This window comes from Rhinolophus sinicus, linkage group LG05 (genome assembly GCF_036562045.2).
Source record: "Rhinolophus sinicus isolate RSC01 linkage group LG05, ASM3656204v1, whole genome shotgun sequence".
In the NCBI taxonomy this organism is placed as follows: domain Eukaryota; kingdom Metazoa; phylum Chordata; class Mammalia; order Chiroptera; family Rhinolophidae; genus Rhinolophus; species Rhinolophus sinicus.
The window spans coordinates 175,048,997-175,121,085 of NC_133755.1; the positions used below are offsets into that span (position 1 = coordinate 175,048,997).

The following is a 72,089-nucleotide window of genomic DNA, read 5'->3' on the forward strand; positions in this document are numbered from 1 at the left end:
ACTTTCTCTTCCGTTGTGGTCACTGCTGCCATGTCCAGCAATGTTCTGCATAGAGGCTGCTTCATCAGCGGGCATTTCGAAGTGAAATTTCCATGGAGGAAAGCTACAGACATGCTGTGAACCAGCAATAAAGTGCTGATGTTGAAAGCTTACGAGATTTCTGGGGTTGTTTTGTTACTACAGTATTACCTAACTTATTCTGACAGATACAAAGAGTTTAATGGGGCCTGAGGGAACATGACCAAATTTGTGTTTTGAAAAGATGAGTAATACTGATCAGAAAGTAGACTGAAAAGAAACCAAAGTAGATTCTGGAAAACAAGTCAGGCAGTTATTACATTGATCCAAGTAAGGGATGATAGTCAACTGGACAATGGTAAACACTGGAACACAAATATGTACATATATCCAAAAGCTATTTAGCGGGCAACATTATCAGGGCTTGGTGATAGAGTTGGATCTTTGGTAGGAGAAAGGGATGGAGAAATGGGGGTAGCGGGGATGACGCCTACGTTTCTGGCGAGGCTTCAGATGGACTCTGATAACTTATGATGAAATGGGCAAAACTAAAGGAGGACAATCCTTGAGGGAAAAGATCATGAGGTTAGTTTGGAACTTGTTGAATCTGAGGCACCTTTGAGATAGCCAAGTGCTGGTGCGCAGGCAGTGGGCTGCAGGTCTGGAACTCAAAGGAAAGCTCAGGTTGGAGATATAAACTTAGTAGTCACTGGCATGTAACACTAGCTGTGAGATTGCTAGGTCGAGAGCAAAGAGTCAAAGGGGGCCGGCCCAGTGGCTCAGATGGTTGGAACTCCATGCGCCTAACACCAAAGGCTGCCGGTTCGATTCCCACGTGGGCCAGTGGGCTCTCAACCACAAGGTTGCTGGTTCAACTCCTTGAGTCCCGCAAGGGATGGTGGGCTGCGCCCCCTGCAACTAACAACGGCAACTGGACCTGGAGCTGAGCTGTGCCCTCCACAACTAAGATTGAAAGGACAACAACTTGACTTGGAAAAAGTCCTGGAAGTACACACTGTTCCCCAATAAAGTGCTGTTCCCCTTCTCCCCCCCCCCCAAAAAAAAAGAATGGTTGGCTGTGTTTAAAAAAAAAAAAAAAAGAGTAAAAGGGTGGCGGGGGGGGGGGTGGTGATTTGTAAGACTAAGTGTTGCGAAGCTCCAAACTTTAACATGTGGGTGACAAACTTACTCTTAGTAAAAAGGACCAGCCAGAGAAGAGAATTATGGTGTCTCTGAAGCCAAAAGAAAAGTGTTTTTTCCAAAAGGTGGCATGATTAAGCGGCACGGCTTCTCAGTACTCCAGAAAGAGGAGGACCAAATATCTCCATTGGGTTTAGCCACATGAAGGTCACTGGAGGCCTTTACCAAAGCTGGCTGTTACCAGAATGATGAGGCAGAAGTACGGCTGATGTGGTGCCACACACACAGCCTTCCAGTGTCCCTGTTGGCTGTCACACAAGGACAAGAGTGAGGCAGGGTCCGGGTGCTCTGTGTGGGGCATCCACGCAAGAGACTCAGTCTTCTGTGCGGTCCTGCCCACAGACGCTCACTAACACTCACTAACATGCCCCCGGCATCTACACGGCAGCACATCCTGGCCCCCTGTTTCCACCCTCAGCAGAAGTTAAGAAAAAAATATAGTCCCAAACCATGTAAAACCATTATTTAACATCATTTTATGGATACTTAGGAAAATAGGATTAACTACAGATGCCATAATATTCAGTTATAAAGTTAAACAAACTCAAAAAGTTTATCTACATTAATTTAATTTAATTAAAAGAAAGTACCCCAAACCACATGCAATGTAAAAACAAGAAAAAGGAAAAGGAAAAAAAGCTTTCCACTGAATAAAATATATATATATATATATATATACACTCTTTTCAGTTAGGTTTTTTTGGAGGGAGGGGATAAAAAAGAATCCTTCCTATTTTCTTAATTTCTGGTTCAGCTTGCTCTTACAAATATTGTGACTACATATTTCTAGCTTATTCATTTATACAATAATCAGATTCTTTTTGTCTTTTTACAAAATTCTTTGTTGTATGAATCCCTCTTCTGAACTCTCTCTCAGACCTGATCTTCTGTTCCTCACCCATTTCTGCCACCTCATGCCTCTGATTCTGCCCCTTCTAACCACCTGGAACTCATTTTGCATAAGAACCTGTCTGCCAGAATCCTATTCCTAAAATCTTGTTTTACTCATTTCTCTGCCCTTTCCAGAACTTACAATGGCTCCCTAGTTCCCATACATGAAATATAAAGTTCTCTACTTAGAACAAAGGCCTTGCCACAGTCTGTCCCCATTTAATTCACTTAATTGTTGTACCTACTCCCCAAAGTACACTTCGCTTCCCTCAGGCTAAAATCAGAACCAGCGTGCAGACTCCTATTTGCCTTTCCTCTATGCTTTGGTACTCACCTCTCCTTGGGCTGAAATGCCCTCTGCTAGCCCCTTCACATAACCAGATCTCACCACCTTTCATGGCCCAGTAGAAAAAACTCTGCGTGTATAATAGTAACTGCTTACCTTCTATAAGAAATTTGCCAGTAAAAAAACAATTTTATGGAAAATTTACCATGCCATGCTCTTTACATGAATTATCTCACTGACTACTCAGAATAACCTTTTCAGGTAAGCAACATTTTGCAGATAATGAAACTAAGGATTAACTTCACCTACGGAAAGCATCTACCACAGTGCTTACCCATCCTAAGGATTCCATAATGGTGACTGCCATTATGTTTACTAGAGAGATTGAGCAATTCTCCCAGGTCATGCAGAAGTATGTGAAAGAGCTAGAATTCAAACTCCGGCCTCAGAGTCCACCCTTACCCCTACCCAGAGCAGTAATGCGCTGTTTGCACTGCTGCTGCCTTGCCAGGCTTCCTTGACTATCGCAGTCAACACCGATTTCTGCCGTCTGAATTCCTTAGCAGTTGGAGTGTCTGTACTATTCTGTTTAGCACTTGATGGCTATCAAACTTGGACTTTTACTTTTTCTTCAGTATATATCTTATCTCAAGTTGAACAAGGGTAAAGACTACTGGTGTGCTAGTAAATGTTTAGCAACCAGCTCTCAAGGTGTGCAGGGGGCTGAATTTTAATGTGTGCTGATTTCAGTGGTATGAACACTCCTACCACGGTCGATTTCGAGATACCAAAGCAAAGTCAACCAGCTCATAGAATTGCTGAAATTTTAACAATTGGCTCTTGGAGTTGGAGCAGGCTGGCTGCAGTACACCATTGGCACTACGGATTAGATGTTATACTGTATTCTCTTGTCTTTCTTAGTGCCAAGTATAGTACTGAGCAAATAGGATGCATGACCACATATCTGGAGCTTCTGGTTCAAGGCTGCAAATGCGTATAAACATTTACTTAGCCTCCTTCCCCAAATCCCACTGAAATCATGACACACAAAAACTGATGCTTCCATAATAGTGCTTAAACAAGAAAGAGTGCCAACAGCCAATTAGAAAATTTGACAAATTTAGGAAAGACAAGAAAGCAGATGGACTCCTACTGATAGATAAGCCAAAGGAAATCACAAACTGAAACACGCACTGGTGAAGGCTGCTATGGAGATGGGAGACATTCTTCCCTAAGCTCAGGAGGTATAGAGAGCTGAAGTGAACAGTGGAGCAAATAATCAGGGTAATTAATTAAAGGCTAAGGAATAGCTGAGCCAGTCTTCCCCTCCCTCTCCTCCATACTTTGAGCACTGCATTCCCAGCTACAGGTCTTAGAACTGCTTTCCAAATCAAGTGAAATGCTTTTCTGGGGAGGACCCCCAATGTGGATATTTGAAGCTGGAGAAATAGAACAGAGCCTGTGCTAATTCTGAACTTCCAAAAGGTCTCAGAGGGAAAAAAGGGGGGCAGCTTCAGCAGCCCCACTAATATTGACTCTGTTCACCACTGTTCAGTATGCATAGAAATTATAGATTACTTAAAACCACTAAAAATGTATTTTAGCAACCAAGTTTGAGAGAAGGGGAAGGAAATCTCCAGTGGCACAAATGAAGAGAAGTATCAAAGTCAAGGTGTTAAGCAGAAGCTGTATAGCTCATCTCCCTTGCAACTGAGGGTGACCATGGGATACAGTTCTAAACAACAAGACTTACGCTGGGATTTCTGGGAAAGTTTGGTCTTCCCGATCTGGGGGCCATCCATCCCTTCCTCCCTGTTGCTTCCTTCTCCCTTTCCTATCTGGACAGTGGCTATGAGGCTGAAAGTGGAATGGTCAACTTGCCACCATGAAATAGGCAAAAGGAGAAAAGCTATTCCTTGAAGATCAAAGAGAAGGAAGATATAGGGAAATTGAGGAATAGGACATGAATGATAGTATTTCTTCCCTGCTCTGCCTACTTCCAACATTCTTGTTATTTTAGAAAAATAAAACCATTATAGCATGGTTTGGTTGCATCCCTAAGTGATAGATGGTATGCCTGGGAACTTGGAAGGAAGAAAAACATCTTTGAGAAATGGAAACTCCAGACCTGAGATACATGTGTGTATGGGGTCTGAACTTACACTGCTTGCCTGACTTAAGAATCCTAAATTGAGACATTAAATTAAATAAAAAATCAAGCAAGAACAGTTGAAACCTCTAGAGCCGTAGCAGTATAAATGTGCATTCACTCCTTGAGAACACTTACATTCCCAAACAAAGAAGGAAGGAAGGAAGGCAGGAAGGAAGGAAGGAAGGAAGGAAGGAAGGAAGGAAGGAATATAAGTTCACAGTCAAAACTTACAAGGTCCATGAAGGAATAAACTATGGTGAGGTGTATCAACAAATACAGCAGTAGGAAGAATCAGCACTTAGAAAACTGCGTATAAAAAAAACACTCCAAAAGAGACTATGATAACTAAAACATGACTAAAGATCTCAACAAAAGCATAGAAACCATAATAAAAAATATATATGAAAACAGAGTAAACAACCTTGAAACAGAACCAAATTGAGTCTCTGTAAATGAAAAACATAGTTACTGAAATTAAAAACTCAATGAGCAGGGTAATGAATAAATAAGACAAAAGTGAAGAAAGAATCCATATACCAGAAGATAGATTGGAGGAAATGTCTCAGAATGCAGGACAGAAAAACTATGAAATTGAACTTGAGTGCTATGGAACATAGATCAAGAAGATTCAAGTTACACATCAAGTAGAAATTCCAGACAGAACAAAGAGCAGAGAAATAAGGAAAGAGACCATATTTAAGAATAATACCTGAGTTTTCCAGAACTAAGGTAAACATAAAATGAGTCTTCAGATTTCAGAAGTATGCAAACACCTTAGCAGTATAATTTTTTAAATTCACAATTTAATACACTATGGTGAAACTTCAGAATGTCAACAAGGAGGAAAACCTTAAAAGTAACCAAAGCAGATGCCTAAAAACAAAAACAAAAAATATCCAATTAGACCATCATCAAACTTGTCATTAGTCATTATAGACGTCTGTGGGAAATCAATGGCATCTTTACGCTGCTAAGGAAAAATAATTCTTACCCCAGAATTCTATACCCAGCTAAATTTTTATTCCAAACAGAGAGTGAACTAGACATTTCAAACCAACAAAGATTGAGTTTGCCACTCAATGACCTCTCCTGAAAGATCTACTATAAGGTTTACTTCAGTAAGAAAAACAATAGATTCTGGAAGGAAGCAATGAAGAGCAAAACAAGGATGAATAAAGAAATTGTTAAACATAATGTCAAAATTAAATAATGATTTACTATAAATATTGATGACTAATTTGAAAGGATTTTAATAATAAGGTAACTCGATGGTACCAGTCAATAACATGGGAACTGCAAAGGAAGATCTGAGTTTAAGAGTGTGAAGGTCTTGTGTTAGTTCAGAGGAGAATAGAAATATTGATTAATTTTACATTCTGTTACGAATTTATGAGAATAAATAGTAAAGGAGTAGAAACATAATTTACAAACTAAAAGAGAAGAAAGGACGGAAATTAGAAAAACAAGAACTTGAGATACTGACAATCCAGTAGACAGGAAATGAGTAGGGATAGAAAAAAATCACAAGTACAAAAATTAAATAAATATTAAACAGAAAACCTAAAAACATAATGTTGAGTGATACATACATTATACAAATATAAGCGTATATTTTAAAACATGAATCAACATGAAATATTGTTAATGAACAGATATATATGAAAATATATACATAAAAACAAGGATAGTAAAGATGGTCACTGATTTCAGAATAGTGGCTACCTTTGCAGGGAAAAGGAGAAGACTGGAATTAAAAACAGGTACAAAGGGGCTTCAACATACTGTCACATGGTTTTTCTATACTGTGAAACAAAACAAAACAAAAAAAAGGAAAGAAAAATGATAAACTATTCAAATCCAAGAATAACTCTACACAAACAGGCAACACAAGACAACTGCCCCCTCAACAAATTAAAAGGTACAGAGAAACAGATCTAGCAAGAATAAGTAGGAAGTAAGAACTATGGAAGATGATTTTATAACAGTTTGTCTTCAGTTACTGGAATTGGCATTAGCATTCTAACTGCTGAGTTTTGCTGAGAGAGAAAATGAATTTAATTAGCAAAAGAAACGATTGATATTAGAGGGAAGGAAGGATTATGTGATTTTAATGATTTTTTTAACACTTGATAGAGGGTAGTGCATATATTTTAGAAGAGTCTTATTTCCCTGAAATATTTACAAGTAATAATTTCACTAATAAAATCTTTTTTCTAATTGTATTTTTTTTCCTATTTTCTTATTAGTTTCAGGGGTACAAAGCAACATAACAGACATTTACACCAATCACAAAGTGATAACCCCCCTTTCCCGAAGATACTAGCCCTCTGACAACTTATATAACTGTCATTAGGTTGGTGCAAAAGTAATTGCGGTTTAAAAGGTTAAGAATAATTGCAAAAACTACAATTACTTTTGTACCAACCTAACACAATACCACTATCTTCCTTATCTGTACTCCACCTCCAGTGACTACATGCATACAGGGGGTGCCAAAAAAATGTATACAAGTGGACACTTTTGTCAACGTTGCTCAAGCAGTAGTTCGCCGTAATCAGAAGTGTCTGGACACTGATGGTAACCACTTGGAGCACCTCTTGTAATTGCAGAAGTCAGACATGACTTGTATTCAACTTTTGTTATCGGTATATGTTGAGTGTTACGATTTTAATAGTTTTCCTTTCTTAAAATGTGTATACATTTTTTTGACACCCTCTGCCCATATATTTAATTACAGTTGACATACAATATAAACTCTCATTCTGAAGGCAAAATGGTACACTAGACTATGGGTTCTTCAACGTGTTGGTGTGCAAACACCTGGATGAAAAACTGCAAATGGTACAAGTCCCTTGGGATGTTTCCAATTCGAAAAGTCTCCAGTCCAGGAGCTTCCTCCACCCACTGTAGTTTGCCATAATTCTGAAGAGAAGGAGAATGAGGAGGAGAAGGAGGCAAAGGGGAGAATCGGAAGGAGGAGGGGAGGTCACCTGCAAAACTCTAAACCATTCACCTACTTTTACCTATTTGTTCCTTGTTTCTCACTAAGGCAAAGGGTTGGATGCAAAGTGAACTGGTATAAATTTCAAACATGATCGCTTTCTACATTTCCTCTTCCCACAATTTTCCAGATAGTTGGCATCCCTTACCTTGGCTAGAGTCAAGAGAAAGTGGGATAGAATTGTATCTCTTCCAATTTAATTCAAGCTGGCTATGGGGACAGTATCAGTGGAAAATTTTGCTCGTAGTTTTTATTGTTAAGTCAAGGCAGCTAAAAAATAGCCTCTAATCTTTTGTCTCTTCTCAAAGCGATGACAAAAATTTCCACCCAGACACCAAGACCACCAGACATGACATCCTGGGCTAGTCCTGAAGACCCTTCACGGACTCCAGGAGGGTCCCAAGAATTCTTTGAATATTACCAGCTGATATGATCTCTGTCACTCCAGCCAGAAGGTTGATTCTGAAAAGTCATTTCAATTCTTTTTTTTTTGTTAGGTATAATTTACATATTATAAAATGCACATATTTTACATATACAATTCTATTCTTTTTGATGAACCTATACACCGATCCCAATCAAGGTATAGTGTAAAGTCATTTTTAAAGGAAACATCATCTGAACGGACCCAATAGTAATGAAACACAATAGCTTCTTTTTCCATATCTTACATTTGCAATCTTAGAAATAGCATCCAAGACTTGAAGATAATGAGAGACAGTGTAGGAAACTGCACATTTTACCCCAACTATAAGAATAGTTCTATTTTCCATGGTAATTTAAATAAGAAACAGAAAATGCTATAAATCACTGTAAAGTGATTTGTACTTTACAAATCTTAACATTTGTGTGCAGCAAAGTGATTAATCATACTTATTTTCTTCTCCAATTTTCTTATACTGCCACATGAATCAGCCGACACACCTTATCTTCTGTCCTATCTGAAAAATCTGGATTAACAGCCTAGGTGGAATTCCATTTTAGCAACAGGGGTACATGGCTACAAATAGGTCTTTTTAAGGCAAAGGAAAATAACAAATACAGGAACATCTTACTCTGAAGTTCTTCTATTTGGGTTTAAACCTCTCTTAGGCTCTTTTCAAGTCTTTGGAGCATTATTAAATGATCCACTATTGATTTTCTGTGCTTAGTACTGGTGAAAATGGAGTGACTTGAAGCTCTAATGACTGAAGTCCACTCAATGTCTAAAGGACAGGTACAAAGGCAGAAGTACTTGGAGCTCATTCCTATAACCATCCTCCTTAGATTTCAACGCCCAGAAATAGGACAGGTGGGAAATAGGACACGGAATTCAACTCCTCTCTCTCTCACTTAAATATAGCACTGCTGCTATTTCTGTTACATTTCTTGGGAAATTTTATAAGTATTGGTATATTTTGCTATTCAGCATGAAGCTGTATGCTTCATTTCTACCTTTGAATTCCAAATTTCCAAGTAATCACTTTTAGGAAAGCGTTCCTGTATTTTCAGCTTCATTCTCCATGGGCCATTTACTTGCAATGCCGAGCCATTGAGTAACTAGAGGTTGCAGTAAGAATCTGTCATGCCAGCTTCTGTCTTGAAAAGAAAGGCTTTTAAGACAAACAAACCAATTTTTTAAATGGATAAAAGAAATGAACAGACATTTCACTAAAAGGGGGAAAACAAAGAATGGTCTCATAAATTCAACCCCATAAATAATCAGGAAAATGCAAATTAAAAACTGAGGTACCATTTCACATCCCATCAGATTAGCGAAAATTTGTAGTCAATAGCAAATATTGATGAGGACCTAAAACTACAGAAACTCATACAAATTGGTTTTAGGGGGAGGAATCTCAATAGGTAAAAATGATGAAAATTATATGTATTTAGTAAAGTTGGTTTGCATGACATACATCCCAACTGTTCTGTTCCTAAACAATATGTGTGTGTGTATGTGTGTGTGTGTGTCTGTATAGAAGAACACACCTGAAGGTTTAAATTTATATACTAAAAACATTATTTTTATGTTATAAGTAGATTTCTATGGCTAGAGAGATGGGGAATGATATTCCTTTTTTTTTCTCATCTATAATCCGTATTTTCTCATATTTCTACAGTGAAACTGTACAACTGGTGACTCTGGAGAGCAAATAGGCAGCATCCAATAAAGTCACAGATCGTATTAAAATCCTGAAATATTTCCACTACTGGGTGAAGTCTTCACATGTGCACAAGAAAACATACACTAGAAGGTACAGAGCAACATTGTTTACAATAGAGAAAAAGTATCAACAACCTACATCCAACAGAAGGATGGATATCTAGACAGTGGATATCTGGGCAGCAGTTAAAAAGAAGCAGAGGTACTGTAATGCAGGCGGCATATCATAGAATCATCATGTGGAGTGATGTATCTACAAATTACAGAAATGTAGATACAGTATGATACTACTTATATAAAGGTTTAAAACATGCAAACTACCACAATATATTGTTTATGTGTATATACATATGTGGAGGAAATATTTTAACACATGGGAATGATAAACATTAAATGCAGGGTAAATGTTATCTCTGGAATGTGAAAAAAGGAAATGAGATTAGGAAAGGGGACACGTGGGGAGAGGGGCAGCTTTAAATTCACTGGGATGAATAGTACAGATGTTTGATATATAATTCTCTGTAGGTATTTTTGTTTGCATGAAATGTTTCACAATAAAATAGTACACAGATCATGAAATAAAAAATATAAATTAAGTGTATCTCTAAAAATGCAATTAATTGAAGGTGTAATCATGGACTTTTGGACTAACTTTTTTAAATATTTAAAATCATTATCCTTGGCAAAAACAAGATTTCCAAACCAGAATTATTTAATTTCTGCAAAAACAGAAATGATTTTTAGTAAGAATATTTTCTTATCATTACTCAGTTTTGTTTAAAATCCACCCTCTCCACTGGGGAAAATATTAAAACATATGCCCACCTCCGCACACATTAAAATATATATATTTAAAAGAAGGGGATAAAGAAAGGCATTGACTCTGTAAAAAGTGTAGTAGTCATTCTATCGTATTCTCAATTTAGGCGGAAATCTATGGCTCAGAAAACCCCTCGGTGACTAAGCCCTGCTTTCAGGCTTGGCATGGCTGGTCAGTCCCGGCCGACTGTGTCAGAGGCAGAATTACACATTAGCACATGGTTAAACAGTCTCATAACTGAAATAGATTTAAACTAGCTTTAAAAGAAAAGAAAACATTCAGTGCATTCCACATTTTCCCCTAAGTATATTGTACCGTCAAGTCAGGCTGCATTTTGCATTCCTCAGAGCACCAACACACTCTTTAAATTGTGCACATAAATCACTTCATCCCTGGTGAAATATAGCTGTCTCCTGCAGGAGAAATAAGGGCGACCTGTCCCAAGGGGGGACACCCGGGGTGAGGACCCCAGCTGAGCAAGAATCAAAGGCAATTTGCAAGGACCAGCATTCTGTCCTGAAGGCTGGAAAGTTTGGGGAGGTTCTCATCCTTTCAGTTACCCATCCACCAAAATCTTTGGGTTAAAAGCTTTTGTTTTAAAAACTGGTGAATTCTACCACCTGACCACATGATCTCAGCAATTTCAGCGTGTGGGAAAAGTAGGATTCCAAGGGCGGAAAGAATCATCCAAAAGGAGGAGTGAAGACAGAAACTGAGAGCGAAGCTGGAAGAGGTTACTGAACTCAGAAACTAATACAGGTATAAAGGACGGGTGAGTGAGCTCCTATTAAAAAGATTCTCCTTTTACCAGAGAATCCACCGTGAGGCTGCTAAAACTCACAGACGCGACATGATTGACAACAATGCTGTTTACACACCACACACCCCAGGGGAGACGTAGCCGGCGTCCGCGAACCGGGGCCTTGCGTTCTAGACGCTTCCTCTGGAAAGAGGCGGGCCTGCGGGGGGCGGGGCGGGGCGGGGCCACGGGCCTGGGAAGCGGCGGGGCTGGGAGGGGCGGGGCGGGGCACGAGAGGGCGGGGCCGGGTGGGGCCGCTGGCCTGCACCTCAGCCCTCCCCCCACGTGACTGCTCTGCAGGCCGGGGAGGGGCTTGGGAGGAGTGAAACCAGTTCTGTGGGCTTGCGGGAGGATGACTGGCCTGAGCAGGGCCGGGCGATACTCGGGACTGGTCTGTGAAAGCACCCGCATCTCACCGGCACGTGCCAGGCCTCCATACTGTGCACTGACTGTGTGTGCATGGCTAATAAGGACCTCTAAGGAATTAGGCAATTTCCCAGCTCCACCCCTACCCCACCCCCAACACACACACATACACACACACTCTCTCTCTCTCTCTCTCTCTCTCACAGTCACACTCACTATACACTAACTGTGGGGGCAGAGCCCCAGAAAGCAGTTTCCAGGCTCTCAGCCTCACATAGACAGGTGCTGGCTCAGGTAGTAAATGGCCATCAACTGTGATTGCATGGCCATCAGCTGTGGCTAGTTGGCCGTCAGCTGTAACCAGTGAGCCATTGGCCACTAATATAACTGCTGTGGCTGTGCTAGAAAAGAAAGAAGAGGAGAGTGAAAGAGAGTCGTCGGTGGGTTGCAGACAAAAGGGACAGCAGGTCGCACGTCCAGTGAACCCAGCCTCCAGTGAGACCGTAGTGGTATGACTCCCCTACCTATGGCTCCGTGGGTGTTCCTTTTTGGCCTCACCATATCCTGCGTTCTTATGTGGGGAGCGGGAGTAGAGACCTCGCAGGCCTGCCTGCATGACAAATGGCACAGCGAGCAGGGTCTCCCGCATGACACTAACTCACACAAGACACACTCAGACACACACGTTCTAACACACACGCACACATTCTCACACTCAGACACGTGAGGTAGTACGAGTTGCTAATAGTTGCCCCTTCTTCCGAAGGGAAGTGCTGGTCGGCGAATCCAGCCCAGAAGGAATGATGGAAAGGCAGTGCCTGCTCCAGGCCTTCCCTAGGGAGATGAGACAGGTGGACCTCTGCAAAAGCCTGGAAGCTTGGACTTCCCAGGGCGAGGGAGAGATGTCCGCCTCCCTTCTGGCTGGGCCAAAAACTGCTTTTCCCATTTGGGCCTGGCGTTCCAGGTAACTAAAAGGCCTACATCAAACGTGAAATATCGCTAAATCGCTTTCTCTTAAATAACAGTGGGTTCTTAGTTTCAGAATTAAATTTATCATCTTACTATGACAGGGCATCATGCTAGGCACTTCCGCAGAAATGAACTCACTGCGTCCTCACACAGCTGAATGGGTTGCTATTAATATCTGCCTCCTAAGAAAAAGGGCTTAGCAGGCCATGCTGTTTGGATACAGTCATGCAGACTAGCTATTGCCCACCTAGCTACTTAAACACTAAGCTTCAGTAGTATATAAATTAGAAGTGACTTCACCCTTGGCCTAATACAGTCTGCCCTCCAGCCCTCCGTACATCTGAGAGTGCGCACTGGAGGATTCAGCCAACCTCCCATTAAAAACAACTATTTTGTTTTTGCTGCTGTGTAGTTAGGCCTCTGCTGGTTTTGTCTGTACTGAACTTGTGCAGACTTTTTTTTCTTGTCATTATTCCCCAAACAAAACAGCATAACAACTATTTACACAGCATTTACATTGTGTTAGGTATTATTCTAAGTAATCTAGATATGATTTAAAGTTTGTGGAAGATGTGCATAGGTTATATGCAAATACTACACCATCTTATATAAGTGACTTAACGTCCTCAGATTTCTCTATCCACGGAGGCCTGGAACCATCCCCCAAGGATATGGAGAGATACTGTATTTTTCTCTGCAACCATTTCTCACGAGCCATTTTCACTTCCTTCTAGTACTCTCTCCCTCTTTTTTCTACTCCCTTCTCCACAAGGTCACTTTCTTCTAGACTCTGGAAGGCTGGAGAGGAGGCAGGATTAAAGGGCTTGTAAGTAGGGGAAATCCTACCCATCAGAAAAGGAGAGGGCAGGGCCAGGACTTGTGCTCCTCCTGCCAAGTTAACATGGTAGGAGAACCAGCTGGGTCGGGTCTAGACACGCTTTTCTGTTCTGCAGCTCACAGAATTTTTTTTTTGTGTGTGTGTTGCTTTTTTTTTGTGGGTGTCACTTTAACTTCAGTGATCTTTGGTGCCCCTGAAGGCACGTAGCACACCTGAATCATAAAGCTTCAGAAACATTCAGTTCAAAGTTTTATTTTCTACTTTTAAAGCTCCCGATAAATTAGGGCGAAGGTAGTTGGACTCCAGCCTCCCGCCCTGGCGTTCCTCTGGGATTATTAAGGTTGGCTAAGCAATCTGCTCTTGAGAAACCAGGTGTAACGAGACCTGGGTGGAGGGATCCAGGGTTTGTTTGTGGAACTTTCTCCTCTGTGGCATCTGCCAGAGTCTCTGGAGCAATCCTGCAAGCTTGCCACCAGAGCTATGCGGTGGTGACCTGCCTTTGTTGTGCAAGTCTTGATGCACACAGCATCCCAGCCTAGTATTTCTGGCTAGGACATGAAGGAGGAAAGAGGTCAATAGAAATTCTGGGCCGTAGACTTCCCATGCCTCTTCTTCACTCCCCTCATCCCCTTACCGCCACCCCCTCAGCTCCTAGGCAAAGAGAAGTAATGCTTCAGAGCTCTGCCACCAACTTGAATAGTCATTAGGATTAAAGTGATACAATATAGTCAAAATGAACATTCTGCACAAATCTAAGTTGATTCAAAGAAAGCAATTAATTCTTACTGTTCTCTCTTTCCCTTATCTGTATGTGGAATCATTTTGTCCTAGCTCTGTAATGTTTTTACATTTCCGGCAAAATAGTTGTTTCTTTCTAAGATGCCTTTTAAAATTATAGTGTTGGGGATAGTCAGCAATTCCTGTTTGTTCTCTGAGCCTGTCTACCTGCAAATCTCCTGCGGCTATAGCAACTAACGTGCTTTTGAATCCGGCTGCAGAGATGCCATTTGGTGTAATTTTCCAGGTTGTGCTGACTTTCCCTAGGGTCGAGACAGGAAGGGAGCTTAGAGCAACAGAAGGAAGGTAGCTTACAGTGGCTTCGCTTCAAACCCCTGGGATGGCCCCACCATCACACCAAAATCCTGTTCTGTAAGATCTGCCCACTCAAATCAGGTTCCCAAAAACAACAAAAAATGGTGGGAGTGTGTAACCTGTAGAAGGCTCAGCCCGCTCTGGAATGAGCTTGTTGATTTTATTAATGCCTGCCTTTTCATTAGAGTGGAACTTAGAAAAAACAGAGGTTGTCTTGCGGGAAGAAAACAAAAAGAGAAAGTGAACTACTTATCAAAGATAAAGGAAATCTTTCTCACTCTGCTTTGTACGGTGATCTAAACCTACTGGAAGTCAGACCCAAGAGAGCACAGCCCAAATTGATGAGGATATCGTGCTGTCAGCTCCATGGGGTTTGAAAAAAAGCAGAGAAATGACTCCATCCCTCCCACGTGACTCTCCAGGACATCCTCCAGGGATCTTCATGGCGACACCAGCTGCTTTCCCACCTCCTGTTATTTACTAGTGGGTGTCCTGCATAGAGGAAAGGACCCCTTTCTATTTTATTCCAATATAGTGGTCATTTTTATCACACTTTATCTCAGTGGTCCCCGAAGCATTTGACAGAGGAATTTAAATCCATCTATTACTATGGGGGAAAAGACAGACTTTTAAGGTACTGAAATGAGAAAATCCTTTGGCTGAATTAATTTATCCTTTATTTCACCAAGTCTCTCAGTAACATAGACCTATCTGGTGGTAAATAGATTCAAAGTCCTAGGGAAAATGACACAAAGATTATGTTTTGTGTTTACTCTTTTGTTATGTTCTCTGAGTGAATTTAGAAAGTCAATGATATTCAGAGTGGGGTACTCTTAGACTTACACCCTTACAAATCAACATTGACTCAGTCCTTAAAAAAATAAAACTAAAATCCAACTTTTAATTCCTTACATTGTGGTGCAAAAAAGAATTTGTTACAACCAGCAGAGCAAGGGGCCATTCACAGAATAAGAGTTAGAAGAATTTCACGGTAGAGGAAATATAGAGGATTAATCTAAGTTACTGATTGTTCCTTTTCTCAAAATTCTGTCTGGCAAAGAGTAAATTGCACCAAATATCAATCAATTTTATGATGATAAGACTATCAAACTTGTTTCATTAAACACTCTCCCTTCTCTTACCACTGTCCAAACAGGATTTTCCCATTTAGCAACCTATCCATCCAGAGTTCTGATTATGCCGTAACTTGGGAGATTCCCTTGAATCAAATATTAATATTTGTATAGTTATTAAAGTATTTGATGATTTGTACAAGGACTCTAAAATTAAATATAGCACTGTCATTTATAGCCTTAGGGAAGGCTATAAATGGAAAATTATTTTCTAACCTTTGGTTTTTGCTGGAACAACTTGTAAGATGACATATTTGAAGTGGTATGTATAATAACAAAATACTTTTTTAAAGTGCAGTATTTAAGCAAAATCTTTTATATTATACAGTGCCGTGCTTTTCAGACTGCATTTGTCCAAGGACTCTTTTCCAGACAAAATATTAAATAGAAGTCAAATAAATAAAACAGATAAAAACAGAGGTGTTAAGGGGGCAGTGGAAGACCAGATTTTGTTCTTTCAACCCTCGCAAGGGCCACAAAAGCACCTTTGAGAGTTCACTGGGGCTCTAGGAAGTGTGAAAGCCAGTGTAGTAGTGTAAGACTTACTAAAAAGAAAATAAATAATAGGCAGAGTTTGAGAAGACATTCCTTGCAACTGTATGTATATGTGTTTATGTGTGTGTGTGTGAAATATCATTCAGTTAATATCTGGTTCCTTTTTAAAAAATCGTTCTTACTCTCAAGCTGTAACTTTTGTGGCATTTTATGATAGCACAAATGGATTCTGTGTCTGAGTTTCAAATTTTAAGGTTTATTTTTTATTTTTTTATCATAACAGCACAGAAAAAGCCAAAGGGCATGTTAGGCCAAAATACAATATTTAGATACATATTTCTATCCTGTAGAATAACAGTAGCATCTCAAGAAATGATTGTCAAATTATGATTAGGACTTTAGAGATTATTTCATTCAAAAACGCTGATTTTCTTTTTTCTTTTCGGTTGAGAACACTGAGGTCCTGGAAGTTGAGGGACTTCACCAAGATTACAGGGGTGCATTCCAGAACACAGTTCTCTTGCCTGAGTCACATGCTTTTCCCAATATTCTATGTATTGTATTGTATAAATTAATATGAAATTCTTACAAATTGGAAATATCAAAATTAACTGAAATCATTTGAATATTTCTACATTTGTTTATAGTAACCCAGTCTGATTCATATTTCAGTCATAGTTAAGAAGTACGGCTTGTGTTAGATCAGAGATCACAGAAGCATCCTTAAGCAACACCTGTGCCCTGCTAAATGATTTCCGGAGATCATACAGGGAGACAAAGGATACTAAGGTACACAGAGCATTCATGCTTCTTTGGGAAGCATGTCGCATAAGCATATACGGAGACAAATTAGCGACTATAAGGCAGAGACGGGAAAGCTAAAACTTTGCTGTGGAAAAATGACCTTCCACCTCTGAGAGCTCTTTTCATACCTAATGCTGTGAGCAGAAGGTAGGGAAGAGATTATCCCAGAGGCTGACTTTCTCATAGACCCAGGCATTAAATCTCGGGCTGGATGCAAAGGACAGTGAGTTTGGCCTGTCTTGTGTATGTATTATCAAAATAAGGGAGGTTCATGTGATTTTTAACTAGTCTAAGTGTATTTGTGCATATGCCACATACATTTTCAAATTACATAATTGGACACTTTTATAAGTCATATTTCTTTAAACGTCCTTCTTTTCTTCAGGCTAAGTTGGAATTGTCTGTTTAAGTTCCTTTTGAGCTTTCTAGAGAAATACTAGAGAAGGATTTGCTATGCACCAAATTAATACACTAGTTTCCATCTTCAGCTTTTTGGCAGCTTTGTTTCTGCCGGGGAGTATTAGCTCCTATAATGTTAGTTGTTGTGTGCCTCGTTGTCTATACAAGTATTTGCATTTCAGTATTTGTAAACGCATGCATTGCAGTGAGTAACCACGGCAGGCTTCAGTGAGGCAGAGAGACAAAGGGCAGGTCTGTAGGTGAGGTCGCTTAGCTAAGTCTATCAATAGCCACCTGTAATGAGTCTCCAGCTGGGGATTTACCTGTTGTCTGGTAGTTTGGCAACTGGAGGGTACTTGGCTTTGCAAAAGCATTGGGTACTTGGAGCAATGATAATGCTTGTTATCCAGTTTATTCAGATTATATTATCCAAGCTGGATTTTTAAATTATATGACCTATATACAGTATTTAAGGTTTCCTCAGAACAAAGCTAAAAGGAAAAAGAAAAGTGCTTGTTATATATTACACAATACTTGCTCACCCCACTTCACAGGCTTGGTGTGAAGAACAAATAAATTTGAAAATTGGAAGGGACATTACAGACTGTGAAGAATTATTCACATCTGTTGATATAGATATATGTTCGAATTACATGTCAGCATTGAAAAGTTCAGGTGACTACTTTGACCCATTCCTATGAAAATACGTGACACTGTTTTTTTTATTTAACAGCTTTACTGCAGTATACTTTAAATATCGTAAAATCCACTCATTGTCAGTATACATCTTATTGATTTTTAGTAAATGTATACAGTTGTGCAGCCATCAGTAGAGCCAGTTTTAGAGCATTTCCATGATCTCAAAAAGTTCCCTCATGCCCATTTGCAGTTAGTCACTTTTATCTCCAGCCCCAAGAAATCACTGATGTGCTTACTGTCTCTATAAAATTGCCTTTTCTGGACGTTTCATATAAATGGAATCGTGCAAATGTGGTCTCGCATCTGGCTTCTTTCATTTAGTGTATGTTTTTGAGATTCATCCATGTTGTAACACATATCAGCACTTGGTTCCTTTTTATTGCTGACTAGTATTCCATTGTATGAGTGGACCACATTTAGTTTATCCATTTATCAGTTGACAGACATTTGTGTTGTATTGAGTTTGGGGCTATTACGAATAATGCTGCTATGAACATTTACATATATACAAGGATATCTCTGTTTGGACACATGTTTTCATTTCTCTTGAGTAGATTCGTAGGACTGAATTGTTGGGTTTCATGATAAGTTTATGTTTTACTTTTTACAAAAATGTCCATCAGTTATCCGGAGTGGCTATATCATTTTATATTTCCATCAGCAGAAACTGGGGGTTCCAGTTTCTCCACATCCTCGCCACCACTTGATATTGTCCATCTTTTTTATTATAGCCATCCTAGTGGGTGTGTAGTGGTACCTCATTGCTGTTTGATTTGCATTTCCCTAATGACTAATGATGTTGAGCATCTTTTCATGTGCTTATTAGCCTTTAGTATATCTTCTTTGTTGAAATGTCCATTCAAATCTTTTGCCTATTTTTAAAAACTGGGTTGATTGCCTTATTATTGAGTTGGACACCACTTGTTTTTTTACCATTAATTACCACTTTACCTTACACTGACTTGTGGCCTCTTATATTCTGTTGTCTTCCACTGTTTCTAAACTTCTATACTGTTATTTAACTTTTAGTGTGAATACATTTTTTTCTCCAAACTTGATTTAACATTTTTTTATTGAGGTATAATTGACATGTAACATATTAGTTTGCAATGGGCAACATAATGAATTGGTATTTGTATATATTGCAAAATGGTTGCCACAATAAGTCTAGTTAACATCCATCATCATACATAGGTACAAAGTTTTTTGTTTTTCTTACGATGACATCTTTTAAGATCCATTCTCTTAGCAACTTTCCAATATGCAATAAAGTATTATTAACTATAGTCACCACACTGTACATTACAGTCCCATGACTTATTTATTTTATAACTAGAAGTTTGTATTTTTGACCCCCTTCACTCATTTTACCTATCCCACTCCCATCCCCCCACCTCTGTCAACCACCAATCTGATATCTATATCTATGAGCCCCTTTTTTTTTTCCTTTTGAGATTCCACATATAAGTGAGATGGTAAAGTATTTGTGTTTCTCTGTCTGACTCATTTCACTTAGCATAATGCCCTCAATGGCCATCCATGTTGTCACAAATGGCAAGATTTCCTTCTTTTTATGGCTGAATAATACTCCATTGTGTGTGTGTGTGTGTGTGTGTGTGTGTGTGTGTGTGTGTATCACATTTTCTTTATCCATTTATCCATCAGTGGACACTTTCTCCAAACTTGATTTTGAAACTCCCTCAAGAAGATGAGCCCTTTTACCTTATTTATTTTTTTATAAGCCAGGCCTAGCAAAATACTCTGGAAATAATGCATCCTCAATAAATATTTGTTGCATAAATGATAAAAAGCTCATCTTTATGTAAATATTGTCAGCACAATTGACGTCATAAGTTAGTAATTTGCATTGAATTTTGTTTCTTTATTATTTTATACATCAGAGGTTTCAGTTTTAAAACCATTTTTGAAAGGGAGTACTTCAGAATATAAACTTGGACAAACAAATTTAGTTATCAGAGAAAAATTAAAAGGGATTCTGAGGGGAAAATTAATATTTCATTGTAATTAATATGTCTAAATAAAATAAGTTCACATTTTTAGGCATTACTTTTTTTCTGCAAGTGTCCTTGAGTGCCTTAACAAAAATAGCAAAACCATAATTAGTCAAAATGGACCATGATCTCAAGAGTACGCACGAGTAAGTAGAAAGCAAACTAATGCTACCTATCACCAGTACTGATGTAGGATATTTTCTTTGTGAGTGCTGGGATCGTGTCTTGTGAGACCGAAGAATGGAAACACGGACCAAGGAGAGGTGAGGAGTTTTTTTAAAAAAGAGGATAGTTTATTGAAAGCAAAGGGTCATTGCTCCCGAGCGGGAGGGGTCCTGAATGGGAGTACCCTCTGACTGAGGCAAAAATTCTTACTTTCATACCTTCACTTACCTGCTTGGGGAAAGGATCTGGCACCTTCTAATGGAATTCATCTATCAGGTTTGTCCTGTTTGCCCATCCTGAAGGGATTCATGAACCCATTCCTATCTATCAGATCTGCTCCTTTGTCCAGCCAAAAGGGATTTATGAGATAATTTATTAACCTCAAGGTGCATTCTCATATCTTTTTTCTGGAGTGAAGGAGACATTCCAGAACCTGGAGTTTCAGGATATGGTTGTCTTTTGCTTATTTCACCAGGGACCTCTCTGTCTACCTAGCAACATGCTAACTAACCCGTTTCAATCCCCGTTCTGAAGACATAACCCTAACTGCCGTTAGGGACTAGGCACTATGACTACTCTGGCTACTTCAGGCTGAGGAGGGGTGTAGAAAGAGACCAGCAGCTAGGGCTTGTCCAGAGGCCTATCTAAGGGTCCCCGGTCGGTGAACAAGTCCAGATGAGGATGTTGTTGTCTTGTAGGCCGTCACAGCCAACCAGTGGGTAGTCTGTAAGCTGAGATGCATTGTAGGCAACAGCATGAGGTAATACCTATAATAATGGATAAAAGAAAAATGAGAAAAGTTTCCGTAAGTCCCGCTAAACTGGGAAGCCAGGAAGTAAGGAAGGAAAAATCTAGGCTGAAGAATCTTGTTTTTAGTTTAATATTGGAAACTATATTATAAATTTGTTGAAGTTTGTCTTTAATTAACTGTGAATTATCAGAGATTGAAACAGCATAACCCTTTAAACTTTTTACATCCTTTCTTATGTTTGAGAAGTAGATCATCTATGGCAACTCTGTTTTTGAGAACTGCTTCTCTGACCTGTCCTAACTCTTGTCCCATGGCATGGATAGCCTGCGAGGTAGTGTTGAGGGCCTTTGTTATTGAGAAAGCTATTTGACTAATCTTTACTTTTAAAGCAATGGTTATAGCAGGTACTACAAAAAGAGATAAGGGTGCATAAACAGCGGGGCTGAATAAATGTATATCGCTGTTACAGCTGGAGTCCAAAGTAAGTTTATTGTGATGTTTAACCTCATGAGGCTTTTGGGGTAAGAAGACAGTTAATCTCCCGAGAGCAGGGTCCTCCGGGGCTGTAAGCTGGGAGGTTGTCTTCCCACAAATGAGAAACCATCTAGCCGGCAATTTGACATGTGCACTAGGACTCATAGAGGTGGTAGAGCTACAGTTTAAACTGTTACCGCCTGAAAGATTACTGGTTGGAGCAGCTAGTCAAATTAACACATTGATTAGCCGGAGTTATGCCTCTTTTTCCTTGACTAAGCTCTAGTGTTTGGGTGAGAGCTATTAGCTCAGCTAGTTGTGTGCTGGCCCCAGAGGGAAGGCTTGTATTTTCTAAGATATTCTGTAGAGGAACTAGATATCCAGCCTTTCGTGTGCCATTTTCTACAAAAGAGCTCCCATCAGTAAAACGTGATGGATTGTCTAGGGGTGTGTCTTGTGAGTCTGGTCTAGCAGCATAGGTTTGTAGTAAAACTTGCTGGCAGTTATGTATCAGCTCTTCTCCCGCCTCAGGGAGGAATGTGGCTGGATGGAGAGAAGAACAGGTCCGTATTTGAGCCACTAGACCTTGCAGTAAAAGAGCTTGATACAGCAGTAGGTGGCTATCTGTGAGCCAGTGACCATTGTGAGTATTAAAAAGTCCTTGAATGTTATGGGGGGCAAAGATGATTAAGTCCTGTGCCATTGTAAGCTTGGTGGCTTCAGAAACCAGGAGGGCAGCCGCAGCTATGGCCCGGAGGGAAGCTGGCCAGACACGTGCTACAGGTCTAGTTCTTAAATAACCTCTGGTTGCTGTGAGGGTCCTCTGGGTTGCGTTAGGACTCCTAAAGCCATTCCCTTTCTTTCTGTTGTATGTAAATGAAAGGATTTTCCTGTAGGAAGGCTTACGGCTGGGGCACTTAATAGTGCTTGTTTTAAAAGGCTAAAAGCTTGTTCTGCCTCTGAGCTCCAAAGTAGCAGATGAGTATTTGCAGTTTGAGTATCTTTAATTACGTGGTAAAGGGGGCGGGCCATTTCTCCGTATCCTGGGATCCATAGACAGCAGTAGCCCTGATGCCCAGGAAGCCCCCTAATTGTTTCAGGGTCGTAGGTAGGGGATACGTGGAGATGGGACAAATTCTGTCCTCCCCTAGGGCCTTAGTCCCTTCAGAGATAATGCCCAAGGTGTTTGACAGAAGTCTGACACCTTTGGGCCTTGGCTTTGGAAACTTGTAACCCTTAGCGGCTAGAAAATTTAAAAGGGCAATAGTGCCTTGGCTGATGAGGTCTTCAGATGGAGCACACGATAAAAGATCATCAATATATTGTAAAAGAGTACAGCTGTTATAGGAAAACTCTGACAGGCCCTTAGAGAGCGCCTGTCCAAAGAGGTGCGGGCTATCTCTAAACCCCTGAGGGAGGATGGTCCAGGTGAGCTGTGAAATCTGGCTTTCAGGGTCCTCAAAGGCAAAGAGATATTGTGAGTCAGGGTGCACGGGTATAGAGAAAAAGGCATCTTTTAAATCTAACACCGTGAACCATTTGACTATTTCAGATATTTGGGCTAGGAGAGTGTAAGGATTTGGAACCATAGGGTGTAGAGGAATAACTGCCTCGTTGATGGCCCGGAGGTCTTGAACTAATCTCCCTTCTCCATTTGGTTTGGGACCACCTAAGATGGGGGTGTTGCAAGGGCTGTCGCATTCTCTAAGGAGCCCTTGTCATTTGAGACTGTTAATGATACAGATTAGTCCTTTCCGTGCCTCGGGTTTCAGAGGGTATTGTTTCTGGCAAGGAAATAAAGGTGAATGTGGACTGGAGTGGCCATTAAGGCGAAACCAATTGTCCCTTGCCGATGCCTAAACATCAGAGTTGATGTTGGTTTCTACTACTGGGTGGCAGCTAGGAATACTTCCAGGGGCGAGGAGAACAATAGTTCCCATCGCTGTCATAATGTCTCTTCCTAATAGAGGAGTAGGACTTTCTGGCCTGATTAAGAATGAGTGAGAAAACATTAGGTCACCCCATATGCAGCCTAAGGGCTGGGAAAAATATTTAGTAATTGGCTTGCCTGTGACTCTGCAGACTGTAACATGTCGATTGGAGAGCATCCCTTGATTGGAGAGGAGGACAAAGAATGCGGCTCCTGTGTCTAGAAGAAAATCAATAGGCTTTCATTCTACTTCTAGGATTATCCAGGGCTCAGGGGTCCCAATGGTTAGATGGGACAAGGGAGCCACTGGTAGAAGCCCTGGGCCCCATCAGTCATGAGTGGGAATCTGACTGAATGAGACTGGCCTCGGGGGTGGAGGCCTCCAGGGACAGTCTGACTCCCACTGATCCCCTTCAAGATGGGGCAGGGCTGCGGAGGTCTCCAAGTCGGCTCCGGTTGCCCTGGGCATTCCCTTTGCCAGTGACCGGACTGTCCACATTGGTGTCAGTCGGACCTTCCCTTTCCCCGGGTGCCCTGTAAGGCAACCACTAGTATTTCTGTCTTTTTTCTTATTTCCCTCTCCTTGTCCTGGGCTTTCTCTTGGTTCCGATTGTAAAAGACGGTGTTGGCCACCTTGAGTAGTTGGTCCAAGGTGACTTCAGGACCAATAGCCAATTTTTGTAATTTCCTGTGGCTATCTGGGGTAGCCTGAGTTATAAGTTTGCCTTTTAAAAGAATTTCCCCTGCGGGGGTGTCTGGCCCTATCGGAGTATGTTTAATTAAGGCCTCCCTGAGCCTTTCTAAAAAGGCTGAGGGATTTTCTTCCGAATTCCAGCTAACAGTATAGTTTTGAATAATTGATGGGTTTGGCCCTTGTTCTCCTCAGTCCCTCTAAAACTCATGCCAGAAAGTGTCTTCTCTGCCAACGTCCCATGGCTGTATCAGGACCCCGCTGTGGAACATCAGTGGGTACTGCCGGCTTCCCTGTAGGGACGAGTTCCCGAGTGGAATCCCGTCCTGCCTGTTCCTCATGATACGCTAGGAACTGGTCATCTCCAAACTTTTCAGCAGCTTGCAAGGCTGCTTGCCTTTCAGAACTGTGAGAGTCTGATTCGGGATTAACATAACATCTCTCCAAGAGAGCTCAGAGACCTGGGTTAAAGTTTGGAAAGCTTCTATGTATTTGTCAGGGTCATCTGAAAACTTCCCTAGATCTCCCTTTATTTGTCTGAGATCTTGTAAGGAAAAAAGGGACTTGAACCCTGGCAGGCCCAAATTCTCCTCCTGGCATCTCTTGTAAGGGAAGGAGATTTACTCTATACTGGGGGCGCTTCTGTACAGGAGGTCCTGGTATGGTGGACAATTAGAAGGAGCTGGGGCAGGAACTGGCTCCGGAGGAAGAGCAGGATATAAAGTTTTAGGACAATCCCTTGACTGGGTGTTTGTTGAAGGGATCTCCTCAGGAGAGGAGAATCCCGCAGGAGTTTCCTTTGGAGGAGTCCTTTTAGGAGGGGTCTCCTTAGGAGGAGGGAGGCAAGAGATCACAGCCAAAAGAGCCGGGTCAACTCTACATTTCTTACAGAGATCTGGGTTGTCCTTCAGGGCAAAAAAAGCCTGAACATACGGAACTTCTGACCATTTGCCCTCCTGTCTGCAAAACAGGTCTAGCTGTATGATAGTATTGTAATTAATACTTCCTTCAGAAGGCCAAGTCTCCCCATCATCAATGAGTAGTTAGGCCAAACCTCTGAACAAAAGAAAACGAGGCACTGCTTCTTCAAAGTCTGAGGGTCAAATTTGTCCCAATGTTTCAAGATGCAATTCAGGGGGGTGAAGTCACGTGAGGGCTGATCGCCCATCTGAAAGGGAGGAAGAACAGAAAGGCGTACCTTTGCAATTCATCTCCCACAACTTGTTCTAGGGCATCCCTAGAAAACGTGGGCCATGGACACCAAGCGACCAGTTCCAAGGTGGGTGGGGAGACATGGCCCGCCAGGATTATTCGCGTTTATCTGGGTGGCCCAGCCCATGCCTCCAGTGTGCGCCTACCCAAATTCGTGTGTGTGTGTGTGTGTGTGTGTGTGTGTGTGTGTGTCCCCAACTGAATGTTTGGCGCTGGCCCACAGGCCAATAAAGGCTGTGGTCGATCACGAGGTGCTTTAAAGTGGAGGGATGTATGGCTCGACTCTGGGCATCCTGAAAATTGATGGTATGATCCAAATAATGGCGGCCCTCTGAATGAAGGTAGCAAAGGAGGGAGTACATACTTAAAGCTTGTAGGGAAGGCATATGGCCTAGGGAAGAGGGAGTGGAAGGAGGCTCTCAAGCCCAATATGTGAGGAGGGACAAAAAGAGATATCTGAAGCCCCGAAAGACTTCGGACAAGGCTGTTTCCTTAAGGAAAAGTGGGTCCAGAATATATAGGTCCTCCTTAAAAACTTTGCCTGGTGGGGGCTGAGATGGCCTGGCAGTGGCTGCGGTGGCCTGGCCGGGGGCAGTGCTCCGGAGCAGCTGCGCTCTTGCGGCCCCTCGCTCTCCCGGCTGTCGCTGCAGCGGCCAGGAGCTAGGGGCGGAGCCCGGCAGCAGAGAAGCTGCACCTGGTCCCCAGAGGAGTACAGTGAGATTGAGGAAGAACAGAGGGGATGATATGAGACGGAGTGTTAAATGCCAGTAAATCTTATCCTGAGTGACAAGAGATGTCCTATAGAGGCAGTGGTTCATGTTCTTACCTTACGATGTCTTGAGGTCGGCAGGGAGTGTTACAGAGGTCTCGCAGGGAAGAGACCCCAGACCAGTGTCTCAAAAGCTGAGAAGAAACAGTAACGGGATGAAAGACTAGCAGAGACAAAAGAGTCATCCTGCTGGCACCCTTACGGGCAGTCGGGCTGGGGGAAGACCCAGGAAGCCTCTGGGACACACCAAGAGTAGCTATGATCAGAGTCCCGCAACTGCTGCCAAGGGCCATTCACTTCAACTGCGCGCTGTCTTTGGACTTTACTCCACCCGAGAGAGAAAGCAAGAGAAAAGGCAGTTGGACTGTGGCCGACAGTGTTCCTGCTCAGTGCCAGAGGGGATCAACCAGAGCCCTTCTGCAAAGCCTTTACCTCTGTGGCTCAAGGTCGGCGGCCATGCTAGTCGCTTTTAAATGGCTGACGGAGGCCCAGTATTTGTGTGACAGGAGAAAGAGACAAAAACTGATGAAGGCCCATAGGTGGGCAAGTAGAAAGGTACAGATAATATTTACCTCTCCTTCAATCCCGGACGAGCCCCCAAATGATATAGGATATTTTCTTTGTGAGTGCCGGGATTGTGTCTTGTGGGACAGAAGAATGGAAACACGTACCAAGGAGAGGTGTGGAGTGTTTTTTAAAAGAGGATAATTTATTGAAAGTAAAGGGTCAGAGTTTCCGAGCAGGAGGGGCTCCCGAATGGGGGTGCCCAGTGACTGAGGCAAAAGTTCTTTCTTTTACACCTTCCCTTGCCTGCTTGGGGAAAGGGGCTGGCACCTTCCAATGGAATTCATCCATCAGGTTTGTCCTGTTTGCCCACCCTAAAGGGATTCACGAACCCATTCCTATCTATCAGATCTGCTCCTTTGTCCAGCCAAAAGGGATTTATGAGATAATTTATTAACCTCAAGGTGCATTCTCATATCTTTGTCCTGGAGTGAAGGAGACATTCCAGAACCTGGAGTTTCAGGATATGGTTGCCTTTTGCTTATTTCACCAGGGATCTTTCCTGTCTGCCTAACAACTTGTTAATAACTAACCTGTCTCAGTACTCTGGACTCAAAATAAAGGATTTGAAATTATAAATATAAACTTAGGTATAGGCCTGAATGTAAAACAAAAACAACTTCCCCTATAAATAGTAAATAACAGGGGAAAAAAACTTTTGAGCCTTGCCTGGAAGGATGCCAGAGATATACACTTGAGAATATTTTAAGGTAATTAGCATTTTTGTCTCTGTGTCAGTAAAAATAGGCTTTTGCCTGCTACTAATTTTCTTTGGGTTAGTGAGACCATTGTATGAATGAAGGGCTGTTAAAGGCCATTTATATTGTGCAAACAGAGGCACAAATTAGAGAGGGCATGTTAATAAGAAGAAGGGGCTTATGAGTGCTCAATTATGAGCCCAGAACCTGTTTCTATTTTAGGGGGATAGAAAACACATCAATCTGGCTTTTAGAATATTTTCAATTAAAATGAACAGCACATAGCATACTAAGAACCAGCAAAGACTGTGGCCATGTGGATTTTGAATAATTCTTACATACCATCTTAGTATCAACACTGATAGACATATGATGGGCTGAAATATAATTTGAGATCCCAGAAGACCAAGATCCCTGAGCAGCATAAGAAATTCTAAAGGAAAAGAAATATAAAACTGGACCATCTGTTTCACTTTTCAGCATGCAACCTTTAGAGTAGACTATTTGAAGGAGGGTGCTGTTTAAAACCTGAATAGGGATGAAATATAGTACATGTACTCACAACATATCATTAACTTCCTCTCTCTTAAGCATAATCAATAGCGTCTGCAAGCCTAGTTCCGCATGTTAAAAACAAAGCACAACAGTAGCTGCACAGAGCGTTCACTTCTCCCCACACGGAGACAATAGTGAGATGACTCTCCGGCCTCAGGCAGTGCCTCCTACCTAATTAGGGTGAGCAAAGGGAGGCGTCCACTCTGCATGGGCAAGTGTTTTTGGAATCTAATAACAGTTTACATACACAGAAGCCCAGTTTGCCCCTGCTTTAGCCACTACTTCTAATTGCCTAATATCATGTTTTTTATATGAGCTTATGAAAACATTTCAAGATATCATCCCCAAAGTTACCTTTCCCCTATGTAAAAATGCCTATTTAGCATTACAGATAACCAGGTAGCCAGTGTCCACATAATATTCATAGAGTGGAAAAGCACTACATAAAACAGCATAGGGTGGCAGGAATGAATGTGTCTGGTCTCAAAGTAGAAAAACCACTACCCCCAATGCTATTCAATAAGTCCAGTGCTGAACTTCTGGAAAACCATGATTGTATTGGATTTTTGGCCTTTCTTTTTCAGGTGGGGCTAGTCCTCTCTCTTGAAACCTTTGTAACTATTAAGGCTGAAGTGCCATTTGAAGAAAACAGAAGGCAAAGACATGAGCTATAGGGAGCCATGGTGAGTCATTTGTCAATGTATCCTTTCTTGAGCTCCTTGGGGAAGCAGGCTTCAGGGTGACGGGATCATGGGCTTTATTTCAAATTTGTCTGTTATAACCTTAAAGCTTCTTCAAGGGAGATACATAGGGCTCGTGTCTGTACACAATGTCTGTTGCTATGGAAAGGTTTGTACTTAACCATATTACAGTGTTCTGTTAGGAGCAGGGAGACTGGGCTATCACTTTATTTCTTTCTAAAAACCATATGCTTTATGGGATAAAACAAAACAAAAAACACGTATAGCACTGCCATTAGAGGACAGTTTTTAAGGCCCTTTTTACATGGTATGTCTCAAGAGTCTATTCTACATTCTAAGATCCGTAGTAGCCTCTTACTACAGAAGTTAGTAATGATGTAGTAGGTAGTTATTACTCGCAGTATATGAGTACTATGTAAGGTCTTTTGATATTTCCATCTCTAAATTCGTTCCCTTGCCACATTTCTCATTTCCACCCAAAAATCAGCTGTTGGCTCCACAAGAGAGCTTTTAGCATGTTACCTAGTGCTTCATTCTTTTTTTTTTTTTTTTTTTCATTTTTTACTTTTTTTTTTTTATTAGTTTCAGGTGCACAAAGCAACATAATAGTTAGACATTTAAATCCCTCATAAAGTGATAACATACCCCCCCAAGCTACTACCCCTCTGACATCTTATGCAGCTGTTACAATACCATTGACTATCTTCCCTATGTTGTACTCTACATCCCATGACTATAGATACCTATATATTTAGTTATAGTTGACATTCAGTATTATTCTCCTTCAGCTCTTCAGGTGTACAGTGCACTGGTCAGGCATCAACACAGTGTATGACGTGATCCCTCTGCTAAGTCCAGTGTCCATCTGGCATCTTACACGATCTTTACAACACTGTTGATTATATTCCCCACTGTATTAACTATCAATTTGTATTTCTTAATACTGTCACCTTTTTCACCCTGACCCCAACCCCATTCCCATCTCTCACCCTGATAGATCTAGTACCTATCTGGCACCATACCTAGTTATTACAATATTGTTGACTATATTCCTTATGCTATAACCTACATCCCCATGACTACTGTATAACACCCAATTTGTTCTTCTTAATCCCTTTCTTTTTCACCCGTCCTTAACCCCCCTCCCATCTTAAAGAAGTCCCTCTAAGGGTCCTTGTAATACTGGTTTGGTGGTGAACTCCTTCAGCTTTTTCTTGTTTGGGAAGCTGCTTATCTGTCCTTCAATTCCAAATGACAGCCTTGCTGGGTAGAGCAATCTTGGTTGTATGTTGTTGCTTCTCATCACTTGGAATATTTCCTGCCACTCCCTTCTTGCCTGCAAAGTTTCTGTTGAGAAATCATCTGACAGTATTATGGGGGCTCCCTTGTAGGTAACTAACTGCCTTTCTCTTGCTGATTTTAAGATTATCTCTGTATTTAACCTTTGACATTTTAATTATGATGTGTCTTGATGTGGGCTCTTTGGGTTTATCTTATTTGGGACTCTCTATGCCTCCTGGGCTTGTATGTCCATTTCCTTCACCAGGTTAGGGAAGTTTTCTGTCATTATTTCTTCAAATGGATTTTCAATTCCTTGTTCTTTCTCTTCTCCTTCTGGTACCCCTACAATGTGAATGTTGGTATGCTTGGTGTTGTCCCAGAGGCCCCTTAAACTCTTCTCAAATTTTTGGATTCTTTTTTTTTTTTTTTTCTGTTCTGTTTGGGTGTTTTCTGCTACCTTATCTTCTGCATTGCTGGTTGGATCCTCTGCTTCATCTAATCTACTGTTGATTTCCTGTAATATATTCTTTGTTTCCATTATTGTATACTTTATTTCTGACTGTTTCTCTTTCATGGTTTTCATCTCCATTTTTATGACATCATTGAACATTCTGAGAACCAGTGTTTGGAACTCTGCATCTGATAGATTGCTTATCACCATTTGCTTAGTTCTTTTTCTGGAGCTTTGTTCTGTTCTTTTATTTGGGACATGTTTCTTTGTCTCCCCATTTTGGCTGCCTCCCTGTGTTTGTTTCTATGTATTAGGTAGGGCTGCTATGTCTTCCAGTATTAGTAGAGTGGCCTTATGTAGTAGGTGTGCTGTGGGTTTAGTAGCACAGTCTTTCTGGTCACCTGAGCCACATGTTCCAGGTATGTCGCTTGTGTGGGTTGTGTGTGCCCTCCTCTTGTAGTTGAGCCTTGGTTGATAATTTCACATCAACGTGAGGGACTGACCCTTGGGCTCACTGGTTGTAAGGACTGGCCTTAACTACAGTGGAAGGGTTGTTGGGCAGGGGCAGATCCTATGGAGCAGGATCTGCCTCAGCAGGGCTCTGGTGCCTGCCCAATCTGCCTTTTGGGTGTGTCATACTTGGAGACAGCTAGGTGATGCTCTCGCTTGTTTTGAAGCTGGCCGCTGTGGGTGCCAGCCCCAGGACCACCATGGAGGGGTTCTGCTGTACGTCTACTTCAGCCACAGCCTGTGCCCCACCCAGGGTCACCTAGAGGGAGCCAGAAAGAAATTCATAGATGTCTGCCACCTGTGCTGTGCTTGGAAGTGCCTTGAGAGACCAAGCCACGAACCAAGGCCGGCTGTTGCTAGTGCCAGCTTAGGGCTGCTCAGCCAGAGGTACAGGACATGCTCAAGCCAGATACTACTTGTCTGGGTTCTGCGAACCTTTGAGAGACCCTAGGAAAGTGCAGCTTGAGTCAAGGCAAGCGGCCACTGAAAGCAGCCTGGGTGTGCCCCAAAGTTGCGCTGGGCCAGGGTGTGGCGAACAAACAGCAGAGACTCAGAAATGGTGGCCGCCTGCATTCATGCACCGGGAAGGAAACAATGGCCTCCACCACCTCCCCTGTCCAGGAGAAAGCCGCCTCTCCAGCTCCCATCCCAAGCCAGACAACTCAATTCCCCATTTGTCCCTGCTGCCTTTCCAGCTGTTGCCCCAGCACTGGACCTCAGATACAGTGGTTCCATTGGTGGGTAAGTCCACAGTGCAGTCCCTTTCAGAGGAGCCCCTGTGAGTGCCACTGCACTCTGTCTTACTCAGTCACAATCTCCGCTGGTTTCCACAACCAAAAATTATGGGGACTTCTCTCCTCAGCACTGGAACCCTGGGCTGGGGTGGGGCTGAGACCTCTCACTCCTTTAGGGGATGGGGGGACCCCCATGTTCAGAATAGTCCTCCGGATCTTTAATGGTCACACACAGGTGTGGGACCAGCCCGTTCCGCGTCTCTGCCCTTCCTACCAGTCTGGAGATGGCTTTTTCTGCAAGTCCTTAGTTGAAAGGCTTCAGTTCAGCTTGATGTTAGGCGATTGTCAATAATGGTTGTTTTGTAGATTAGTTGTAATTTTGATGCGGTTGTGAGAGAAGGTAAACACAGCGTTTACCTATACTGTGCCATCTTGATTGTCCCTCCCTAATGCTTTGTTCTTGGTGAGCAATTGTAACACAGTAAGATTGTACAATGAATGCTTGCTGTTCACGAGTCCTCTGAAATGGAAAAGTGGAGGCTGCCCTAATATTAAAATCTTTGCATTTCTAGAAAAATACAACAATTGCTCAAACACAATCTAAAAATTTTCAGTTTTCACAGTTTTCGTTGTATCAAAGGTTGCAAAGTACTGTTTGTCTCATTTTTTAACAGTAATATATTATATGGTGCTAAGTTCTACACTTACAGGAAAACATATTGGTTTTGAGTATGGACACTAGAGTCAGACTGTCAGGGTGGGAGTCCAGATAGGCCATTTGTAGCCTGTGTAATCTTGGCTACATTCTATGCCCTTTTCCACATCTGTAACATTGGGATAATAATAGTACCTATTTCATAGGGTTAAACTGGGAATTAAATGAGATAGTTCTGGTAAAGCACTTAGAAGTGTGCCTGGCACATAGTAGGTATGCAGTAAGTGTTGGTTTATTACATTGTTGAATGTCTTCATCATCCTACAATTTTTAATCTTGCCTTTTCCAAGAATATGCAGCCACTTCCCTTAACTCAGAAGATTTTTAAACGGTAGACTCTGGGGCAATGTGCCTGGATATTGAAAAATATATGGGATTGGGTGACTTTCCTGTGTCCCACAAATAATCCCATTTAAAAAATATGCTGGTTTCCCCACACCTGTGAGGACAACTTTGCCTTTTGATATGTAATAACAAGGATTCCCTCTTTGTCCATTGTCCTGCTAAAAGCTCCTTTTTGGTTCTGGATAATATAAATGTAAAAAGAATTTGTGTGGAGGTGTATGTGTTACCTATGGAAAAAATTCTGTTTACTTTATTAACAAACCTGTATGTTACTAAATGTAGAAAAAGGTTTAAAATAATTTTGATAATTTACTCCAGCCTATGCAAAGCTTCATCAGTATTCAAAGTATAATAAATGTAGACATGTAGAAAAAGACAAAGCGTTCACTTTGCACATATCCAAACTGATGCCCGAGGTTTTAGCCCAGACCTGGAATTAATTGTCAGTATTTGGCATTTATCCATGGGCTGCAGACTCACTATTATTAGTAGGCCTGTTTTCTTTACTCAGAACATAATTTGGTGCTGTCAAGTCAATCTGGCTACAATTGAATGAAATTTTTTGTTCTTTAAATTTTTTTTTTTTTTACATTTCATTTATATACTATCTCTAGTGAGGTCAAATTCCCCTGTAAATATTATCTAATTTATTCTCATAACATCTCTAAAAGATAGGGTGCATTTGTCTTTATTATTAGCATCTGGTGTTAGGAGATTCACATTTACTTTGTTGGGAATCACCAGGAATAAATCTCATGTAGACACTAATGGAAAATATAATAGGAGATAAATATAGGTATGTCTGTAAATGAAGATATTTTCCCACCTTTGAAATCTGTTGACTAAAAAGATAAAAAGTGGAACAACTTATGATGATTGAATAGTAATAAAAAGCAGCATTTAATCTAAATCTCTCCTTCCCATGATTACAGCATGCTAAATATTACTCAATACTAGAGAGTCTGCTGATGAGCTATGTAAATGTTTTCCAATAAAATTAAATAGATTAGAATTGGAAAGAGAATGTTAATGTTTCTAACGCTTTTAAAGAGTCTTCTCTAAAAACTTTTCTGAAAAATCCAGTGTAGGACTGTGTCACAGTGTCATCAGTGAACTGCTATTTCCATGGGGATGGAAGAGACTGAGGCAACCATCATGTTCAAGGAGTTCGTGTCACCTGTGATCCTTTATTGTTAATTCTTGTCATGAATTTTGCCTGCTGCTTTGCTTTGGTTGTCAAGGTTTGTTACTGAGACAAGACTAAGATCCCCCTACTCTGACAGTCGCAGATTGAGTCGGCATGACGCACCGTGAGGTGAGTCTAATTGCTGTTAAAATTGGAAGGATGAATAATCCTATTAAAAAGAAGAACAGTTATGAAAAAAAATAAATAAGTGGAGGCAAGTCTAGATTACATGAAAGAAGGACAGCTTGATGAGGGGAAACCCATTAACCTGAAAGGAAACAGTTCTTTGCTTTCAATTTAGGAGTTGTGAGCAAGATTGCATTCATACTAAATCAAAATGGAAACAATTTCTCTGATTCATTTATAGACTTAAATATTAGGTTTTCTTATATGTGGAAAAAGAGACTCTACTATGATTCCTAATTGTTCATAGACTATCAAAATGCCACGTTAGGTAGGTTTATGAGAAAACCTTTATCTTGTTCTTGAGGTCTAACTCTCTATCAGGCGGAGAGCACAATACTCTAAACAAGTGCCTCTCAAACTCGAACGTGCATATGTGTCCCCAGGGGGTCTCGATAAACTGCAGATTCTGATTTGGTCACTTTGGGGTGGGGCCCAACATGCTGCAGTGGAGAAGCCCCCAAGAGATGCCCAGGCTAGTGATTCAGGACCACCCTGGAGAAAGCCCCATAAAAAGAAATTTGCACAAATACAGTATGCCTTGCTTCGTCATAATTTCAGGAAATTAAATGGCATTGGGATAACAATACCCAAACCACTTGCTTTGCCAATGGGAATGAAGGGAATGAGCCAATTTAAAGTTTCAAGGACTCTTTTAAAGACAACTGGAATTATGGGTAAGGCTGAAGCTGTAATGGAACAGGCTGCAAAGGCAGAAAGCTTCCTGGTTCCTACTGGAGCTTCGTTCATAGCCTCCTTCAATTGCTCCCTTCCTTGTGGTCATAGTTATTAGAAGGCTATGAGAAAATGTGGAAATATTCTTCCAATGCAGTAGACTTCATTACTTGAATTCACGGTGCCTTAGTAAGAGAGAGCATTATGCTTCTCCTCCTGCATCCTCCTACAAACCAAGTTGTTAAGGGAGCGCAGAACACTGCGGGGTCTCCCAGCAAGCACACGTTACCCATTCAGTGCCCAGGAAATGCTGCCGATTGGAGGTTCCATACTGGTAAGATCATCTGACACTCCCCAGCCTGAAGTCTGGTCTTGTGGGCTCCTGAATGCGTTCATCTTAATCAAACCTCAGATAGCTGAATGAGAGGGAGAACATTTGAGTCAGGAGAGCTTTAAATAGGGAAAATGAATTTCAAAAACTTGACTGCATGTTAAATATTCTAAATTTGGGTTATCATAAACTATCATTTATTACTTATCTGGTAAGGAGGCAGGGACAGCATAAACCTGAAAAACAGATGGTAGGAAATCAAATTATAGCTGGATGGACAGTACGTACATACATTAGTCTGCTCAGGCAGCTATTGACAAAATACTGCAGATTGAATGGCTTACGCAACAAACATTTACTTCTCAGTTTTGGAGGCTGGGGAGTCAAAGATCCAGGTACTGGCTGATTTGGTTCCTGGTGAGAGCCCTCTGCCTGGTTTGCATTGCCCTCAAATGGCTGAGAGAGCGCTGTGTCTCTTCCTCTTCATATAAAATTGCTAATCCCACCAAGAGGGCCCTAAACTCTTGAATCCTCTAAGCCTAATTATCCCCCAAAGCCCTCTCTCCAAATGCCATCACATTGGGTTAGAACTTCCACATATGAATTTTGGGGAACACAATTCAGTCCATAGCAGTGCATTAAAGGTCAATGAAGGTATCAGTGACTTTATAATACAAGCACAAAGATGAAGACCTTTTCTTGCTTTTCAGCATCTAATTTATATATACATTTTTTTTTACATTATCTCTGAAACCACAAGTATATATATATATATATATATATATATATATATATATATATATATATATATATATCACATTGATATCAAGTCTGGAAATAAGGTCCCTGATGGTGGTTTCATCACATTATTGAAAGTTATTTATTCTACAATTAATTTATTCTCCTACCCACAATATAACCTTTTAAAAAATAGTTGTGATGAATTTACTTTCTACTAACTCACATAATTCTACTCTGTGAAGTCAAATTTACTTCTAACATGTTAGAAAAAAAAAATCTATACCTTCTGGTACACACAGTTAGAAAGTGAAAATGGTGGACAAATATGATTTGGAAAGACTCCCTTCCTACTAAAATTCCTGGAAGTGATGGACAAAATGAAACAACAAACTCCCCAGATGTCAGAAACAAAGCAAGAAACCAAAGCCAAAGCCGTAAGTGTGAGCTGAGGCTCCAGGGACCCGTGGGGTCATTAGCCCTGGAGAAAGGCCTTTGGAGATGAGGATGGGCATGGGAGAAGGCAGAGTCAGGGACAGGAGTTCTTAGACTCACTGGATAGGGAAGCCAAAGCCAGTGCCCCGCAGAAAGCCTAGAGCCTCAGGAGAGCTAGAAAATCTTCAATTATTGGTCTGTAGAAGAAGCACAAGGACGTTTGCTATTGTTGAGCCCTAGAGTGGTCCCAGGCCAGGGAAGGGATGTCATCTTAGAGAAATTGCCACCAGCCTAGGCCACATATTGAGATGTCTAAATTTACACTATTTGCTTAGAAATTTAACCCTAAGTCCATTTTCTTGGAAGAACTCTCTAAGGCAGTAAGTTAGCATAATAATAGGTCCAGAGCCTTGAAATCCATAGGAATCTTATACAAACAAATGCAAAAACATTCTGTGAGGTCATTTTCACAACCCAGGTATCAGAAACTGTAATAGTCTACTAGGGCTGCCATAACAAAATACCACAAACTGGTTAGCTAAAGTAACAGAATTTAAGTAACGGAATTTGTTTTCTCGTAGTTTGGAGACTTAAAGTCCAAGATCAAAGTGTTGGCAGGTTTGTTCTCTCCTGAGGCCTCTCTCCCTGTCTTGCAGATGGCCTCCCTCTTGTTGCCTCTTCACATGGCCTTTTCTCTGTGTGCATGCATCTCTGGTGTTTCTTCCACTTCTCCTAAGGACTCTAGTAATAGTGGATTAGGGCCCCACCCTTATGAGCTCATTTAATGTTAATTACTTCTTTAAAAGTCACAATGGGGGTTAGAACTTCAACGTATGCATTTTGGGGGAGGGAGGACACAATTCAGTCCATAACAAAGCCTCTCTCTGAAAAAACTGAACCCATTGAAGACGAAGTCACAACAAACAAACAGCAACAAAATGTTATAAACTACATGAGGAACACTACCAAATGGAGAGTCATCAGAGAAAAAAATAAAGAAAATTAGTACCAAAACAAGTGCAGAAAACAACAAAATCGGTTTTCGAACGTCTTTGTTGACGAACATTTCAGTTTACGAATGCCATAAATTTTATGGATCTATGGTATCATTAGATAGTAAAATTCATGCTAAACTTGCAGTTTTAGGGGTTGATTTTAAAGATCTGGAACAGATTAATCCATTTTGCATTACTTCCTATGGGGAAACTGCACCTTGGTTTTCGAACATTTCAGAACTCAAACGGTTTTCTGGAAAGGATTATGTTCGAAAACCAAGGTACCACTGTAAATAAAATGAATGAAGAGATTTTAAAGAAGATTTGAAAACATAATGAAACAATTGCATACCATGGAAATAAAGAATAGGCAAATTTGAATAAAAAACAAATGAAAGGTCTAGAACTGAAAATTATAGTCATTAAAATCTCACCGCATAGGTTAAATAGCATTTTAGACACATACAAAGCGAAAATTAGCAAACTGGAAGACATGCATAACATGCATACAGAAAATTACGTAGACTGAAGCACAGAGAGAAAGAGATGGACAAGATGAAAGAGTAGTTCAGAGATGTGGAAATAGAATGAGAAGGTCCAACATACATCTAATATGTCTCAGAAATACATGGGGTGAGAGTAGAAAATGGGAAATGGGGAATATTCAAGAAGGAAATAAGAATTTTCTATAATGGAATACAAGAGTCTGAAAATTGAAGAACACCCAAACAGGTAAAACAAAAACAAGTATATATCTACTTTGAGAAAAATAAAGCCATTCTATGAGTTCCACAAAGGAAATCTCAGTAAATAACAACAACAAAAATTGGCTTCATATAGAACATATTCTTTGATCATAATTCAGTAAAATTAGAAATTAAAAACAAAATAATAGCTGCTAGGAAAATGAAAATGACCATAGTATCAATAAAGTCTGAATAATACAAAATATATTAAAACACAAGTTGAATCTTTTTAACTATTTCATCATTTCAATATACACAAGAAAAGGAGTTTTTAAGGTATTTGTCCCTAATTATTTATCATTATTTATAATTCTGGTTTCGTAAGGAAATAATTTTCCTTTGCCTCATGGCTATTCCTGAGGCTATTTTGCTAGCTTCTGTCTGACTTAATACTAAAGGACTATGTGTATTTTGTTGGTACTTTACAAAGTGCTTTCGCATATATTCTCTCATTATCTAATTTCTCCCTCTTGGTGATATAAATCAAAGATGAATTTATAACATCCTTAACTAGTGTGCAGATCACTTACCAATTTGCAAATGAATAAACACTGCTGGAATCAGAGATTTCTTGCCAAGTGATTTCACTTTCTGTCACAGCACATAGATTTCATTCAAGTAAGCTCAGTGAGTACAGCCTTACAGAGGAAAACTACTGACATAAAGGACTGAAGAGCTTGAAGACAGTATTTTCCCACTGATATTAAATATTAGATACATGTTATAACAGATTTGTTTAATTGATTTAAGAACAGTCTGGTAGTGGAGCAGAGACAATGTAGATAGAAAAACTTATTTTTCCTTTAAAATCTGACTGAAAATTAAGTAGACTTAAGAATTTATAATATTTTTTGCAAAAAAAAAATTTGTTAATTGACTTAGAAAACATGATAATTTTAACTTTAGACTCCCTTAAGACCTAAAATTCTATTGAGGATTCTGTTCATGTAATTTCTTTAATGTATCACCCATAAAGGTCTGGTTTGGGAGAATTTCATCTCTGAGCATGTTTGTAGTGAATTCTGTTTGCTATTCCAGATAGACAGGACACTGTGTCATCAGAAATATTGCAGAAACCCAGTAGCTTTCTTTTTTTCCTTTTTTTTTTTTTTTTTTTTTTTGTTGGTATATGTTACTGAGGTGTCTCTGTTCTCTGTTGTGCTGTTTCTGCAAACTTGATGTAAACTCTTTCTATTCACTGGCTTCCACAAGAAATATAATCAGACCAATATCCTTAAAGATGTACTAAAGGTTTGTGGTGGCGTCACGAGGGGTTACCTTCCACCCTACACCCCCATTGAACATCCCTTGTCCTTGCATTCTTCCCCTCGTCCCCAGACACCAGGATTCATCTTATGAAGATACACTCCAAAGAGAGAATTGCAATAGAAATTATTTTTAAAATTTAAAATTTGGCAAAGTAATTGAGGATATAGTTCTGAGCAAGGCTTGAGATCCTCATGAATGTTCTATGACTTACATTCTTAATATATTTTGTTCTAAAGTTTTCATGAGACATGAAGATGGTCATCATTATTCTTTGACTTTTCATTGTTCTTTCCTAATTTTTTCTTCTTTCTGAAACATAAATGTATCTTTGAGATAATGGCTATGTATTAAAGTTATATCAAACAACTATCTTAAGGTGAAATCAAATAGAAGAATGCACTATCTTTGGAAAATTGATTAAATCCAGATTCTCTAGTGAGAGATTTAAATAGAAATTATTTTAAATCAAATTCACCCTGGATAAGGGGTCTACTGCTAAAACTGGGAATATCTTTTTTAAATAGAATGTTTATTATACTTTTTTGGAAAACATCTTTAATATGTATAACAAGGTGTTAATGTCCTAATATCCAACTGTTCTTTCATATCAATAAAAAGGTAAACAAGTTTTAAAGACATCAAACAATTTGTTTGCAGGGAAAAATGATTGATAAACATACACAAAGTTCAAGCTCAGTTATAATTGAAGAAATGAAAACTTCTAAAATTGAGAAGTGAATTTTCCTCTTTCATGTTTCCAGGAATGAAAGTATTTGTTGTGGGTGTGGGAAATTTGCAGTTTCAGGTACCATCAGTAGGAGTATAAATTGATACAAACTTTTAGAGAGCAATTTGTCAGAATGTATTTAAACTTTAACATATAAATGTTACTTTTAAGTTTAAATACATCCTTTGATCTTCCAATTCCATTTAGAAATTTATCCTATAGTTTTTTTACACGAATGAACGAGAATAATCGTTACCACATTATTTGTAAGTAGCCAAAAACCACCTGAAGGCCCATGAGTTAGGATCTGGTTCTCTTGTATGTTACGGCACATCTGTGCTTGCATGCAGATTTTTAAAGCAAGGAAATAGACCTATATGTGCTGCTACAAAGAAATCCAGATAAATTGTTTTGTGCAAAAAATAAGCAAGTTGGAGAATCTATGTAAGATAGTCCTATTTGTCTAAAATAAATAAATATTTTATGTATATGCCCTGGAAACAACACTGGGAAGTGGGAGAGTAAGAAGTATTTTTGCTTTGTACATATTCTGTCCTGGATCATTTATTTTCTTTCTTTCGTTTTGGTTTTGTCATCGTCGTCATTCTGTTTTATTTTTGTTTCCTTGTGCCATGAACACATATTTTTCTTATAAAAATGTATAGCTAATGCAAGTCATTTTTACCTATATTAGATATTTTGTTTTAATTTTCCCTAAATCTTCTGGGAGCCACAACATGTAGGCTTTTTCCAAGAACAGGAACAAGAGTAGGTATATCACACCAGTCCCTTTTTCTCTTTCTCCCTCATGGCACCCCTGCTGGGGAGACTCTCCTTTAATAGTTGACTAAAGAGATAAAGGTGCTCCCCAGGTCAGAAGAAGCCGCTTAGGGACATGTGCAACCCAGGTCTGAGGGGGAAGTGTGCTGGAAAAAAAAACTTAAACGTGGTTTTATAAAGAACCTATGCTTATATGTGGCACTTTGTCATTTCCTCTCAAACTGTCTCACGCAGCAGCTATTAATTACAAGTAAGGAAAAGTAGAGAGGAATTAAGGCACAACATTAAGCAAGTATTTTAAGTTGTCTTTTGTAGGAGACGTCCAATTCACATAACTCTTCCAATTCTAGCAGGAACAACCAGAAGCAAAAGTATTTTGCTTCACATCATGCAGACGTCAGTTATATGTAGACAAAAAAATATTCATGCTACAGGAAAATGGCTTTTGCAGACTGAAAAGCACCTGTGATACACTTAGAAATACTTCAGTGAGATTTTCTGTTATTGGACTCAATGCACTGAAAAAAAAAAAGAAACAACAGGAAACAAATAGGTTTTTCTAATAGCTGTTTTATTTACTCCTCTTACTTTCTCATTTGATTAATTTTTTTTTTTCAAACTCCTTTTAGGTTGAAGTTTATTTTAGTAGGCAGTACCTTGGTTGAAGCTGCTTTTCAATAGGGAGGAGGATGGATTAAACTGCCCTTTTCCTAACTGCAGCCCTCCCTTCTCCCTAATCTCACTGTAGTTTCTTAAGAAACGAGGCACTTACATATCCCAAGGGGTTAAATGGAGATTTCTGCTGCAGAGGAGAAAGTAGAGAGTTTGCTGCATTAATCATTTAATAACATCAATCACACATCCACTTGGGCAGTTAAATTTCTGTTGAACAAAGTACAGAAGTACCTGGGGAATGTCTCCCTCTTTGTAAGTGGTGTCATTAGACATCTGTCGTGAAGGCCTTGTAAAAATAGATTTTGGGCTGCAAAGTTGTTTTAAAGCTGACACAATGCTAGGCACATAGTGAGTAATATTCTGTAAAAATTACTGAGTAAATAAATTCCACAATAAATTATTGTACCAATTCCCTAAGCAGACTATTAATTACCTTTTATCCAAACTCGTGTGCTCATTGCAGCAATTATCTTCCATAAGTACCATTCTGACTTTTCAGATCCATTTTCAGAAACTATAATAGGTCCAAATTTTTGCTCACGTAAAATCCATATTGCTGATCCATGTTGAAAGGTCTTCTAATAATTGGTTCTTTTCCCCCTAACTTCCCTTTAAAAAAATTATTGTATATTCATATTATCTTTGCCAGCCTGGAACACACACGAATCTGCCTCGTAATCTGCTTTCTGCAGCCCACATGCTGCCTGTGCCATCCACAGTGACTTTCACCTTCTCCTTTACCATCCCAGATCAGTCCCATTCTGCTCTTGTTGTCATTTGTCATCCCAGCCAGCCTTGCCGAATGGAAGTACAGAGCACCATATTTACAATAAGAACTTACAGAGAATTTTATTTCTGTTTTACACAACTTCATGTCAATTCACTGCAGTTTTAATTATCTCTAGTGGAATATAAGCACATTGGAGGCAAAGGTTGCTTTTATGACTTTCTCACGCTCACCAAAATGATAACATTTACAAGAGGCTTCATGACCTCGTTAATTTCAAAGGGTATGATACTATCTCAGAAAAACATCAAAGTGCCTTAGTTTAAAAATTAAAAGAAGTATCATATTGATGGGTCATCAATACCATATTGATGAGTTAATAATGAAAAAGTATCAAATATTTGCAAGTCAACCTAAAACTATAATGAAATTCAAATAAAAGCCCCAATTGTTATAGATCTACATGTTTATTATTTTATTAAAATATTAAGAAGAAGCATTCTAAAAATTCATCTTAAGAAAAATTTTAAAAATGTATTAGGGAGGATATATCATATCAGTTATTATACCAATATTTAAAAGGTAAAATAATTAAAGCTGTGGCCCTGGTAATATAATAGATACATAGATCAACAGAACATAACTGAGAGTTCTAAAATGATCCATGTACACAAGGAGAACTTAGTTCTTTCTAGAGACAGCACTTTGTATCAGGGGATAAGGGATGATTTATTCAATAAAGGTTGAAGTATTTGATTAACCCCTTGGAAAAATAAAAATTTGGATCCCTACTATATAACAAAATAAATACCAGATGGATTAACAATTTCAAAGTAAGTCAAATAAAAACAAAACAACATATAAAAGTATTGGTACATATTATAAGCAAATAGTTCCATAATTTATAAGAAGACAGGACTTTCAAAAAATGATGCTAAAGACTGAAAATAAAGAAGAGAAATCCTGATAAAGTTTTAAAATTCTTCATAAAGATACTATAAACAAAGTTTAACAATAATAAACTGACTGAAGAAAATATTTATAATATGTAGGGCAAAGAGTTAAATATTCGACATACAGTCTTTTTAACAATCAGAAAAAGAATGCCTTGATAGAAAAATGGGCAAGGAACTTTTAAAAAGCAGCATAAAAAAAGAATAAACACAAATGGCAAACAAATTTTTTAAACTGTTTTACCATCCTAGTAATCAAAAAAGTCTATCTGATTGGCAAAGATTGAAAAGAATGATATCTAGTGTTGGAACGGATATGCAAAAATGGAGCATTTCTATACACTGCTGGTGGAAGTATAATGTTGTACAATCTCATAGAGTGAAATTTGGCAATACATCTCAAAAGTCTTTAAAAGGATATATCCCATGATTTATACATTTTATTAGACAACATAGGAAAATATATGCATAAAGAAATGCTTATAACAGCTGATCATTATTTTCCCCAAATATTTGGGAAAATATGTGTTATTTAGGAAAATCCCAAATAATAATAGCTTAAATAAAGTAGGAATTTATTTTCCTGCCATGTAATAAAGTCCCAAGATAAGCAATCCATGGCTAATATTGTAACTCCGTGATCAACAGTAACCCAGGTTCCCTCTATTTTGTCTATAATCCCTTCAATATGAAGATTTTACCTAGTGGTCCAAGATAGTTATTTGATCTCCAAGCATCTCATCCATACTCTAGACAGCAGGAAGATAAGGAGGAGAAAAGCACAGCTCTTCTTCCTTCTTTCTTTTTTTAAATTACTTTATTGGGGTGACAATGGTTAGTAAAGTTACCTGGGTTTCATCAATAGTAGATCTTTTTAAGGATAGTTCCTGTAAGTTGAACATAACATTTCAGTTTGGTCACATGGCCACAGTTAACTGCAAAGGAAACTGGGTAATAAGCCTTTATTCCAAAAGGCACCTGCCCAGCTAAAAACAATCTTGTTACTAAGGAAGAAGAGAAGAAGGAATGTTAGGGGTCAACCTGCAGTTTCTGCCACGTAACCAAAATGTTGACTCATAAATGGTTCAACAACAAATAAATTATGGTACAAATAAATTCAGTCAGTGAGATACTATACAATTGTTAAAATGTTGATATGGATCTATAATTATTAACATGAAAAGAGATGCACAATCTATTATTAAATGACAAAAGCAGTTCATGAAATTATTTTTATAGTATGATCCTATCATCTATTATTTATCTATCTCATTGCCCTTGCATATACTTTATGTATCTTATTTATGTATCCATCCATCCATCCATCCATCCATCCATCCATCCATCCATCCATCTTGAAGTGCTTTTTAGTTTCTAAATTGATAGAATTTCTAAGTTATCTTGTTGGTTTTAAAATTTCTGACTATATTGCATTGTGATATGAAATGAATACTTTGGTATTTGTTGTGACTGGATGGTGGTCACTCTCTGGTAATTATCTGTTTTCCCTAATTATTGGGGGCGGGATTCTGTATATATCCATTAGAATGAGCTTTTTGATTATGTTGTTCAACATAATTAATTATTTGTAGGCTTTCTATACCAGTTTCTGCAAGATGTGTGTTAAAAATACCCGTCATGATTGGAGGATTTAATAATTCTTTTAATATGTATCATTATTTGTCAGAGGGCATACAGAAAGAATTTATATTTATATTCATGTAATCTCTATTTTTTAACAGGGGAATTTAATGTTTACATTTATTAGTATTGCTAATAATTGGATTTATTTATACAGTTTTATGTTTTTTATTTCCATATTTTTTCTTGCTATTAGGTTTTTTGTTTCTGCTTCCTATTGGATTAATTGAATTTGTTCTCCTTTTTCCCCTCCAGTGTTTTGGAAGATATTCTATTTCATGGAGAGGTTAACCTTAAATTTTGAATATGCCACATTTAAGAAGGACTAAAAGTTAATCAGTAGCTATTCTCTCTTTTCTCATGTATATTGTCTAGTTTATTAGTTTCACTTGTTTTTAAAACTCTCCTCAAATTAGCCTTTGTTATTAGGATTGTAGGGTGTCCTATACATAGCATTTCTCTTTTTCTCTGAAATTCAGAACCCAAATGGAGGAAAAAAGGGGGGAGAGAGGCAGGAATGAGATTGAAAATCAAAATACAATATTAGCTTTATTTCAGAGAAAGTTGATTGGAGAAAGTGATTTTAGATCTGTGGCCAGATGGGCTTGCTGATACTTTATTTCCGAATTAGATAGATTTCTCCCCCGATGGCACGGGTGAGGCAACAGCAGGTCTCCCTAATCAGGCTGGTCGCTCACCACCTGGACACAGGCAGACCAGAATGTTCCTTCTCCGGGGGCAGGCGGATCTGAAAGGGCCGAGCCAAGCATGTTGAGGTCTTTCTCCTAAACTTTCCAATCCTTCTGCCTTTAGGGGGAATGGTTAAGGGGACAGAAAGAAGTTAAGAGTGTTTTTATAGCTCACTTGCAGAGCTTGAAGTGGAACTTTTTTCCTTTCTATGAACATATGAGTATGAGAGGGAAGTAATTGCTCCTCTAACAATTATTACTATTATTGCTGTTTTGTTAATACTGTTTTCTATAGCCTCTGCTTATGGCTGATTTACTGGGAAGCTAATGTTTCAGCTTCAGGGCCTTTAACTTGATGGATCCCTCCAAGGCTCTGAAATCAGGAGGAAGCAGCAGCCCCAGGAGAATTGGAGGAATGAAACCCTGCTAGGTCATTTTTCTCACCCTGTCGGTGGTCTTGGGGCCGTAGGAAAGGGCATGGGCCTTGGGCAATAGTACCCAGTGACAACCTGCTCTGCGAGGACCCCTTGGAGCGTCAGCATCTTCCTCAAAGAGAAGAATCTGAGACACAGCTCCACTCTCAGCTTGAGGGCCATGTGACTTGGCACTCGCTGCTGCTGAGAACTGCCCGGGCAAGGTAGGGGGTGGGAGGGAGGGATACTGGGTGTGGTGAAACCCAGCCGACCTTGATCAGCTGGCTGTGACAGTGAGATCAAAGGACTGAGGTTATCTGAAGACTCCCCCCAATGCCGATAACGAATGTGAAGCTAAATAAACTTTTCTAAACTCGGACGGATTTTAAAAAAGAACAAATTTTGACCACATATGTTAGAAGAATGTTTTATCTTTATATTTCTTTATAGAGGATGATATTTAAAATTCATTTTCACATCAAGAGGTGAGCAAAGAGTATGCAGCCAAAAAAATGTAGGGAATAAAATGTACTATAGAGGAGGTGAAATTATAATTAAAAGAGTATATTGTATTCCTGCATTTTGTGAGGTTTTGTAGCATTTAGCTACAATTTAAATTTTTATTTGTTGTTATTCCTATTCTTATTCTAAGGAAATGTAAACTTTTGTTCCTAATTTTCTATTAATACTTTCCTTAGAAAGGGTTCCCCAAATTGTGAAAGATTTAGGTCCCACTAAACAATGATCCACCCTTGTTTTTCAGTTTTACCAAAATATTTGCCGATTTCTTTTCTTACCTATGCTCCTTGTTCCCCAAGTCTTTTTTCTGGGCCCATTTTCCTTCTTAATCAAGTACATCTTTTAGTAGTTCTTCCAGTGAAGGTCTGTTAATGGTAAACTCTGATGGGGTCATTATTCAGCTCTTGCTCTGGAATGAAGCTTGGCTGGGTAAAAAACTCTATTTGGGATTTTCTCCCCTTTTAGCACTTAGACTTGTTATTTCACTTCTGGAATTTGCCATTGATGCAGAGAAACGTACTTTTTCCTTTGAGGATGATGTGTCTGTTCTCCCTGTCTTTCCTCCATCTTTTGTGCTCTGTAGTTTCACTCGTCTGTCTAGGTTTGCATTTGTCTTTAACCTGCAAGGCCTAAGGTGTGCTAGAGTCTGAGGACAGATGTCCTTTTTCAGTCCTGGGAAAGTGTCATTCTTTAGCATTTTATCTTTTAAATTGTTTTTAATAAGGCCTGAGCAGACACAAAACAACACCTTAAAAATACAAGTATACAGTGTAAAGAATAATGGAAAACAAAACAAAGCAAGAATAATACTACAACACTTATGTACTCACCATTGAACGTAGGAAAAGAACAAAAAGAGCAACACCTTTGCTTTTAGGTTCCCCTGTGTGGGCCCCCAATCCACTTGCATTCACCATTTCTTTGTAGTTTCACAAAGAAAATACATTGCTATGCGTGTTTTAAAATGTATCTATGGACTAATGCTATATATGTTCTTCAATTCGTTTTTTCTGCTCAAAATTATGTTCGAGATTCTACTATGTCATTGAGTATAGCTGTAATTTACCCTTGCTCAGTATTCTGTAGTATTCCATCACCCACATTTTATTCATTCCACTTACTGTCCATGAACTTTGGTTGGTTTCTCGTTGTTACCAGTGGGCATAGTGCTGCTTTAAGCACTTTCATAAATGCTTCCTGGAACAGGATGATTTCTATAGAATTTATACCTAGGAGTGGAATTGCTAGGTCATAGAGTACAGGCATCTACATAAAGCAAAATTGGTTTCAAAAGTGATAGTACTAATTTACACTCCCTTCAATACCATATGGGAGATTGCCTTGCTCTACACCCCTGTCAATGCATGATAGTTTCAAACTTAATATGTGACAATTTTGTGGATATGTGATGCTAAGTCATAGTAGAATTAATTTGTATTTCTATGATTGGCATTGAGATTGAGTGACATTTTATATGCTTATTGACCATTTATGTTTTCTTCTCTATAAAATGCATGTGTAATTCTTTTGACCCCTCCCCCCCGGTTTTTATTGGTTTGCCTTTTTCTTATTGATTTGTAAATTTTTTTTACATATTCAGGGTACTAATCCCTTGACAATTATATATTTAGCAAATATCTCCTCCTAGTTTGTGGCTGGTCATTTCTTTCTCATTATGGTATCTTTTGATGAATGGACATTGTCAATTTTAATGTAGCCAAATTTGTCAATATTTCCTCTGTGGTTTTCAATTTTGATTTCTTGTTTAAGAAAAGGTTTATATTTCTGATATCATAAAAGTACTCCATATTGACTTCTAAAATTTTTTATAATTCTGTGTTTCACATATGGCTCATTAATTTAACTAGTGTTGATTTTTGTATATGATGTGATGAAGTGGTATAAATTCTAATCAATTATCAGTGTTTGTTTTTACATGTATATGTTCTGATCTCCCATCTCACTTGTTATATAAAAGATATATTGTGGGGTGCAGCAAAATGGTATTCTGAGAGAAATTTATAGCCTTAATATTTAAAGGCTGAAAATTAAGTAGTTATGTTTCTAAATTTGAAAGTAAAAGAAATAATAACAGAAAAACCACAAAGGAAGTAGAATAAAAAACACTATAAAGATAAGAGCAGAAACCAATTAAATAACAATTATATAAACAATAGGTAAATTAAACAGAAATCATATTAAATATGGAGAGGCTCAAGGAAGGTAAAATATTGTTCTTTGAAAAGTAACAAAATAGATAAACTCTGGTCAAACTTGTCAAGGAAAAGAGAAAAGGCACAAATAAATATTAAATTGATAAAAGTGTCAAATTCAGATGTTTTAACAGGGATTAAAAAGGTAAATAAATGCTTTTCATTAACTTTATGCTAATATGATTGAAAATGTAGATGAAAACAATGCAAATTTCCAGAAAAATGTTTATGGATTTGCATCTATCTTGCTAAATTCTTTTATTAATTCTAATAATTTCTCTGTGGATAATTTTGGGTTTTCCATATAAAACAATCATACAATATGTGAATTGTAGCAGCGTTGTACTTCCCCCATTATCTCTTTGAATGTCTACAACTTTCTTTCTGGAATGCCCCTTGGAAGTATATTGGAACTTCTCATTCTGTCTTCCACATCTCATGACCTCTCTTTCATATTCACATCTTGTTATTTTTGCTTTGCATTATGGGTGATTTATTCATACCTGTTTTCAGGTGACTATTTTACGTGATAATTTAACTATTCACTGAGTTTTTAATTTGAATAAATCAATCTTTTATTTCCAGAAGTCAAATTTGGTCCTATTTCAAATCTGCTTATTCAATGCTCATATTTTCCTTTTGTTCTATTATTATTTCAATTCCTTCTTTTACCTCTTTAATCATTGTACACATAGTAATGTTTATAGTCTCTTTCAGAGTGTTCAATTATCTATAGTTCTTTGGGTACTAATTTTGTTGATTATTGAATCCTTTGATTCATCCTCATTTTCTTGAATGGTTTGCAAATTTTTATTGTGAGCTCATCTTAAGCAGTGGTGGTCTTTCCTATGGGAGCTCTGTGTACCCGAGATTATGGATTTGCCCTGTAGTGTGGGTTTTCATTTGGTTTTGCAAGGGTCCCAGAGTTTCCTGGGTCCTTCACCAAATTTGCTTTTTCTTGCCCCAATTTTTTGTTAGTGTATCAGCTGAGACTTCTTGTGCTATAAGGCTAGTGTAAAATTTGATTCCACCCTCAGGCTTGGGGTTTTAATTTCTCAGAAGAGATGTTTCTTTTTCCTTCATACTCAAAGCCTTGAATATTGCAAGATTCTTTGCTTTCTTTCCTTTCTGGAGTTCCATTTTTATGGACTAAGAAACTTTGCAAGAGTTTTCCCTTAATTCAACTTCTTACTTCTAGATATGCATCTTGAGTGGACCCAATGGCATCTTTTATTTCCATGTTTCCATGTGAGGTTTATACCCCAACTCCCATTCTCTAGGTGCTGGTTCCATCAGCTCAAGCTTATTGCTCTAGCTCCAAGAGAATGTCCCTTTTCTCCTTCTTAGCTTAATTATCTACTTTTAAAAACACAATATATTTGTGTATTAGCAATTTATTTTATTTTATTATATTTTATCCAAAATATCTATGTGTTTATTGCAGGAGGGTGCCTGCCTCAGTCCCCATGTTGCTGGAACCAGAAGTTATAGAAGAAGTCTTGATTTACACCCAAATGAAATCTACATTTAAATAAATATACTCCATTGAGTGGGATTACAGATGATTTTAATTTTCTATTAAAGCCTTACTTTTATTGTTTGGACTTTGTACAATGAATATAAAATAATTTTGCTTTTGGAAATAGTATAAAATAATTTCAATGTTAAAAAGAAAGTTTAATGAAAACTGGATTAGGGTATCATGTTACCGTATAGTTCAGAAGTCATTTTATTCTCAATTGTCTATGTTAAGCAGGGGGAGAGGTCACACAAAGTTCTAAATCATTGCTTATTTGACTCTAAAATTCATTATAGTGAAACGTCACCAATTCAGACTAAATGATGGAAATGAACCTAAGTTAGTTGAAAGCATGGATATTTTTAATGTTTTAAAATTTCTTTAAGTAAATGCAATAAATAGAACAACAAATAGTGTCAATGAGGAAAGGTCCTATGTTGTATAATAAACACATATATTAGTTGGTTTATGCTTAAACAACTATATTAGTTGTTTTATACTTCTACATAGAAAAATATTTCCCATTCCCGTCTCTTCTCCTCAATCCTTATATTTACTAGTTACTGTTAAGTTCAAGTATCTTTGAATTTGATGGACTGATACTGTTTAAATGTTTATGTTCTCAATTTTCTAATGATATTTGTTTCTGTGTCTATCTGGGGGTGTGAGAGCTTATACGTGTGTTTGAGGGAGACCATTGGGCATGTAGGGAGAGTGTCTGTGCCTGATTTTTAATCCTCCATTACTCTTTCAATGAATACATTTACTTTAAGCTTTGTCCCTATTCAAAGGATCATTAGTTCTAAATTATTGAGGCACAAATAATGTTTTTCTCTAAATGATTTGCCAATATGTATGTACTGAAATTTATTTAATTTGAGGGTTTTTAAAAATCTAATTCTAAAGTGGAGGGAAAATAGAAAATATTCCCCACAAATATCACATCAAAACTTCACCCAGTATATTGTCCAAACATTTCCCTCATTATCCCTGCTTCCTTCAGAAAGTCTTTACAATACACTTTATTAAAACAAATTCTGTATAGAACAAAAGATTGCCAGTATAACAAAATGTGTAAGACCGTTTCTCACAGTGGACTTTCAATAGAATATAAACATCTATTTTCTAGATGTTACAGTTTTTATAAGACCTTAGAAGAATTTTTAGTTTTTCTTATAGAAGGAAAGAAAAAAGAAGGAAGAAAAAAAGGAAGGAGGGGAAAGAATGAGGAAAGGAAGAATAAAACCTAATAAATTATTACCAAATGTAAATATATTTCTTTATAAATTTAGCATTTCCCATTCCCAATTATTGGTAGTCCCAAGCTAGGAGAACTAAGGAAATGATACCTATGTGTGGTTTGGGTGAAGCAGTAACTATAGTAGTGTAGAATAATAGCCTGGCAGTGTCTGACCTTGGAGTTTGACCCATCGATTGAGTTGGGCAGAAACGACAGAACCAAATTGAGCCTGGGAAATGAGGAGGGGGCACGGCAGTTCAGGCTTCACCTTGGATCTGGCGAGCATGGCCACTGGCCACAGGACTTGCCTAAAAAGCGGACTAGCTTGAGACCCCTACCCCCTACCCCCAGTTTAGAGTCAGACATACCTGAGTTCAATCCCAGATTCTCTATTTACTGGTTGCATGAGTTTAAGCAAGTCATTTTACTTTACATTTTTTCAGCATCCTACCCTTATGTTCCTACCTCATAGAATCTCTATGCACCCTGCCCTGTCACACAGCAAGCCCTCATTTACTGTTGGCTGTCACTGTTTTTGCAGTTACTCTAGTACTGGTGGTCCAGGCAGGCAGGCAGGCAGCATCAAATACCATTGTAAGCAATGAGCCAAGAGTTGAGGGACCAGACTGCAGTGCCAAGGGAGGGGGGAAGGATAAAACTGCCATAGTGGTAGGAGCACATCCGAACTCCTGGCTGGTCCAGAAGGACAGAGTGACAGGCAGGATTCAGGGCTGGTACCCAATCCCAGGAACCAAGTGGGCAACACAAAGTGTGATCTCAGCTACGAGGCACAGCACATACCTGGAAAACCAGCAGCAAAGGGGAATGGATGTCCAGTCAATAGCAGCTGGCCAGAGCTTTTGGAATCTACTCCACCCAATTAGCTGATGACTGCTCCTTGAGCCAGAGGGGTCTACACCTGCTGGGGAAAATGAATGGACTTTTTTCAGATTTAGTGTTATTTATTTTTGAACATATATTTACAAACCAAAAGTCAAAACTATATAGAAAGGTATACACAGGATGTCTTGCTTCCACTTTTCCTTTAGCTGACAGAAGCCAAATGAACTCTGTTTTGGGGGAAAACTTTTCAATTTAAAACTTTTCAATGTAAACCTTTTTAAAACAAAAGAAATAAATTAAATCATATCCTGACAGAATAATATAATACTGAGATTGCATGTCATATAAAGCTGGCATCTTATCCTTGAATATAAAAAAATTAGAAGCTGAACCAGCGTATCTGGAAAATACGTCTCAACTCAGCTATAATTAACCTAGTTTTAGATCAATCATGCAAATAATTTTTTTGGTAGTACAAAGAAATATTGAATATCTATATCTGATAATTTTAATAATCTTGAACTCTTTGGAAGTCTAGTGAAAAAGATTTTGCAATAGTATATTTCAGTTGTAGCACCTTTTAAACAATCCTAAGTCTATAGTGGTCACGAAGTCTTTCTTCATACTAGTCAAAAGTTCTGTGTACGCTCCTCTCCACAAAGGTCCTCTTCTGCCCATGTTGTAACAGACATCTTCCCCCACACTGCTGGCTGAAGGTCACTGGAGCATCATGATCGCTGTTTCTAGATCTTTGATTCTTGGTACGTGGACCGGAGAACTTTGCTTTCATGATGTCCAAGGCAAAATTCCCCGTTTGCTAAGTAGGGATCCTGAGAATCTCATGCTGTCAGATGTCCTTTAGCCCCAAGAGCAGAATGTTATTTTGCAGGTGGGAGGTTGTCTCACTTTCTCATTCCTGCACCAGCCACCGTGAAGTGCCTGCAGGTAAGCAGAGTGGCTGGCTCTTGTCTTGCTGTAATATGGTTCTCACAGGTGATCTTCTGAAATCACTGCCAATGTCTTGACATGAGAAGAATTTGGCTTAACGTCCTTAAAACAATGGATCGATTACTAAGGATACATTCTCACGCATAGGGACTTCGGGGCTGCTCAGGGAGGGTCTGAGAAGCTCGAATGTTTCAGCCATATTGGTCCCATGCCTTATTATCACTCGGCTTGCAGAGGTCATTCATTTATTCAACAAATGCTAATGGGGGACCAGGTCTTACGTTGGCCCTGGATATACAAAATGCAGGGTGCCTTCCTGGAGCACTCAGATACATACAATATAATAAGGGCTAAAACAGTGATGGCCACGAGTTGGTGTCATAGCTCAGAGGTGACTATTCCACTAGGTGTGTGGGAACTGTGATCAGGAAGGCGTCATAAAGGGAGTGACAGTTGAGCTGACTTTTGAAAGATAGTCGCTTTTGACCAAGCAGTGGGAAAGAGCATAGAAAGTAGCCAGTGTGAGGGCAGAGAGGTATAAGAGAACCCGGTGTGGCAAGGAGTTAGAAATGGGGTTTATCAGCGCAGACAAGTGGTGAGCCAGACACTGGAGGAAGTAGCTGGACATTCAGGGGAGTGATTTGCACAAAGGCACAGAGAGGAACAGGCAAACATATATCAGGGCAGAAAGGATGCCATCTTGACCAGGGCAGGGCTGTCCGCAGGGTCACCACACTGAGCTGGCTGGCCACAGGGGCTGATGGCTAGGAGGAAGAGAAACTGGTGAAGGAAAAGAGAAAGCACAGAAGAAGCTGCGGGCTGGAATGGTCTCAGAGAAGTCAGAGGAAGAGAAAAATAGCCATCAGAGCAGCGTGTCCACCAGAGCCGCGGGTCCATGTGCCTCTTTTTGTAGATAAGGAAGTTGAAGTCTCTGCCAGTGTGTGCTTCTCTCGGGTCAAAGACTCTGTCATATGCCATTGAAACTCCTACCCTGCCCACACCCCTCTGTCTTGTCATTCTTACTTGGCATTTACAAGACCTTAGCTGATCAAAATTGACCTCCCACCACAGCTTTCATAAGCAGGAGTAGAATGAGAGTCACGGAACACCATGCTTCAGTTTTCAATATATGTATTTCCTAATTGATTGAAACAGAAAGCCAAGAAAAGACAAGAGGGTTTTCCTAGAAGGAAAAAGTTCACTAGAAATCATAGATGAAACTTCTCCAGTGGTCAGGTTAGAGATCAGAATATGGTAGGGATTATGAAATAAAACGGAGGCAGGTGGATCAACTGTCCAGGGAATTTATCCATGGAAGGTCAGCCAGTTTTAACCTTGAACCTAAAATTTTTATGACTCCCATGAATTACTTCACATTAGTAAGATGGTTTAGCCTAGTTAATGATAAATGTATCAAAGGATAAATTACAACTTGCAACATTGTTTTTTCCAGACTAGTGATGTTTCTAGTAACAGTGTATCTATCTGTCTCTAGAAGTCTGTTATTCTCCTCCCCTCCCTCCCTCTTCTTCTCCCTCCCCCCTTCCCTTCTAGTTTCTTTCTTCCTTCTTTGGTCTCCAATGCACCTACCCTTGATGAGGCAAATTCTCAACTCCATGCACCCACCCATCTTTGTCATGCATCTAAAGGGACCCACATGGTCCCATGAGTAGGGTGGGGGGTCCTGGAGGCCACCGGTTCCCTTGACCTCTTCCTTCCCTCCAGTCTTAGTACCAGCATTCTTGGATCGTGAGGAAGATTCACTGCACTTCATTACCACCTCCAAAGTAAATGATGCTCCACATCATCCACTGTCCTCCCCAGCCACAGGATCATGAGATGAACTTGGCCTGGAAAAGCACCCCCAGTCTGCATTCCCCTACTTCCCCTCTCCCAGGTCAGTGCCTAGCTTGAGCTACCGAGGGTCAGCTGTAACACAGCAATGGCAAATCCTGAGATCCAAGCCTTTAGGAAATGGAGTGAGGATCTACACGCCTGAAATGTTTGGATGGAAAGAAAAGTATTTTTCAATATTTAGGTGTGTTTTCCTTTCCACACTCTCACCATTCCTACATAGGGCTGTTTCCGCAGGGATATTGTGCAGAGAACAGAGCTTGTCCCAGCACCGCAGCCTGCCCATTCACTGCAGTCATTCCTGCGTCAGCTCATCTTGTCTCTGGTGCACGTATCCTCTTCTTCATCTCCTCTTCTTCTGCATCAAAATAGGTCTGCAGGAAGGGATGCAAAATATATTCATAATAAGGTGTAAATGACTGATAAAAGCTTAAGGTATTACTCATTAGAAGCATGCTTGCATTTTGACAGGGCTCAAAGCCTTTAGAGAAAGGAATAAATCCATAAATCTTTAATAGGAAATTTTTAATTAGGTAGCAGGAGAACTGTTTGGGGTTAAGTGGAGTATACCTGACATCTATTCCATTTAGAAACCAAAACACACACACACACACACACACACCTTACCTATTTAATCCCAGGCAATATGTTATATGTTTTACATATACTCTCTCATTTAATTCTTCCCAATAAAAAAATCATTTATGGTAGATACTTAGTGTTACACATACATCCTGCTACACAATAAAGTTAAGAAAATTGTGAAAACTTACACAGCCCATAAATGTTGAACTGGATGTCACTCCAGCTTTTATAGATCAGGAGGCCCCAGGAGGTGACACCCTTCTCATGTGGTGGCAAGCAGTTTTCCGGCTCGCCTCCTGCGTTGCTTAGCTAAGGAACATATAGTACAGAGCTTTAAAAATCTTTTCTCATAAGTCATCTTAAAAAGCCCCCTTAGTCATCTTTGTTTTTCTCTGAACTCCCCAGAGTTTGTGTATGTCATCCTTATAATGATGTCCCGAAATGAAACACAGTGGCCTGGTCTATTTTAATTTTTCAGCCTGTGCAGGATGTAAAAAATAAACAGCATATGTGAAAAGTTAATGAGATTTTAAAAAATAAGTTCACTTAAAATAATCCATGGGCTTTTCCACGTGTATTCTTGGTCTAGTTTCAAGAACCACAGGAGTTTTTACTATGCTTTGGAAAAGGGTGAATATTTGCATTGTTTCTGTTGGGGTCAGTGGGAAACCAATTTTACAGAATCAGCTCTAATAATCACATTGTTTATAAACAAGTGCCATGCTCTACTAGTACAGACCAAGACTTACTGCGATGTGCCCCAGCTTTAAATAGGTTCAAAGCAACTCCACAACTCTCTTCAGTTACAAATCCCATGCCCACACGATGTTCCTTTAGCCAACAAGAACCATGAAAGTCTTACCTAGAGTGGAAAATGGGAAATCAGACAGCTTCTGAGAGAAGTAGCCCTCAGAACTTATTTACCCTAATACCATGTTTCCCTGAAAATAAGACCGAGCCGGACCATCAGCTCTAATACATCTTTTGGAGCAAAAATTAATATAAGACTCGGTCTTATTTTACTATAATGTAAGACCGGGTCTTACATAATATAATATGATGACCGGATCTTATATTAATTTTTGCTCCAAAAGATGCATTAGAGTTGATGGTCTGGATACATCTTAGTTTTGGGGAAACACGGTAGGTAGAATGGACCTTTTAAGAAAAATTTCCTAGACCTTTGAAGCCAATAAAAGAAGAAATTAGGAATCCTGTCTTTATTTTAAGTGAGTAGCCACATAAAAAGTGATGGTTGCTTAAGCTACATCATCATCAATTCTCTGCATTGAAATGATTTGAAAACACATGTCATTTTATTTGCACGTTTGTGTTCAGCCACCAAGTTTTCTTGACAATTAAGTGCATCAAGGCCACTGTGTGGGTGCAGGATTGTTCTAGGCCTTGTGGAAGATGTAAGAGAGATGGAAGCTAGGGGCATTGTCCTCCAGGAATTGATAAGCCAGCGAGAGAGGTGTAAGGTCCTTAATAAAGAATTGTATCAAACACTTTGTGCCTGGCACTGTGCTCAGAGCTTTGCAGGGATATTTCATTTAATCCTCAGAAACCCAGTGATGCAGGTGCTATTATTCTGGGTTTTATACAGGAGGAAATCAAGGCTTGAGAGGTTTACTGAACTCTCAAATAGTTGTGAAAATTATATGAGAAATCATAATGCATTCTACGAATTAGTATTACATTTTGTTTCCTACTTAAAAAAAAAGAAAAAAGAAAAACTCTAAAATAAAACGAAGCAAAAAAAAACAAAAAATCAGTAGCTTTAACAGTTTATTTTTCTCTCTCATTAATCAAGTCCAGATAGTAATGAAGCTAGCACTGCAGCTCCCTTTAAACAAATGGACATGGACACACCTACCTGCAAGGGATCCGGGAAATGTAGACTTTTTTTTCTTTTACAGGTGGTCATGTGCCCAATTAAAAATTGGGGCTTCTATTACTAAAGGTGAGGTGAGGAGAACAGATGTTGGGTTAGGCAGCTTGCTTTTTTGCCCTGTGTATGCAAAGTGCTGGGCACAGGATAAACACAGTAAATGTTGAGTAATAATGGTTATAAAACTCAAAGCAGCCTCCATGTGGCTTGGTTTATTGATTAAATACAACTACTTCGGCCTGAAGTAGTTTCCTCTTTTCTAGACTATGGCCTATCCCTGAATAGGGAACTGAGTAAGAGGGGTGTGTGAGGTGCTCCAAACACTGAGAGCACCGTCTGCCAAGGCCTGGCTCTCTTTTCCTCCTGCAGACATATGAGGTGCTTTGCCCTAAGTTTTGCACCTGTGGAAAGGTGGCCAAAAGCCAAGTCTTGCTGCCAAATAGGGACACTGCCCAAGCCCAGGCATTTTCCAGCCCAGGCTTCTGCTTTCGTCCCACGCCCCCTTCCAAGGACTGCAAAGGATAACTCTGCGTTGTGGCAAATGGCAAGGAACAGGGCAGCCACACTGCCTAACTCCGGGGGATGGACAGACACACTGACCCTACAGAGGCCTCCGTCAGGTCAGTGACAACAAACATGACACCCCTGGTGCTGAGCAAAGAGGACGCCCTTGGAAGGGGGCTAGTTGTAACTCATGGGTTGGTTGTCTTGACTCGTTGGGTTCATTTGTTTCAAAGAGTTTTCCACGGATCATCTCCCAAAGGCAAGAGAGAAGGCTCTCAGGCCACAAAATATTCACACTATATGGATTTGAGGAGTTGCCCTCAGCTTCTTAAAACATCTAAGCCATCTTTAGGTCTAAGATTCTATTATGAGCAGAGTTTGCTTGTCGGAGCAGTGGTAATGTGGGGGGAGCGGGGTAGAGAAAACTGGGTAGGACAGATAGGGTGGAGGGGATGGGATGATAGAGATAAAAGCTGGTTTCCAGCTGCTTCTTACATTGGTTTGGGCCAGGAAAAGGTGGAAGGAAAATGAAGGGAGAGGCAAGACCTTGAGCCTTCCATTTCCTCACCCCCATGTCTAATCTATGACCAAGTCCTTGCATGTTATCACTTTGCCATCTCTCCCAGAGAGGGCCACTGCCAGCATGCATGGTGCTTTGTGCAAATTAGAAAAAGACCCCTGTCGTGCAGGGAGGCCTGCGGGGTCTCTGCTCCCGCTCCCCACACAAGAACGCAGGATATGGTGAGGCCAAAAAGGAACACCCACGGAGCCATAGGTAGGGGAGTCATACCACTACGGTCTCACTGGAGGCTGGGTTCACTGGACGTGCGACCTGCTGTCCGTTTTGTCTGCAACCCACCGACGACTCTCTTTCACTCTCCTCCACTCTCCTCGGCTCTCCTTCGTAGCCGCAGCAGTTATATTAGTGGCTAATGGCTCAATGGCTACAGCTGACGGCCAACCAGCCCCAGCTGATGGCCATCTACTACCCGAGCCAGCACCCCTCCACGTGAGGCCGAGAGCCTGTAAACTACTTTCTGGGGCTCTGCCCCCAGAACCCCCCTCTTCCAGCGGACTCAGTCCTGTGCCAGGACTCAATGAGTGGCAAGTAAGGCTCTGGCCCCACTTATTGCAGCCCCCACTCAGCTCCTTGGCTGGGAGGGAGCCTTGGGCAGTGAACACATTCTTAAGTGGTGGACTCCATCCTTGTGGCCCCTCCTGCCCCCACTTACCCCCATCTCTCATCTCTCACTTGGACCATGCTTCTTTGTGACAGATAATGAGGAGAGCCATTTTCAAAGAGTCTCAAATTTAGACTTTGGTGTTATTGCCAAGTAAGGTTATACATTTAGTCCTAGAGATACAATGATTAGATGAAAAGATGTTCATCATATTGTTTTTAAATTTATGATCTATTTACAGACCACACAGCCTGTAGGGCATATGAATTAACTAAAGATAAATAAATCTTAGAGTTATTCTGTGAAAAGCACACTTGCAATTGTATTTCTGAAGTAGAATACATTTTTAAAAAGGTAAACATTAAAATAAACTAATTTTATGACCCTTTTTTATTATTTCTTAATATAATAATATACCAGGAGCCTCAATAAATGAAGATGGCCAGGACTTCATTTGGCCTGAGGCCGGAGCCTGGCATCCTGGGACCTGATCCCCATTCTAATTCCGGTGGCTGTGGCTCCACCTCTCTTCCCAGCAGCCAGTGGGCTCCTGTGACAACCCAGATCCGATCCTGTCAGCCCCTGCTTAAATGCTGCAGTTACTCTGTACTGCTCTTGGAATACAAGCCCGGATTGAACTGGGCCTGCTGGGCCTGGGTGGTGGCCCCCCACCTCCACAGCCTTTCCAGGCTGCCTGCCCCACCCTGCTCCGCAGCCCGTCAGGCCTCCTGCTGCCTGGGACACCCTTTCCCTTCTTTCCCTGGTTGGTTTCTCCTCATTTTTCAGCCCACGCCACATTTCCTCAGGGAAGCCTTCCCTCAGGCCCCAGCCTCCGTCAGGCTTCTTCGTTTATTTCCCTCACAGAATTCTGTATCTTTCCTTCAGAGCATGTTATCTCTGCACAATGGCACATTTATTAGTGTGATCCTTGGATTAATGCCTAGCAGGTACACTCAGTGTGGAAAGTTCCTTTTTATTTCTCACTGTTGTGGCCAGAGCCTTGCACAGGACAGAACGGATGAATGGGGAGGCGACCTTCCCGGCTGCTCCTGCAGGTTATGCTTTGGGAGGGGAGCCTTTCACACATGATCCACGGGAAAGCAGGTCACCAGCACCATGGAGATAAGTGCGGCTTTAGAGGAGACATCTGAGGGTCAGAGATGCAGATACAGCCCACTACATCTTAAGTCCTATAGTTACATGTCACAATGTGGAAATCTGCTTTAAGTTTGCGAGAGAAAAAAATTATTGATGTTTAACAACTTGGGCATTTTTAGAGGAATTGATAAGCAAATTCCTCAATGAAATTGCCATTTAACCAAGCTTACAACCAAGTCCTTTGCACCTTCCTAGAATAATCAACAGCTGTCAATAATTTACTGGTAAAGGTGCCCATGGATTCTCTTAATGAATTAGAGATAAAGCAATTGAATATAAGCTGGGTGAAATAAAAATCATGAATGTAATACATCGACACATGAGTTATTGTTGTTTGCAATTTATTGTGCTTGAAAAGTAATTTTATTTTAGAACTTTATGTGTACTATGGAGCAATTAATCACATATGAAAAAACCCAGAACACTCTCAGATACGTCACTGAAATCCTTCCAGAAAATTGAGGTGACTAGCGCTCCAAATGACTTCCCTTTGTATTATTACACATGACCTCAAATATGTTTACTTTCCAAGTTTAGTATTTCTGTGGAACTAGAGTGGCATTATCTATAAGGTGCCTTTATCCAAGCAGTAGGTTATCAGTGACAGAAGCTGAACAGGTGATTATATGACATGATATAGGAGAGAATATTGAAATACACTAATAGGTACTCAATAAGTGATTCCGATGATGGCAAAATGAATGAGGACAATACTGGGAAGAAAATGAAAGAAATGCCATTGAACACACATTTGTCTAAGTTACAGAACATTTCTCAACTAGGCTATAATAAAAATATTTATTACACATTATTCAAAATGTGGACAGTCTGGTAGAAGATAAAAAGTACAATGTTCTAAAATGTAGTAAGGTGTTTCTTCATTTATTTCACTGGCGTTGCTATCTTTCTAGGGATTTTGGAGAGAAATTGTAATAGTCTAATGTTAACTTTGACTTAAGATTCTGGAAGTCTAGCTCCAACGATGGTGGGTTCCCAGGGTCATGTTAGAGCCATCTGAGGTTGAAGATTACGGCGAGGTGCCCACTGATGGCAGCCAACAAGACACAGCCGCAGGGAAAGCTGTTGGGTGGGAAGTCCGAGCCTGCTTCTTGACTGGCCAAGTCCTTCATGATGTGTCAGGGCAGCCTGTATTGTTTTAGGGTAATTGGTTATCTCCCCTATTGAGAACAGGATCAAGGTAGTACTTATCTTTTTTATTCTCAGGGCATGTCATAGATTGTAGATAATTTTTTTTGTAAGTGTAGTTTTCCCCATTCAGTTTTATTATCCCCACTATCATATTCTTTCTAAGTACAATAGTGCTACTGATCGTCAGTCCCCAATTTTTTAAATTACTGTTGCCTAGATCTTTTTCAAATCCTAGTTGTTTTGTATCCCAAACTTATGGGCTACTGTTAAGATGCATAGTTGTTTCAAATCAAATGTATATCCCGTATCTTGCACTAACTCAGTTATTCACTGCTAAAGTCTAAATCAGAGAGGTGAAAAGGACAATTGTTTAGTGCTTTTTAAAGTGCCTGACCAAGATCAGTAGGGAAATCCCATTAGCTCCATTCATCGCATTTCTCATAAATCTAAAAGGAAAGCAAGTATCCAAAGCCTTATTCTTTAATAGTTCTTATTTGTAAAGCCTTGACAGGGCTTTATTCTAAATTGCTTCCAAATTATGTAAAGAATACTGAGAAATATGATGGGTAGTGAATCGTGATAGTTTCAGTTATCGAATAAATAACCAGAACAGTAAAAGGGGACTAATCTGAAAACAAACAGTACGATGGGCTCTGATGAGGCAAAAAGAACAGAACTGTGGCATTCTTAAACTATCAATTGGCTCAGTCCTCTTGAAGTGGGCAAGTCCAACAGTCCTTTATTCAGCGCCCTAAAACTTTTCAAAAAGCAGCAGTATTTGAATATTAATTTTTCATATAATTAAAAAAAAAACAAAACAAACCCCAAACCCTTTTTGTAGCCAAAAGTAATTAAAACAACGGATAATCCTCTGGCTGCACACGAGGGCGTGGGGCAACCTGTGGGTGGGAGGTCCGCTGTAGGCACCGCCACTCGGCAGCTTCCAGCCCTTCACCTCTGCGGCTTCTTGTGGCTGGAGTAACTTATTAAAGTTGTCATCATGATTTGAAGTTTAGTCAAGAGGTGTAAAAATAAGGAATTCATTACGAAAAATAAACGCGGTGATTTTTACTACCTTTTTCTTAAGTTAAAAAATAAATGTTGAATTGCCATATATGATTATTGAAGCAAGCCACACAGTAGAAATCATGATCTATAGTTCAAATTGTGCTTTTGTGAAATGTGAACCTATCTCATCACTTTCTGACAGGCCCCCAATAATTGCCGTTTTGTTTATTAAGTCCTGGATTTTTAAATGAAACTGTAAGAGGCTTTGATTTTGTTTTCCTGAGGTGTGTTTGAAAAGTATAGGTTGAATAAATATATCTTCAGCAAGATGCTTTTAAAAAGGTATTTTAGCAGTCTCTGTGGTTTAAAAGACAAAACCAAGTCCTGCCGGCTTTGTGTTGTGCTTCTCTTACAGACTGCAGTGCCTTCTGTCTGCTTTAGGGTGTGGCATCTGCCATTGGGGAGGAGAAACTGGCATGTGTCTCCTTTTATAGCAGACTGATTTCATTGTGCTGGGGCCTCTATTTCATAGCCTCTTGGTTCCAATCTTCTAGATGACTTGCTGAAGCAAATGGAATTAAAAGAGATTTTGACTTATATACCTTTTTTTTTGGTTTCATTTTTCTATATGAAATATTTTGAAGAAATGGGCCAGAACTGAACTTGGTGACTCATTTTCCCTTTTAGAATTAGTTTTTAAAAATAAGCCAGAAATATGGCTACACTTGTGTGAATTGACTTGGATATATTTTATTGGTTTGAAAAAATGTACTGTTATGATTGTATGTATATATTTAGTTTGACTATAAATGTCTAAATGCATACATATGTAATTGATTTTAGAATATATGTCTATACACACATACACAAAACATATATTTATATTTGCATATGAAAAACTTAAAAAATTCAACTTATGTAGTAATATATATATATATATATATATATATATATATATATATATATATATATGATTAGTATGTACTGTATTTGAATGTATAAAGGGAGAAAATCCAGAAGAAAAATGTCAGAAAGGCCCACTGACAAAGATGTAGTATTCTCTTGGCAAAAACTGATGAATGATTTGGCATGAATTCATCTTACAGTTCTGTTATTCTCTTACCCAGGATGATATAACCCTGTTTTCCAGCTGCTTGCATAGAACTGCAATTTGTTGTTTCTATACTCTATATAATGACCCTTGGGTATGCACTTGATTCCCTCCCCCCATTAGTCACCTGTTTTTCCCATCTATCCTTTTCTATTTAGTCACATAACATATTGACACTTGGTCAAGCAAACAAAAATAACTACTGCACTTGAAATAAACTAAAATAGTCTTTTTGAAAAGCTGAAGAATGCAATCATTTTAGAAAACTACATTCTACCAAAATCATATATATTTCAGCTAGCGTGACCTCATCAAAGCTCTGGTTTCAAATGTTTTCTCTCCACGAAAACTGAGTCCACACTAGTACAACTGAGCCATTGCTTAGGTTAAGAATTCCTGCTATTGAAGCAATTCAAGGTGTTACTAGGTGATAAATTAACAATAAAAACACTTAAGACATCATAAAGTGATAAAACGATAGTATTTTTTAAAGACCAAAGTATGAAACATTTCTTCTCTAGGATTAGATAGGACCAATTTATATTATGTTTGATCTTATGTTTATTAAACATAACATGTATTTCTTTTAGTTTTGTTTCAAATTGCCTAGAAACGAACTCATATCAAGGGGGTTAATTGAGCACATTAACCTCTGAAATATGGTGAAAAGCATCATATAGGTTTATGAAGTTATGGGATAAACCTTAGCTGTTGCTATTTATGACCGTTAAATTTCCATGTGTAAGTTGTTTGGAGCATAACACACCACTCTTCATACTTTCCTTTTAGAGAGGACTTGTGCATTGTAAGAAAGACGCTCCTTTGGGAATACTTTGAGTTTTCACTGATAAGCCTACATACATATATAAGGACGCTTAAAATATAGTTATATCAACATTATCTTTGGGGCAGGTGCATTCAATCATAAGCATTTATTGAGTACTTGCTGTGTACAGGGCACAGTGCTCCTCGAATGCGGCTACCGATCACTTAAACTCTCCTAATTTTGCAGTTTGAAGAAGTGGGAATTATGCTGATGGCCCGAAATCAAGGCACAGAGGCTAACACTGAAAAATTACGTAACTCCTGGGAGAGACAGTCCTTTTGCACCGATTGCCCAAATATTTTCTTTCTCCGTCGGCTCCTCATACGTAACCTTTGAGGCCAACAGACAACTTTGTTCCCCAGCCCTTCTCCCTCTTTTGTCTGCTCGTCAGACTCGTTTTCCACCTTTGTATCGTTCCTTTTAGACGTGAAAACAAACACGCGAACGCCCGGTTGGCAAGGAGACGGAGGCACGAGGGGGAAAGTGCAGCCTTCGTCCGCCCCACGCCGCCGCGCTCCGGACGCCTGCGGAGCGGGCCCAAGCCCTAGGGCTCGGGCCCGCCGGGTGCCCGAGAGGTTGCGCCCAGGCGGGCGGGCGGGCGGCGGGCGCAGGGCCCGGCGGGCGGCGGCGGCCCACCGAGTCCAGTCCGCGTTTTGCGAGTGCACACGAGTAATCAGAGAGAAGTGGATAATAGTTGCTCGGGCTCGCTCGGCTCCCTCTCATGCCATGCTGGGCCCAATAGGCTCAACCAGTCGTGTATTTACCCATATCCGGGTTAGAGAGGAAAAGAGAAAAGTTTCATTTAAACCTGAACTCAAAACTTTCACCATGAAATCACACAGCGGGAACAGGCCCAGACCGTAAGGCGTGACTCCCGGTTCGGCTCCGGCGGGGCCTGTGGAGGGGGAGGGGGCTCACTCGATCCCCGTCGGGGCGTGTGGATGCGCACAGGAGGGGCCGCGGACTAAAAAGTGGGTTTTATTGTCTCCCCCCGCCCCCCGCCCGGCCTCGCCACGCCGCGGCGATCATGGCCGCGCGGGCAACAGCGGCAGCGGCGGCGCGGGCGCGGGCGGGCAGCGGCGAGCGGCGGGCGCCCCCCGGGCCGCGGCCGGCGCCCGGGGCCCGGGACCTGGAGACGGGGGCGCGCGGCGCGGCGGCGGCGGCACCCGGACCCACGCTGGGGGGCGGCGGCGGCGGCGGTGGCGGCGGCGGCGGCAGGCTGGACAGTGGGGACCACCACCCCCCGCACCCCCGTCACGAACTGGACATGGCCCATAACTCGAGCGCGGCGGCCGCTGCCGCCAGCACTAACAGCGCCAAGAGCGGCGGATCCGAGGCGGCTCTCAAGGAGGGTGGAAGCGCCGCCGCGCTGTCCTCCTCCTCCTCCGCGGCGTCCTCCTCTTCCTCCTCGTCGGGCCCGAGCTCGGCCATGGAGACGGGGCTGCTCCCCAACCACAAACTGAAAACCGTTGGCGAAGCCCCCTCCGCACCGCCCCACCAGCAGCACCACCAGCACCACCATGCCCACCACCAGCACCACCATGCCCACCACCTCCACCACCACCACCACGCATTACAGCAGCAGCTAAACCAGTTCCAGCAGCAGCAGCAGCAACAGCAGCAGCAGCAGCAGCAACAGCAGCAGCAGCAACATCCCATTTCCAACAACAGCAGCCTCGGCAACGCGGGCGGCGGCGCGGCTCAGCCCGGTCCCGACATGGAGCAGCCGCAACATGGAGGCGCCAAGGACAGTGCCGCGGGCAGCCAGGCCGACCCCCCTGGCCAGCCTCTGCTGAGCAAGCCGGGCGACGAGGACGACGCACCGCCCAAGATGGGGGAGCCGGCGTGCGGCCGGTACGAGCACCCGGGCCTGGGCACCCTGGGCGCGCAGCAGCCGCCGGTGGCCGTGCCCGGGGTCGGCGGCGGCGGCCCCGCAGCCGTCTCGGAGTTTAATAATTACTATGGCAGCGCTGCCCCTGCTAGCGGCGGCCCCGGCGGCCGCGCTGGGCCTTGCTTTGATCAACATGGCGGACAACAAAGCCCCGGGATGGGGATGATGCACTCCGCCTCAGCCGCCGCCGGAGCCCCCAACAGCATGGACCCCCTGCAGAACTCCCACGAAGGGTACCCCAACAGCCAGTACAACCATTATCCGGGCTACAGCCGGCCCGGCGCGGGCGGCGGCGGCGGCGGCGGCGGCGGCGGAGGAGGAGGAGGCAGCGGAGGAGGAGGAGGAGGAGGAGGAGGAGGAGCGGGAGCGGGAGCGGGAGCTGTGGCGGCGGCGGCCGCGGCGGCGGCAGCAGCAGCAGCAGCAGGAGGCGGCGGCGGCGGCGGCTATGGGGGCTCGTCCTCGGGGTACGGGGTGCTGAGCCCCCCCCGGCAGCAGGGCGGCGGCATGATGATGGGCCCCGGGGGCGGCGGGGCCGCCAGCCTCAGCAAGGCGGCCGCCGGCGCGGCGGCGGGGGGCTTCCAGCGCTTCGCCGGGCAGAACCAGCACCCGTCGGGGGCCACCCCGACCCTCAACCAGCTGCTCACCTCGCCCAGCCCCATGATGAGGAGCTACGGCGGCAGCTACCCCGACTACAGCAGCCCCAGCGCGCCGCCGCCGCCGCCGTCGCAGCCCCAGTCCCAGGCGGCGGCGGCGGGGGCGGCGGCGGGCGGCCAGCAGGCGGCCGCGGGCATGGGCTTGGGCAAGGACATGGGCGCCCAGTACGCCGCCGCCAGCCCGGCCTGGGCGGCCGCGCAACAAAGGAGCCACCCGGCGATGAGTCCCGGCACCCCCGGTCCCACCATGGGCAGATCCCAGGTAACCCCCGCGCCGGCCGGGCCTGCTTCCGCCGCGGCCTCGGCGCGCGCCGCGAGCCCTAGTTTCTTTCTTTCCGCGTACTTTTCCTGCGTCTTCTGCCGGGGGAGGTGGGGGTGAGGCGCCCAAAGCCATTTTAAGTGGCGGACGCCTCCCTCAGAGGCTGGGGAGCGCACGGTGGTCGAGTGCGCGGCCCGGGGGCCTGGCGAGGAGGGGGTCTGGCCGAGGGCCGGGCCGGGCGCTGGCACTGCCGGCGGCCGAGCACCCCGCCTCGCCACCCCGCCCCAGGCCCGAGCCGCGCGTGCCGGAGTCGGGGACTGCGCCGCCAGCCAGCCGTGTGGGCGCTGGGGACGGTCCGGCGGCTTTTGTAACCAGACCGGCGCTCCGGCCACTACGGTCTGGGCAGGAATATTAACCTCGTCTTCTCGGTTAGCGCCAACAATAAGCATTAACTGGGAAAAGAACGAGGAACTTTGTCCTACCTCCAGCCACACCACGTTCCCTTTTGGCTTCCAAGGTGAAGGCAGGAAAAATAGGTTAGCTTTGTGGTAACCGAGTGTGGGTTTCGTAGTTATGCCCAGCCGTTCAGAGATAATTCGATGCGGGCTTTGAGTTGGAATATTTACTAGCAAAAATAATACCCAAGTGTACAACGATGTGAGGCGAAATATTCTAAAATATATCGATTCATTCCTAAGAAGAGCCAGGAAATCCATTATTTGGCTTACGGGCTGCTTGGAAGGAGTCACCTTCAACAGCTAGGCTATGTTAAAGGAACACAGTCCGGTTACGTTGAACTTATTTTGATCATGGATTTGGCATACATTTTATTCAGCAAGTCCAGGAAAATAGCAGGTCAGTGAAAATTGATCATTTTGGATAGGATTTATAAGGATTTTCTTTAATTTGCTGTCACCCGAGTCCCGCAGCGTTATTAGGAAGTGTCCTGCACTCTTGCCGCTTCTTGCTCGTAGGCTGAGCCTAAAGACTGACTTGATCTCCTTTGCAAGGTTTGGAATTTGAATTGTGGAGGTAAACTGGCTGTAATAGTCTCCAGACAGCTGCCTCTGAGTTGACATCTAATCTGCCATCTGATTGGCTCCCCTCTCACCATTGGGCATTTAGCACTGCTGATGTAAATAGTGCTGAGCAGTACAGTCACAAAATTCTTGCCACAAATAATAACTGAGCTCTATTACAAGCAGATGTAAGGTTGAATGTTATTTAAAGCTTAAATTATTGTGAATCATATTTATTAGTAAGATAATTAAATACATGAAAACGTTACACTGATGTCCAGTATTCGGCATTGACAAAATTCAGATCTTTGATAATTCTAACATGGACATTGCATGTGTCACAGCCCTTAATTGTAGAGTGAGGATATGGCAGTTAGAAGATAATTAAAGGATTTTTACCAATTTTGGGGTTTGTTAAGCTTTTATAAAAATACCTTTTATAGATAAACTATAAAAAATTTGAATTATGTCATCATAGTTTATTATAAATTTAAAAGTTATACTATTAAAAATTTCAAGATTCTGTTATACAACAATACCTTTCAGTGAAATTTAATTAGCTTTATAACAAGATTAAAGCTGTATTTCTAGTAATTTGTTTTTAACAATTCTGACCATTTTGTTTATGGATGAGATGTTTTAGTTAGAATTGACATTATATTTAAAAAACATGAAGAGAAAACTATATAATGTTTGCAGACAACAATTAGTTAAAAGGAAAAAATGGATAGTCTTGTGAAATACTGAAAGTCATTTTATGTTTGCTTCTGATTTGGAGAATACAGAAATGCCCCAAGAACCTTTTTTCCCCCTTGGTTATTTTGTTAGATTAGCTAATGTGAGAGCCTTATTTGAACTGTTTACACAATGAATTAGGGAAACTATATTACATTCAAGTTATATTGGGTGTGTTTCTTCCAAATAATTTGTTTTTCATAGACATCTTCATGCTGTGAAAGGTTTTATATTTTTAATCTGTTTGAAAGGACTAACAATGTTTGTAATGTATTTTTCTACTCAGCTCATTTATTTAGGAAGGTGTATTTTAATAATAATCATATCTTAGAGGAAAGACTTGTCTGAGTCAGTGAAGGACTGAATTTAACAGATAATCATGTGACTCCCAGGCTGAGGACGTTTGTGTCCACTGCTTTCAAATCTTTAGTTAGTGGAGTTTTACTTTTAATGATAATATATATTTTCCTATTATTGATAGAAAATTTGCGATTTCAATTTTTATTTTTGATTCTCACAAGTAAAAACATACAGAAACCTTATGTAAATAAATCCATGTAATTAATTATAAAACGATTTGCTTTGTCAGCTTGCTTTTAAAGGGACAGTTTAGAATTCACATCTTTGTAAACTAGAAATGAAAGGATGACAGAGGCAGATGTAGGTCCATGTTACTTTAGAGTATTATTTCTTAATGGTACCAATCATTTTAAGCATTTTGTTTTCTTGGAATGAGTGAATCCATTATGTCCTCAGTGTGACCCTTGGGAATAGCTTTTTTATTTTTGAGGGGAAAGAAAAATGATAGGCATATGACCTAGATTCACAGATTTCTTTTAGGTACCTTACCGTATAACATGTGGAATGTGTATTCTTTACATTTTTTCTTTTTGAAGCGTTAGTGTTATTTAGTATTTGTTATGGTAATTGTACTAAGAAACAGTCATTTGTACAAAATATTAAATTACTTCATAACTATAGGTCATAAAATCCTATTAAATCACGTTGTTAAATAATGAAATTTTTGTGTGGCTTTTAACACATTTAGTTTCATTTTTGATATTAGGAAATGGTTTATATTGGGTGGCCAATGTTTTTGTAATTAGGAACAAATACATATATGCATGTATTGTAAGGGGAGGGTCTTTTTGAAAAGTGAAATAAGCCATTTTATGATACAGTTTTGCATTTTTTTGAGATAAAGTGTTCAGATATAATGGTTTCAAAAGGAATACCGAAGTCTACTCATATAACTAATATTTTATAATGTCCACATTTATGCTGAATTCTGTTAATGCTATTTTAACTTTAGCTTTATAGACTATAATACAATAATTAAAAAAGAACCTTATTTACCATTAAAAGAAAAGTGATTAGCTGGCTTACAAAGCAGGAAGTTAAAGACTGATTCCTGGTTACCTTAAAATTTGTATAAGATACATTATAGCATAACATGGACTTCCGACTTCCCCTCCCAGTGAAATCTTACCCTATCTGATATTTTAAATCTCATAAAGAAATTTTTGTAGTCTAAATTTATATATTTGCCGAGGTATGGCTGGCTGGCTGCTCTGTCGTCAGAAGATGTGGAATTGGCCAACTGTGGTTCATAGAAAAGGCCTATCATTTAAACAACAAAGAAAATATAACAAAAATGTCTACAATTTTCTGTTTTCCTAGGTTATCTGGCATGAAATTATGCATGGTTTAAAACTGTTTTCATTGGAGATCCTGATTTCTGTGTACTTTTGACAGTTTTCTTTTTTTAATGGTGACTGCTCTCTAACACAGCTATCACTTAAATTTACATGTATATTAACACGGAATCAATAAGTATATTCCAGGGAAAAACATATTCTTACCTTGGGTCTATAATGAGGAAACTTAATCTCTCTTTTCTTTGGTTTTGATCTATATTTAGGAATGAATTTTTGGGAAAGCTTTTTTTAATACTTGTTCCATTTTTCCCAGTGTCACAGTATCGGAAGTGTGTACCTACTCTCTAACTATTGTGTTCCTTCATTAGAATTGAGAGAATAATGTCTTCACTTTCATATAAAAATACCATTAATCTGGTTTGAGGACCGCTTTTAAAAATGTAGGAAATGTAGGGGAAAACCTAATATAAACTCATTTGGTAATTTTATTAGACACAGACACATTTTTAAAAAGATAGGTGTAATAGAATGGGGTTGAGTTTTCAGTTCTATTTCTTACTAATGAACTTTATTACTTTGTAGTTTAGGGCAGGGTGTATCTAAAAATGTGACTTCTGATGTAATAGGAATATACTTATTTCCCTAGGATAAATACCAATATGACAGGCAAACCGAAAAGATTATCATTTCATTTATTTAACCCTGTCCTCTCCTTGGAAGAGAGTGGTTTGATTAAAATTTGTTGGAGTTTGTGAAATTTTGCTACTTACTGGAAGACTGATTTGGAGATGTAAATTTTGGCATAGGAAACTGTATTAGCTTTTTGCCCACTGTCCTAAATGACAGGGGCTTTTCTCACCACACTAGACTGACACTGATCAGTTAATGGATCTGTGTGCTTTGATCCGTCCGTATTTGTGGAAAAGGAACTAATACTCAACTTGTGTCACTTTCATTTTGAACTGTGTGTAGATTTGTAAATTCGAGGCGAATATTTTGTGTTTGAAAGAATTGTTGTGTGTTACTTAAAGCAACTGATTTATGGAGGCCCAAAATGAATATTAATAAACTCATTCCACTATTTTTTTTTTTGCGGTATTTAGATTTTGAAAATGGATGTTACAAAATGTTTATGACATTTTACAATGCTGTTTATACTTAAGGGCCCACATCCATGTCATAGGCCTTTTTGGAATGGGGTAGTTTTCATGCTCATGCCTTTTCAGGAGATTTGTGCAGATTCTCTGGATATGTAAACTAGAGCCACACTTGCTGTATATGCATGCGAGACGCGGAGTAATCCCAAATCCTGGTTCCCTGTGGTGTGGGGGAGAAGTACCAGGCAAAACTAATCGTTCACCAAGGATCTGTTTATATATCATACATGTAGATCTGTTATACAATATTGCTTTTTCCAGTTTGGAGGCTATTTATTTATAAAAGACTAAGTGGCCCCTTTTGGCTTAATTGGATGATTGAATGAATTAATTTTGATC

At 40.4% G+C, this 72,089-nt stretch overlaps 1 protein-coding gene and 2 long non-coding RNA genes across 14 annotated transcripts in view; 2 read left to right on the top strand and 1 right to left on the bottom strand.

Moving 5' to 3' along the window:
- Nucleotides 1–10,301: 10,301 nt before the first annotated feature.
- LOC109456798 (uncharacterized) lies at nucleotides 10,302–50,431 on the top strand. Its single transcript, XR_002138921.2, has 3 exons — nucleotides 10,302–11,286; nucleotides 28,514–28,612; nucleotides 50,006–50,431. It is a non-coding gene; the product is annotated as an uncharacterized LOC109456798 (long non-coding RNA).
- Nucleotides 50,432–50,612: 181 nt separating this feature from the next.
- On the bottom strand, nucleotides 50,613–56,618 carry LOC141571728 (uncharacterized). 4 transcript variants are annotated; one of them, XR_012496808.1, is made up of 3 exons: nucleotides 55,739–56,599; nucleotides 55,176–55,339; nucleotides 50,613–52,239 (listed from the first exon to the last, which is right to left on the bottom strand). It is a non-coding gene; the product is annotated as an uncharacterized LOC141571728 (long non-coding RNA). The 4 variants fall into 4 exon arrangements; XR_012496807.1 differs by having other exon boundaries at nucleotides 50,613–52,242; nucleotides 55,739–56,598; XR_012496806.1 differs by lacking the exon at nucleotides 50,613–52,239 and having other exon boundaries at nucleotides 54,226–55,339; nucleotides 55,739–55,859; nucleotides 56,300–56,594.
- An 8,787-nt stretch (nucleotides 56,619–65,405) lies between these two features.
- The window catches only part of ARID1B (AT-rich interaction domain 1B), a 397,542-nt gene continuing 390,858 nt past the window's right edge, over nucleotides 65,406–72,089 (top strand). For 3 of the 9 annotated variants that reach the window (XM_074333740.1, XM_074333746.1, XM_074333747.1), the window contains exon 1: nucleotides 65,521–67,184. In XM_074333740.1, coding sequence (XP_074189841.1) covers nucleotides 65,646–67,184 — 1,539 coding nt within the window. In that variant the 5' untranslated portion in view covers nucleotides 65,521–65,645. Of the gene's footprint in view, nucleotides 67,185–72,089 lie in introns of all 9 variants that reach the window. The other 6 variants (XM_074333744.1, XM_074333741.1, XM_074333742.1 and 3 more) reach the window with 4 other exon arrangements.